Below are 66,906 nucleotides of genomic sequence, written 5' to 3' on the forward strand. Positions count from 1 at the left end.
CTTCGGGATATTAAACTGTGTATTGCGATGCATCGCGCATTGAACTTGGCATGATAATGATATTGGATGGAGGGTGGTTGCCTACGCATCTCTTCAGTATAAGGTCCATGAGAAGAATTACCATGTGCATGATTTGAAGTTAGCAGATATTGTTCACGCGCTCAAGCTTTGGAGGCACTATTTATACGGCATTCCATGCGAGGTCTACACCGACCATCAGAGTCTCCAGCATCTGTTCAAGCAGAAGGACCTTAATTTGAGGTAGCAGAGATAGTAGGAGTTACTGAAAAACTATGATATCACCATATTATATCATCTAGAAAAGGCCAATATAGTGGTCGATGCCTTGAGCAGGAAGGCGAAGAGCATGGGCAATTTGGAATTTTTACAAGCAGTAGAGAGGCTATTATCCATGGATGTTCAGGATTTGGCCAACCAGTTTATGAGGTAGGATGTTTCCGAGCCTAGTAGGGTCCTTGCTTGTGTTGTGGCCCAATCATCTTTATTGGAGCACATCAAGGCTTGCCAGTTTGATGATCATCACTTGTTGTGTTGAAAGTCACGATGCACCGGGGTGAGGCTTCATGGCCGAATTTGTATTCCCAATGTTGATGGTTTGAGAGAGTTGGTCCTTGAGAAGGCTCACAGTTCACGGTATTCCATTTACCCAGGTGTCACGAAGATGTATCGTGACTTGAAGTAGCACTATTGGTGCCAAAATATGAAGAAAGATATTGTTGGTCATATCTCTCAATGTTTGAATTGTCAACAAGTAAAGTATGGACTTAAAAATCGAGTGGGTTGACTCAGAAGTTGGTAATATCAGAATGGAAATGGGAGCGCATCACTATGGACTTTTTGGTAGGCTTATCATGGACCTTGAGGAAGTATAATGTTTATTGGGTTATTGTGGACCGATTGACTAAGTCCACACACTTCATTTCGGTGATGACATCCTATTCTTTAGAGCGGTTGGCTCATATTTATATTTGGGAGATTATCTGCCTGCGCGATATGCCTATTTCTATCATTTCAGATCGGGACATGCAGTTCACTTCATACTTTTGGAGAGCCGTACAACATGAGTTGGGCATGCAGGTCGAGCTGGGTACTGTGTTTCATCCTCAGATGGATGGATAGCCTGATCAGACCATTCAGAGTTTGGAGGATATATTTTGGTCATGCTCTATGGAATTCGGGGGTCAGTGGGACCAGTTTCTACCTCTAGCAGAGTTCACCTAGAACAATAGCTATCAATCGAGCATCCAGATGACGTCGTATGAGGACTTATATGGGAGGCGATGTCGTTCTCCGGTTGGTTGGTTTGAGCCGGTGAGGCTAGATTGTTGGGCACAGATTTGTTCTGTAATGCTTTCAAGAATGTGAAAGTGATGCATGAGCAGCTTCGTACAACTTAGTCCAGGTAAAAGAGTTATGCGGGCCGAAAGATTAGAGATGTGGCTTACATGGAATGTGAGAAGGTTCTTCTCCGAGTGTCGCCTATGAAGGGCGTGATGCAATTTGGGAAGAAGGGCAAGTTGAACCCGAGGTTTATTGGCTCGTTTGAGATCTTGGAGAGAGTTTGGAGGTTACTTATAGGCTTACATTGCCTCCTAGCCTAGTGGGGGTACATCCGGTATTTCACATTTTCATGCTTCAGAAGTACCATGAAGATAGTTCACATGTTTTAGACTTCAGCACGGTGCAGCTTGATGAGAACTTGACCTATGAGGAAGAGCTGTTGACTATTCTAGATCAGCAGGTTCGGAAATTGAGATCTAAAAATATTCCTTCTATGAAAGTGCATTAGAGAGGTCAGTTGATTGAGGAGGCTACTTAGGAGTTCGAGTCCGATATGAGGAGTATATACCTTTTTGCTAGTCTATGTACATTTCTATGTCTGTTCGAGGGCGAACGTTTCTTTTAGAGGTGGAGAATGTAACGACCCGATAGATTATTTTGAGTACTAGCTCACTTTTCAATATTTCGAGACTTCTTATAGCTTGATTTTATGGTTTATAACTTGTGTGCATGGTCTGTATCGAATTTTGGATAATTATATGTAAAACTTTAAAGAAAATGTGATTTTTTACCTTTAAAATGACTAGAGTTGACTACAATAAATGTCTTGGTAAACGACCTCGGATCGGTGTTTTGATGATTCTGGTAGGTTCGTATGATGATTTTGGACTTATACGCATATTTGGTTGAGGTTCTGGTTGACCCGAAGCCATTTCGGCGCATTATGCGAAAAGTTAGAAAAATGAGTTTTGAATTTGAAAATCTTGAGTTTTAACGATCGATTCTTGAATTTTGATGTTATTTTGATTATTTGAGCTACTGAGAGAGCGAGTTTCATGATGTTATTACACTTGTGTGGATGTTCAGATTGGAGCCTGAGGAGCTCGGATGAGTTTCAGATATGTTGCGGATGGATTTGCAATAGTTGAGAGTCTGTTGGTGTGCATTATCTACTGGTCTCGCATTTGCGAGAACCTATTCGCAAATGTGAGCCCGCATTTTCGATGTCAGGCTCGCATTTGCGAAGTGGGATTGGGAGCTAGGATCTCGCTTTTTTGAAGAACCGGTCGCATTTGCGATTAGGAGGGACTTTGCATTTGTGACATAAATGTCGCATTTGCGACACTAGTGGGCTAGGCACAACTTCGCAAATGCAAAGCTTTCACCGCATTTGTGATGGATGGGTACTTCGTAATGCGAAGGTTTTGTCACATTTGCGATAACTGAATGGCTCAGAAGTTGGTCGCTTTTGCGAAAAGTGGTTCGGTTTTGTGGACATCGCAATTTCGAACAAGAGTTCGCAATTGTAAAATCTGCAAATGAATAAAATATGGGAATTTCGGGACTTAGTTCATTTTACACTATTTTTGAACCCTAGACTCCATAGAGATGATTTTTGAGAGCACTTTCTTCCCAAATAAATAGGTTAGTGGTCTTAACTTGTTTTTATTCAATTTCAATTATTCTTTCATGAATTTCACCATCAAATGTAAGAATATAAAAATAGAAATTCGGGATTTTGGGTAGAATTTAAAAATCTTATAAAATTGAGATTTAGACCTTAAATTGGAGTCAGATTTCGAAACAAATAACATATTCGGGCTCGGGAGTAAATAGGTAATCGTGATTTGGTCTAATTTCATACTTTGACCACGTGGGCCCGGGTTGATATTTTATTGACTTTTTCAGTTATGTTAACGTTTGAACTTTTTTCATTCGAGGATAGTTTTTAAAGTTTGTTTTGACTTATTTGAACAATAATTGACTAGATACGGGTGGTTTGGAGGCTTGTTCAAAAGAAAAATCTGTGTTGGGTCATTGATTGTGTTGTAGAAAGAGGTAAGTGTCTTGGTTAAACTTGATTTGAAGGAAATAGGGTATAATCGAGTCTATTTTACTATGTGATCTATGTGTTAGGGGCGGCGCATATGCAAGGTGACAGGTGCATATGCATTGGCCATAGGATAAGCATGCGAGTAGATTTAGCCTTATTCGTGCCATATTATTTGTGTATTATATTTTTCATGCTTTATATAGAATTTATAATTCTTTAATTTCTCATATTCATGTTATTTCCTATGTTGAGATTATTGAAATCGTTGAATTGTTGATTGGTTGTTGGTACTAATTGTTGAAAGATTCTCTTATGACGAGTTGTATTCAAATACCATTGTTGAAGTTGAATTTTCTTCCCACCTTGCTTGGTAATGTGTTGTATGTGAGTTCTTGGTGAGGAAGAGTGAAATGCATGAAGGGTGTTGTCGTGCTTGTGAGGAAGAGTGAATATGCACGAAGGGTATTTTTGTACCTTATTTATATATTGATATTATTGCTTGAGTGAACGTGAGGAAATGCACGAAAGGTGTTTCCATGCTTGTTATTATTTTATAATGTGAGGATGAGAGTAAAAGCACGACGGGTGATGCCGTGTAATTATTTTTACATTATAATGTGAGGATAAGAGTAAAAGCACGAAGGGTGATGTCGTGCAATTCTTTTTACATTATAATGAGCACTAAGGATGATCCCGTGCAATTTTATTGATTTCATTGCCTTTTACTTTGACATTGAAACGTGGACTTGGCTTTGTAGTTTCGTTATTTACTTTTGAAAGAATCTTATTGAGCAACATTTTACTCTATATTATTGTTATATGCCCTTTTATTTGAGTACTTGTTATCGCTTTTACTTGTCATTATTCCGTTGTTATAGTTGATGTTCTATCTGTTATTTCGTTACTTCTTGATATATAACTGCACATGTTTATTGTAGGTATCTTGTTTTAGCCTCGTCATTACCTCGTCGGGGTTAGACTCGACACTTATTGGGTTGGTTATACTCGTACTATACTTTTGCACTTCTTGTCTAGATCTGGATATTCGAGGTAGAGCTGTATTTCGTTCACGTGCCTTGAGTCATTTTCTTACTTTTATTATACTATTTCCATTTATCGTACAGTATTGTATTTCTTTTAGAATAGTGTACGTAGTAAACTCTGAAAGCTCATGTACTTGTGACTCCACATCTTGTGATGATTTGTGTTAGATGTTGATTTTAGACTTATCATGTTTGTCTTAGAATTGCTTTTACGCTATGTTATTATCTTGATGTTAGTCAGTTATTATAATTCTTTCGTATTTTACTGTTGTGTGCTGGCTTGCCAAGCAAGCGGTGTTAGACGTCATCACGACTCCGATTGGTTAGAATTTTGGATCGTGACAACATATCCTTGGTAATGTTGAAAGTATTTTCTGCAAGACTCAAGTTTGTAGAAAGATACTAGAATGGCGTTACATTCTTCCATTAGGTGTAACAATAATTCCATGGAGATGAACCCTTTCTCCCTTTGTTGTGGCATTATTACTGCTTTTAGCTTTGTTGTAGGTATCTGCTCAATTGAAAAACAAAGTGTGCAATGTATGAAGTTTATTGCATTTTAATAAATTATGCAGGAAAACCTTAATTGTCATCTTTCAAAAGGAATTTCTTCTTTCAAAATTCTACTTGAGACATTGAACTGGGAATTTCCATGTGGCACAATTATCATGCTTACATGCATGAGCAGAGACTAAGATAGTATTGCACTAAAAGCTAAGGGTTGGCAGGTATGAAGCTAACAATGATTTTAAGCTCCTTTTGTTGCCTTGATAGTGAAACATGTAAATAATTTTATTTGTCAGGTAAACAAAAGATACTGGTTTCTGCTAGAATTTGAGAACGTTATGTAGCACGAACTTGAAAACTTAAACCCAAGGAGCATCCTTTTGGTAAGCAACATGTGGATTCATATGCATAATGACATGTCTATGATGCTTCCATTTATAAGTGCATCCAAGCTTTTGAACAAATGCTGAAATTCTATATATATAGTAAGTAGTATGCTTGTAAAGGTGCTTAACTGCATGCAACTCACATTTAAATGTTTACTGATGGACCGATTTATTCCCTTTGTCATTGATGAAGGTATCAATTTAATTTGTTCCATATAAGGTTCATATGTATGTGATTTGGTTGATGTTGCCTTTTCCTCTCCTTTCTTTTCATGCTTTTTTGCTTAACAAGTGATTGCAGGAAGGCAGATAAAACAAAATGATGTATTACTATGCAACTATAGTTGTTCAAGTGAAATATGCCTACTGCTTAGTGATTGTATTACTACATATCACATTCACCACATAAAGATAGTCCTGTTGTTGAGCACCTTATTTAGCAGGTTGTGTTAATCCATGGACTTCAACTCAGATGACAGTCATCGTGGAAATGATGAAATTATAGTTAGGGGTACTTTTGCCAACACCCTCCTTCAAAACGAGCTATTAAACGAGGAAGTTTTCCCAAAGACAATTCACATTTCCACTGGAGAAACTGTGTTTGATGCTGCAAAGCCTGCAATGGTACCTCCTCTTCTCCCGGCTTGCTAATTTTGAGATATAGTTTCTGTTCTGCATCTCAAAGTTTAAATCAAAAATAGTAGATGCTTCAAAGTTTAATTTTAATATTTCTTAAATACATGATACTTTCAAGGATATAGTCTGCTGGGCAAGACACTATGATCTAGGCTGAACTCGAGCATGGAAATGGAAGTTCATGATATTTCAGCTGGTGGAGTTTTCAATAATATTTTTCCTAGAAATTTGTTGATTTCTTCCTGTTTCTTTTCTATAGCATTTTATAATGAAAATAACTTTGTAGCAAGGAGTGGAAGTTATAATTGCTAAAAAAGCTTTTGTTTGTTTGCTATTACAATTCATCAAATCAGACTGGAATATTAGTATTCTCTTAGCTTCTCAAATCTGATCTCCATTTGGTACAAGATGTAGTACTTTTTTTCTTATGTAAATGTAGATTAATTTAGCCACAAGGAAACCAAAGCTTGGATTCTTTTCTGCAGTTTTATCATTTTGAATCTCTTTTTTGTTTTTCATTGTCACTCTGGATAACAATTGTCAAAGATAAAGCAATTGGGCTGGTGCATTGCACGAACAGGCCATTGTAGTATACTATAGAATGAAAGTATAAGAAATTAAATAAAAACAATCAAAAGCATGCTCTTTATAAATTTAAGACCATGCAAGATATTAAATTTGAGAAAGATTGGAGGTGATTTAAAGTTTTAACTCCATTGAAATCCATTAAATCTCGCTTCAACTTTAATTTGAAATCCAGATAATCAAAATTGAAATTTGTTTCGAGTGGATATTGTTGAAATAGATTGGGTATATCTCAAGGAGTTTGGATTTTAATTTTGGAATGACTTGTGTTGCACCCCATGTTTTTGTACGTAAGAGTACGTCGTACGACAATTGATGTAAGCTCATAAATGAGATCATTTTTTAAAGTACATAAGGTAAGTTCATCATGTTACCTTGGAGGTTACAAATCTTTTAGATCATGGATAAAAAGTACCAAGAAGGTTGAAAGACTTAGAAGCTAAACAAACTGAAGAAAATAAGTTTCGCCGAAAGTCGACAAGTTGGGAATATTATAACATGTACTCTTGGGATAAGAAAGGGTACTTAATATGATAAGGAGGTTATGTTATGAGTTATTTTAGTCGTATGATAGTTGTGTATTACGTTTTGAAAGTCAAGCGAGTTGTGGAACAAAAGTTGGCAAAGGTCATCACAAGTTACATTCACAAATGTGCTGAAAGTTAGGTCAAATGTAGCAGCGCTTTTCTCCCAATATACTTGGAATTACGGGATGATCCACATATCAAATTGAATATCTACGAGTCTAGTTTCTAATTCATTAAACTGTTTATTGATACGACATCGGAGTAGAGAGATATTTGCAATTTTGAGAGACTGCGCAGACTGCATAGGTGACAAGTAGGTGTGTCACTAAAGCTTTTTGAGCAATACATTTTGTATGTTATATGAGATCTTTTTGGGACATATTATATACCAAATTGAAGGTCGTGGAATTTAGTTTGCAACTCTCTTAACCGTTCATTCATACGACATCCGGATAAAATGATATAAGCATCAGAAGAAGGGCCAATGCTAGGGTGCAAAGCTAGCACCTCTTTGACTTTTAGTAGGGTAATCGTTTCTAATTCGTTTTCTAATAGTTAGAACTCACGGGACGGTGATCGAAAGCCGTGAGTTCGATTTATTTCACTTTTAGTAGACTGTTTTGTAGTCCACTCGTGTTGGCCTATTGTGCTGCTGATTTATGGAGTTTAGAAGGATGAAGGGCGTGGAAAACGCCACATGTGGTAGGGTAGTAGGTTGATCGCTCGTCGTTGCAATTTCAGGCTAATTAATAACTTGTTGATTGGATGTGTTATAGTATATTTGGGGTTTTTGTTGTATTAAAGGTCTTGAATTGTAGTTGGGTTGTTTTTGAGTTGCTGATTATATTATCTTTGTATCTCGCCTATAGTAGGCTTGAGGGAGCATTAAAATCAGGGGAAATGTTTCCTGTTTTATTTTAGAATTTAGTTATCGTTTGAGATACGTGATATACTAGTGCCATCTAAGTTGTACATGTATTTCTTTGTTATAGGGTTGGCGCGCTAGTTGTCATATGCTTATTGTTGAGTTGCACTGACGACTTGAGGTATGTTAAGGCTATCCCTTCTTTCCGTTTTGGCATGATCCATATGCTACAATGAAATGAGCAAGCACGCAACTTTCATAAATGATTCTATTCTTAGAAGTACTAGGGTTGCCAATGTTCTTGATTCCCCATATGTCCTACTATCATATCGTTTGTTCATGGGTCTCATGAAATTTTGAGAGATCTTATTGACTTACTTCATTATGTATTGCATTCATTTATACATGTATATTGACCCATGACCAGATGGTGTTATATACGCGTATAGTATATGTATATGGGGTAGGGGAAAAGGTTACGGCGTTATATATGTACCACCACCTGATCAGCTGGTAAACGTTGATGATTTAGCCCACAGAGGCCGAGATGATATGATGGGATTCCTCAGAGGCTTGATGATGTTATGTACGCATATACCTATGTATGATATGATATTTATACGCATATGCATGACATAATAAATGTTTCATGATTCACAGAGCTATTCAGACTTATAGATTGAGTCCTTTACTCCATGATTCTTTCATGTCTTTTATATACTACTTTTCATGCCTTACATACTTGGTACTTTATTTGTACTGACACCTTTTTTTCTTGGGGACGCTGCATTTTATTCCTGTAGGTCCCGATAGACAGGTTGAGAGTCCTCCTAGTAGGCTATCAGCTCAGCGAAAGGTGTTGGTGCACTCCACTTGCTCCGGAGTTGCCTATTTGGACATGTATCAATTGGTATGGCAGGGGCCTATCCCGACCTTAATGACGTTTATGTACTCTTAGAGTCTTATAGACAAATGTCATGTGTATGGATACTTGTGTGGCCTTGTCAGCCTATGTTTTGAGTGTACAAATGATCATGTCGACCTTATAGGCCCGTATGTCACATGTATAAGTTTCTATATCATGTTGGGTTGTCCTATGTCTAGTATTCCCATATGTTTTATTCTGGTTATCTCATGATGTCCCTTCTGGCCCATTTACCCATGATGGTGTGATAAGAAAGATATGTTATGTTGGTACTCGGTTGAGTAAGGCACCGGGTGCCCGTCGTGGCCTTCCGACTTGGGTCGTGACAGAAGTGGTATCAGAGCAGTTATGTCCTTGGGAGTCTACAAGTCGTGTCTAGTAGAGTCTTGTTTATGGATGTGGTATACCACACTTATAAGTAGGAGGCTACATGGCATTTAGGACTGTTACTTTTTCTTCTTACTCTAGATCGTGGTAGAGCTCAGTTGTAAGAATTCAAACTCCTAAATTCTATTTTATTCGTAATACAACGATACCTCATCCAAAAAGACACTTGGTAAGAGATGGAATGTGGTTGTGGAAGAGTTGAGTCAGCGGAACTCGATTTTGCATCATGCTTATGATGAATAAATGAAACGTCTTCAGTAGATCATGTGTGTACTAATACGTGTAAGCTTCTTGATAAGGAGCCCTAAGGCACGAATATCGATCCACCCATATAGTAAAAAGCAACGAGTGAATCAGAAGGTAGATTCAAGTTTCAACAAGTAAAAGAAGCAAGGTGAAGAAGGGTACGAGGTACCCAGTTAGTGAAGATTATCAGTATTTACAATTCAGGCAGAGAAATATAAGCATTTTGGGTTACTTTCAACAGTAATAGAGATATATACACTTGACAACACCCATATCAGTTGTAACGATCCGACCGGTCATTTTACTTTATAGAACTCCATTCCCCTAAATAAGACTTCTCGCACTTGCTTTAACTGATTTATGACTTGCGAGGATGGTTGGTTCGAGTTTTAGAAGAGTTTGGGTTGAAATCGGAACACTTAGTTCCTTAAGGTTGGCTTGAAAGTCCAAGTGTGACTTTGGTCAATATTTTTAGTAAACGATCTCGAAATCGGGATTTTACTGTTCCAACAAGTTCATATAATAATTTTGAACTTGGGCGTATGTTCGTATTGGATTTTGGGTGACCCAGGAGCGTTTCGGTGCCTAATAGTGAAAGATGGTTCTTGAAGGTTTTTGAAATTCTTTAAATTTTATTTGGAGTAGGTTTTGGTGATATCGAAGTCCAAATGAAATTCCGAGACAGGGAATAGTTTCATAATGTCATTTAAGACTTACACACAAAATTTGGTGTCATTCCGAGTAGTATAAGTATGATTCGACGCGTTCGGAGCGATTTAGAAACTTGAAGTTCAAAGTTTGATTCAATTAGATTTTGGGGTGTGATTCTTGGTTTTGTTGTTGTTTTACACGTTTTGAGAGTTCAAGCAAGTCTGTATTATGTTTATAAACTTGTTGGAGTAGTTGGACGGGGTCTCGAGGGTCTCGGGTGCATTTCAGACCGCCCGGAGTTGAGTTGAAACACACCAGATTTCTGCTTCTGGTTTCCTTCTTCACTAACGCGGTCAGACCCTCGCATTCGCGATGAAGGATTTGGGGTACTATGGGCTGGAGAGCTTTTTCCCTTCGCGTTCACATGCACAGGACCGCGTTCACGGAGGTCAGGGCCCTCTAGCCTTCGCGTTCGCGTGACCTGGCCCGCGTTCGCGTAGAAGAGGCTAAGCTGGGTGGCCGATGTTCGTTCTTCGCATTCGCGAAGAAGCCTTCGTGTTTGCGTAGGGTAGGCCAAGCGAACCTCCGCATTCACGTTGCTCCTGTCGCGTTCGCGATGGGTAAATTTTCCTGGGCCTGGGCCGTATGCCTTCGCGATCGCGAGGCCTCTTCCGCGATCGCGAAGAAGGTAGACCTGGGCAGTGAGTTTAAAATCGTGACTTAGGCATTTTTGGGGTCATTTATTACACTCTTGGGCGATTTGGGAGCTCTTAAGGAAGGGATTTCGACCTAGCTTTATGAGGTAAGTAATTTCTACCTCATGTGAGTTTAATACATAGTTTATGGGTAGATTATGACATGTAAATTAGTAAAAATTATGGGTTTAGAGGAAAACCTAGGTTTTTGATAAAAATGAAGTTTTACCACGAAAATGGTTATGGAACTTAATGAAAATTATATATTTATGTTCCTAAGGTTATGGGTAATAACTCACATGAAAAATGTTCGGAATTCGGGTACGTGGGCCCGAGGGTGAATTTTAGGAATCTTGCATTTGGAGTTAGGAAAATTACTTAAATAGTAGGGATATGTACTTTTAAGCCTATACTGATTAGTTTCTACACTATTTGGATAGTTTTGGATTGTTTGGCACCAAATTGAGGGTTTAAGCATAAGCTTGGACCGGAAAGTAGGCCTTAAAGCGAGGTAAGTCTCTTTTCTAACCTTGTAAGAGAGAAATTTCCCCATAGGTGAACTTAATTAATATATGATTATTTGTGGGGACTACGTACGCATGAAGTGACGAGAGTCCGTACGTAGCTACTATTCTTGTTATGTCCGGGTAGTTCTAGGCTTACACCATGCTTTGTGGGTACTGTTATCTAAACATAATTGTTTATTTGCATTGAATGGAACTAAGTTGAGGATTTCATGATTTCAAAGGTTTCAAGTAAATTAATATTTTGAAAAGAATTGAGAAAAATTACGTTATAATTATATTTAACCGCGTCGCAAGTATATTCCGCGAGTGGGGTGACTATTTCCACTACTCTCATGGGAGCGGGTCGTTCGCCTCGGCAGGTTAACAGATGCATCTATGGTTCGCGTCGTTCGACCCTCGGCAGTGCACATTTTACATTTTCATGTTGGATCGGGCCGAACGTTCTCGATGAAATTTGTGTGTGAAAATAGAAGTGGAAGCCCTTTTTATAATTGGTATAAATTTACTGTTTTAGAGATCATTTGTTTAAAATGAGGGAAGTATTTTGGGTTCTTAGATATGATGGAAGAATTGTACAGTTATTTCTTGTTCTGAGTTTATTGTTAGTTCTATGTATCATGCTTATTTAGAATCACATATTATTATATTGTTGGCCCTAGTGAGTGTCGAAGTCGACCCCTCGTCACTACTTCTTCGAGGTTAGACTAGATACTTACTGGGTACATATTTTTATGTACTCACTCTACACTTTTGTACTTGATTGTACAGAATTTGAGGCAGGTGCATCTGGCCACCAGTCCGGCGCGTAGACTTATTTTCCCAGCTCGAGACTTCCCGGTGAGCTGTCCTTTTGAGCCGTTCTGCAGCAGCTGGAGTCTCTCTTATGTTCTTTTATTTTCTAGCTATTTCCTTTCAGACATTAGGCTAGCATTGTTTTGTTTATTCTACTAGATTGCCTATATACTTGTGACACCAGGTCTTGGCACACACACTAGTAGACTTATGATTTTGGTTTGCTCATATGATTACGATTAGTACTAATTGCTTCCATTTATTTATGTTAAAATTGCAAACTCCTAAATCTTTTTTTTAAATAAGGAAAAAGCTATCATTTACAAATTTATCTAAGCGGGAAATCACTAGTTGATCAGTGTTGGCTTGCCTAACAACGTTGTTGGGCGCCATCACGACCTATAATGGAATTGGGTCGTGATATCAACTATGCCCTATGGTAGCTAACAAATATAGTTTAAGAGAAGGATGGGATATCAGGATCCATCTTGGGTTAGAGTAACCCAAAATTGTGGATGGATTGTTATCATTAGCTCACAAATTTCCGAAGGATATTGCAAACGTGGTAATAGTTCTCCTTGTGAGATACACAGATGGTGCACTCTAGAATAGTACAGTCAGATATGAATACTAGAATATTCAGAAATTTCAGAAGACATGCAGTGAAATCCTAGAAAGGATAAATATTTACCTTAGTATGACTCTCGTCTCGAGTAAAAAAAAAAGGAGAGAGAATGTTAGGCGTCCCGAAGAGCCAGTGCGATGAAGCAAGGGGAGCTAAAAGTAAAAGAATGTTTTGTTGAAGTTTTCAGAATAAAGTGATAGACAGAAATATTTGCTAGAGAATAATAAGAGAGTAAATAAAGTATTATGAGTAAGATGTGATAAATGGGTGATAATGGTAAATCAAAATATGATAGAATGACAGAGTCTATAGTCAAGTGAAGGAAAAGACAAGAGGATACAGGCCTTGATACAATACAAGAGTATAAGCCCTAAAGTCATATCCTTATTTCGAGAAATGAGTTGGTGAGTCCAACGTGATTACCAAAAAGAAAAGTTAGACCCCCGGAGTAATAGAAATCAGTATGGGATAGTGAACAAGATAAACTAAACATGAATTAGGGATTAGAAGATTTGATAATAGTCAGCATTGTGAGAATTTTAGAGATAATGTTCCGGCAATAATAGAATGGTCAACAAAAGAATAACCTTTAAAGTTCATTCAGGAAGACGCTTCCCTAAAGCAAGCACTGTGGGCAGAGTTAAGCTTAAACGACTAAGTGTTCCAGTTACACTAGGTATCACCCTTGTGCATAAGGAATTCAGTTATCCATGGTACATAAGGCTTACCGTAAGGCGAGTAAGGGTCATTGATGATGTAAAAAAGATGCCAAAGATGAAGAGGTAAAATATCTATAGGTAGATCATCGTTGCAATAAATCTTAGTACTCCTCTAAAAGGGGGAAGATGGTGTGATATGGTATTAAGTCGGAGTTATGTGGTTCAGGTAACTATGGAATAGTAAAGGAAAAATATGGTAGAAAGGCGAAAGGAATGAGATTGCATTTATTCAGATCCAACAGATATGATACGACTCCAAAACATTATGCAAGCACGACGCCGAGGAGAGGCAATAAGGTTTCCAACACTAGATGTTATTGACAAATAAGTTCAAATATGCACTTGATACATAAGGATTCAGTGCGAGGGGTAAGTTAAGACAAAGGACATAACCTAAGAGAGATTACGCAGAATATAGATATGGGAATGGACCAACGAGTAGTTAGTAGTTGATTCAGGAAGAGCCTAGTTATGGCTAGACAAGAGGATATAGATAAATTAACAGATCATGCAAGATAAACGTAGTGAAACCCAACGTAGGGCATTCAGTCTCGTAGATATGATGACATCGTGATCCTTGAAAAATATTCAGATATGAGTTGGGGTAGTTAAAGGTACCGTATAAGTGTTACGGGAAAATAAAAAGTGCCACTGGGGAGATAGTCAAAATTCCAGCTTACAATCAACCCTACGAGCATAAGGGCGCGGAGGTAAGTATCTAAGGATAATTATAAGCGAGTAAGAACATCAAAAATATTTCGGCTATACGATGTAATAAGCTCGCAGCTTTACAGGAGTCAAAGGGTCTCCCTTAAGTACTACAATGAAAGACTAGTTGAGGAAAAAAAGAAGAAGGTTTCAACTTAGGCATAGTGACATAAAGAAGAAATGATCTTGTAACAACAATCTCACTACAATATTGTATACACTCCATAAGAAAGTGGAACCTATCATGGCTAATGAACGGGAAGAAAAATATCAAAAGGGATATTTAAGATCATATGCGTTACAGAAAATTTCAGTATTCGCGAGCACTAAGATAAGCCAAGCATTCATGCAGCAAGTGGCAGAACGACCAGGAAAAGTAAATGCTTATGTTTAAAGGCAACTGAGAAGGCACGAAAGGAAATCTATGGTGCTAGCAAGTTAAATTAAAGTTGCGAGTAGTATGAATAGATATATGTAGGTCACAAGCTAAAGTATGGTAGAGCGACATGGTTTTAGGTAGATAGGAGTAAGGAAAGAAAAGGTGAATGAGAAGGTGAAGAGAATAGGTAAGGCCTGGGGATTAAGCCCAACAAGATATTTGATAGTTTTCGTAAGTTATAGAAAGCTCAGTATAGCCTGAATGAACTCAGATGAGTCTAAGACTAGGAGAAATTAGAATAGATGAAATGCTGCCCTGGTAGTAGAATAAGGGTGTAATAGAGATACATAAGAGGATGACGTTTCGGCCTTTGATTGAGTAATGATTTTGAGAAAAGGGATTTCAAGAATTGCACGGGATTAGAATACCCCCATAAGATGAATCACGATGGGATGCTATAAAATATGGTTATTGAAGTATAGTATCGTCCCTGGGTGGATCAGTAAAATCACTTCAAATGTTCCCCGATGCAACGTGAGCCCTAATGACAATGTATTATGTAAGAGGTTTCAAGTTATCAATGGTAGATTATGGATCAACATTAAGGTGAATCAATAATGAATGGATAAAAGTTACAAAGTATGAGATAAGATTAGACCGTCATTATTAAGATGAACAGTAATGAGGAAGCATTAAAGGACTTATATTTATACATATAGGATAAGCAGCGAGAGAGTAACCTAGAGTTGGGTAGCAGACCTTAGTAATAATAAACTGAAGTAAGAGTTATGGTATAGTATGACCTACCTAGCTGTAGTAATGCCATAAGCATAGATAACCGAGGCTATGAAACATGATATATCAATAGTCGTAAGTTCTACAAAGAACCGAGCGAAGAACTTCAATACACATATAGATTCCAGAGGGATAACTTGTCATAGTACTACATATATTCACAAAGTGAGGCCTAGAGATTGGCTAAAAATTGGAGGAAAAAAGGAGATAAGATAGCATAGGCGCAGATACAAGGACAAATTCGTACATGCAGCATGACAGAAGGGAGCAACGGTTATGAGATTGGAAGAATTCCGACCACATGTCGTGTGTGAGAAAGAGGCATAAATGGGGGAATGCCCTGACCTTTGAATTTATTCACAGAACAATTGCCTAGATGGAAAGGACACTATTAAATTATTCTCAAGATCTATAGGTTATGAGACTGATAAGAACATCAGTCAACATTCGAGGACGAACATTCCAAAGGGGGAAATGATATAACACCCCATGTTTTTGTACGTAAGAGTACGTCGTAAGACAATTGATGTAAGCTTAGAAATGCGATTATTTTTTAAAGTACATAAGGTAAGTTAATCATGTTACCTTGTAGGTTATAAATCATTAAGATCATGGATAACAAGTACCAAGAGCATTGAAAGACTTAGAAGCTAAACAAACTGAAGAAAATAAGTTTCTCCGAAAGTTGACAAGATGGGAATATTATAACATGTACTCTTGGGATAAGAATAGGGTGCTTAACATGATAAGGCAGTTATGTTATGAGTTATTTTAGTCGTATAATATTCGTGTATTACGTTTTGAAGTCAAGCGAGTTTTGAAACAAAAGTTGGCAAAGGTCATCCATCACAAATTACATTCATAAATATGCTGCAAATTAGGTCAAATGTAGCGGAGCGTTTCTCCCAATATACTTGGAATAAAGGGATTATTAATATATCAAATTGAATATCTACGAGTCTAGTTTATAACACATTAAGCCATTTGTCGATACGACATCAGAGTTGAGGGATATTTGCAGTTTCGCGAGATTGCGCAGACTGCATAGGTGACAAGTAGGTGTGTCACTAAAGCTTTTTGAGCAATACATTTCGTATGCTATATGAGGTCTTTTTTGGACATATTATATACCAAATTGAAGTTCATTGAATATAGTTTCCAACACTCTTAACCGTTCATTCATACGACATACGGATAAAACTATATAAGCATGGGAAGAAGAGCTAATGCTAGGGTGAAAAGCTAGGATCTCTTTGACTTTTCAAAAGCTGATATATATATATATATATATATATATATATATATATATATATATATATATATATATATATAGGTCTTAGGTCGTCTTTATCTTCATTTTTCCATAGAACACGAACAGAGAACACCCATAAACACATCCTTAAGCTTTCTTCTAGGGTTTCAAATAAGATTAACATCCCGAGTACGAAATCAAGAAGCGATAACATTAGAACGATCCCTACGACGTAAGTATCGCTATATCGCCTCTCTTTTTCTTTGTAGTTTGAGTTTTGGAAGGTACTTCATAGTTAAAAAAAATGTATAATTTCTGTATTTAGGCTTTTAAATATCAAGGAAGGTTGATAAATTCATTTCCTAATAGTTAGAACTCACGGGACGGTGATCGAAAGCCGTGAGTTTGATTTATTTCACTTTTAGTAGATTATTTTATAGTCCACTCGTGTTGGCCTATTGTGCTGCTGATTTATGGAGTTTGGATGATGAAGGGCATGGATAAACACCTCATGTGGTATGGTAGTAGGTTGGTCGCTCGTCGTTGCAACTCCAGACTGATTGATAACTTGTTGATTAGGTGTGTTATGGTATATTTGGGGTTTTTGTTGTATTGAAGGTCCCGAATTATAGTTGGCTTGTTTTTGAGATGCTGATTGTATTATATTTGTATCTCGCCTATAGTAGGCTTGATGGAGCAATAAAATCAGGGGAAATACTCCCCATTTTATTTTAGAATCGAGTTATCGTTTAAGATACGTAATATACTAGCGCCATCTAAGTTGTACATGTATTTCTTTGTTATAGGGTTGGCGAGCTAGTTTTCATAAGCTTGTTGTTGAGTTGCATTGATGACTTGAGGTATGTTAAGGCTACCTCTTCTTTATTTTTTCACATGGTCCATTTAATAAAACGAAATGAGCAAGCACGCAACTTTCATAAATGATTCTATTCTTAGAAGTACTAGGGTTGCCTATGTTCTTGATTCCCCATATGTCCTACTATCATATCGTCTATTCATGGGTCTCATGACATTCTGAGAGATCTTATTGACTTACTTCATTATACATTGCATTCATTTATACGTGTATATTGACCCATAACCAGATGGTGTTATATACGCGTATAGTATATGTATATGGGGTATGGGGAAAGGTTATGGCATTATATACGAACCACCACCTGATCAGCTGGTATACGTTGATGATTTAGCCCACAGAGGCCGAGATGATATGATGGGATGCCCTCAGAGGCTTGATGATGTTATGTACGCATATACCTATGCATGGTATGAAATTTATACGCATATGCATGACATTATAAATGTTTCATGATTCAAAGAGCTATTCAGACTTACAGGTTGAGTCCTTTACTCCATGATTCTTTTATGTCTTTTATATACTGCTTTTCATGCCTTACATACTCGGTACTTTATTTATATTGATGTCCATTTTGCCCGGGGATGCTGCATTTATGCCTGCAGGTCCCGATAGACAGGTTGAGAGTTCTCCTAGTAGGCTATCAGCTCAACAGAAGGTGTTGGTGCACTCCACTTGCTCCAGAGTTGCTTATTTGGTTAGTATGATTTGGACATGTATTGATTAGTATGGCGGGACCTTGTTTTGACCTTTATGATGTCTATGTACTCTTAGAGGCTTGTAGACAAATATTATATATATAGATACTTGTGTGGTCTTGTTGGCCTATATTTTGAGTGTACAAATAATCATGTCGGCCTTATAGGCCCGTATGTCACATGTATAAGTTTCTATATCATGTTAGGTTATCCAATGTCTAGTATTCCCTTATGTTTTATTTTGGTTATCTCGTGATGGCCCTTCTTGCCCATTTACCCATGATGGTGTGATAAGAAAGATATGTTATGTTGGTACTCGGTTAAGTAAGGCACAGGGTGACCGTCGTGGCCCTCCGATTTAACCTTTAAATAAAAAATTCAGAAAAAATACTTATTTTTTAACCTTTCCTAGTACAAAATACAAAAAAACTCAGGAAGGATTCATGATATTTGAATTCACATTATATTTCAGTAATTTTTAATCTTTAAATACAAATTTCGGGAAAAATTACTAATTTTTGAACCTTTACTAGTGCAAAATCCTAAAATTTTGTCACGACCTAAAATTACACTGATTTGTAATGTCACATATCCCAACCCGCTAGGTAAACCAAATAGTATAAGTCACTATTATAATGAGAAATCATCAATATTATTAATAAATCTGTGAAAGAGTTCAATACAACTATCCCGAGGACTGGTAGTATAAGTCATGAGCCACTACAATTTAGATTTACGAAGTTGGTGAAATAAATAAATACAACATATGTTTGAAGGTTACTTAACCAGAAATGAGATCATAATCTACCATGGGAAGATGGTAGCTTGAATCTGGGATGCAATTATAACTTCAATGCCTGCTTTCGTCATCTACAACAGCTCAGCTCCAAGAATCTGCACGCAGGGGCAGAAGTGTAGTATGAGTACAACTGACCTCATGCACTCAGTAAGTATCTTGACTGACCTCACAGAAGTAGTGACGAGATTTTTAAGTCAAAAAATGCTCACTTTACAGAACCTGTGCAGCTCAGTAACATGTATAATATATAGAAATATATTCCAGAAAGACAGTTACGGAATAAAGAATATCAACAGTAAAGGTGCACAACTGGAATAGGGTGATAAATAACTCTACCAATTAGACATGTTCCACAAATACAACATGCACCAATCCCGCTCCCAAAGAGGTATGAACCATGTAATATGTGTGCTCAATACTCACACATGACTGTAAACTTATGCCCAACATGATTCGATTCTGTATCAATTACCAAATAACACATTCAAGAGAACTTTTCAAGAATCAAATATATCAATACATTATGACAACTTCCGTATCACATCAATCTGATATGCTACCAACAACTCAACAAAAAAAATATGAGATACCAACTCAATGTAGAGAAACTCATATTTGTCAAAATATCATCAAGTAGAAGTGCGAGCATGTGATAGCATGTCAAATTCAACTAACAACTCATTAAAAATACAAGACAGAGTTTTAAGAAAACATGCATATGATCAGAATATCAAACTCGTTGCAACACATAAACAACATCAAGAAAGACTCCCCCAAATCATCACATAACATCATCAACAATGTCACCCTTATTTCGCTGCATTTGCACATAAGAATAAAATTCTTTTATTATTTCGCTACATGCGCATATCACCACCCTTATTTCGTCACATAGGTAACTCAAGAAAACAACACTCTTATTTCACCCCACGCATACAATAATAGACACAATCGTACAACAAAGACCTCATGATGACACCCCTAATCAATTCGCTCAACATGTCCACATGTGCCACAATATCATCGCAATCGCACGGCAAAGACCTCGTGCCACAATCACAACAATGTAAAACAATAAATTTTTATAGAGAAGCATATCATTATAACTTATTAATAAAGTGCACAAGGACATGATAACAACAAAATTGCGGATTGGGTTCAACATATAAAATATGACTACGGCTAAATCAATTATAATAATCAAGTTCAAGTAGTCATACAAAGGATCACATATGTGTCACAGAGTACACACGCCCAATCAAGACACAACACAAGAACATATACGGATGTGTGATCATAACATACGTGTATCTACCTCCAAGGCTAGTGTAGCATAAATCTCAAGATTAGTTCATCATGTTCAAACTAAGGCACCAACAGTCGTAACATTAGCACTAGCATGGTTTATTACGCTCACGTAGTCAATAAATTGAATAATACATAGAATCTAGTAGAACACACAACCAAACAAGGCATAAAGTAATCTAAAATCTATCTCGGGCATGGATATCCATGGCACATGTATATACGCTCATCACCTCATATATACATCATCTCTGCATATAGAAAATAATACCAATTCTTAGAAAAAAATCTCTCAACCAAAGCTAGGCAAGACGCTTACCTCAAACAAGTCAACTCAATACTCTAATAATGCCTTCCCGTACAAATAAACATCCAAACGGCTCGAATCTTGCCAAAAACAACTCAATAACATCAAATAATGCCATAGAAATCAAACCCAAAAGATAAAGGTCGAATCCTTAATCAAATACTCAAAGTCAATCAAAAGGTCAGCCCGAGCCCGCTTCCCGGAACTCGATTAAAGTTACAAATCCCGATCATCCATTCGAATACGAGTCCAAATATACAAGTTTCATCCAAACCTGGATCCAAATCGGAGTTCAAATCTCTATTTTTCACTTTAGAAAGGTTTTCCCAAAACCCTCAAAATGCACTTTCTTATCTTTTAAGCCAAAACCCTCTTTTCTTCTTTAAGATTCCTTGATTTAGAGCCAACATCAAAGATAGATTTATATTATAATCATAAATTCAATTATGTTTACTTACCCCAATGAAGTAGATGAAATTCTACAAAAAATTGCTTCTTCCCGAACTCCAAAACCTTGTGAGAAAAAGTAACTAAATATTGAAACAAGTAAAAAACAATACAGCAGATGTCCCAGCCCGAATTAGATCCTAGTTGATCCTGAAACTCACATTTGATAAGCTCAATATACTCCTTGTGAGATTACACTCAAGATAGCCTTTTTAATTACCCAATTTTACCTTAAAATGAGGGAGATATGACGTTTTGAAATTTTCAAGGACGTTTGAAAATTTCAGGGGTATAATTGTTATTTTTGGAATTGTTGCACTAGAAAATTAGCAATTATAAAATCTTTGTTTTAGCACCCAAAACTCATTCGGAACCTCCCCGACACAAATTATATATGCATTTCAATCATAAAATACGCTACGAAACTGCTCGTGAACACCGAAAAGAGGTCGTTTTGACTTGATATTGACTGTGGCCAAACTCCAAATCCTTAACTTAACTAGTCTCTCAACATATGATCCAAAACACACTCGAGTCCCTCGGAACCCCATCCAACAAGTACAAATACATTATCCAAACGCTCAAAAAAGCCACGAGAACATCATAACACAGAATCGAGGCTCACACCGAATAGAATTTCTCTTACGTTGTTAAATCTCCATTCCTTCAAAAGAGTGTCCGAATCAAACTTACACCCTTCGGATTACTTGCAGACTTTGCACACAAGTTCAACTCAACTATATAAACCTATCCAAAGTCTCATATCACAAAGTCAACTCTTGGTCAAAATTATTAACTTTTAAGTTTTTCAAATTGCCAATTTTTGATAAATAGTGTCGAATCAACCTAGGAACCTTCAAATCCAAATCCGAACATGAACCAAAGTCAAAAATCACCATACGAACCCATCGGAACCATCAAAATATGAATCCGAGACCGTTTACCCAAAAGTCAAACCTTGGTCATATCATCCAACTTAAAGCTTCCAAATCGAGATTCATTCTTCCAAATCAATCTCCAACTACTCGAAAACTAAAACCGACTATACACGCAACTCATAATACATCATTTGAAGCTACTCAAAGTCTCAAACTACCGAATGAAATACTAAAGCTCAAAGCAACCGACGAGTCGTTACAAAATCGAGGAACGATTCATGATTTTTGAATTCACATTATACTTCAGCAATTTCTAACCTTTAAACACAAAATCCAGAAAAATTGCTTATTTTTTAAACTTTACTAGTGCAAATGATTCATGATTTTTGAATTCACATTACACTTCAATAATTTTTAACCTTTAAATACAAAATTTAGAAACTATTACTGATTTTGAAATTTTAATAGTGCAAAATTCAGAAACAAATCCAAGAATGATTCATGTTTTTTGAATTTATTATACGTCAACAATTGAGAGCTACTGCTTCAGGTCATTCAAACTCCAGGAACAATTTCTGATTTTGAACTTGTAAGTATTCAAAGTGCAGTAGTCGTTCCTGAAGTTGTTCCGTGTTTTAGATAGGGGTATTTTTGTCCAGACTTGTATTTCTACATTAATAAGTGGCTACTTACCAAGACAATTTAAAATATGACTAAACTCAAATAGCTGACCTAAAAAGTCGCTATTTACCAAGATTATCCTAACTTGCGCAGTACTCTCTTCAGCCCAACTCATTCTGGAAAGTAAGATGATCATAGGGAAATTTTCATAGTTACTTAAGGATTTGTAAAATATTCCATAATATACAACTTGGTTTTGAATTACAAATTGTACAACACATATGTTATAAATATACTCTAAACATATGGTAATTATCCCTATTTAAGGGGAATGTCATCAAATCCTTTAAGTAACGTATGAAATTTTTCCAGGGGTATAGCAATCTGAAACGTATATTTAGGCCCTAAATATTCTCTAATTTGTTAATTATTAATTATCAATATAAACATATTAGGTTACCACTACAACACTACCTCTTAACAAACGCTCCATATTCCCTAAAAATAGGTAATAGCCGTAGTTGGTATGGAAATTATCGATTCTTGCATCGTCTCTCCCTGAATCTCCATCTTTGTATACTTAAGGTAGGATATTGTACTCTAACAAACAATGGTGAATGTATCAATTCTGATTCAATACAATGGAGTTTGGCAAGACAATCGCAGATATGTTAAATTTGATGCTGAAGGGATTTTGATCAATTCGAGCTGCAATTTTGAAGGGTTGATCATGACAATATCGAAGCAGATCAAAGGTGAGACTTGTACAAAGTTGATTGAAATTAAGTACATTGTTCGGGAAGGGTATCCACCAATTTCCATATCAAACGATATGAATTTATAATTGAATATAGATTTAAAGATGAAAAAGACAGAGATCACTTCGTATCCGCTATGCATAACATTCAAGGACAATGTAGTCGACAGAGAATATGTGAAAGCAAACAGTTCTGCGACATCATCACATCGCGTAAATGATTTAAATATACCAGATTTGCTGGAAAATGGAGCAATAAGGGTGATATGTAATGGGAAAGACTTCGACGGCATAGATGAAGCTCAACATAATATAATTTGAGACCCATCAAATCAAAACATCGAAGAAGGTCAGTTGTACCAAGACAAAGAAACCCTTATAAGTGTTATGAAACACTGCGCAATCCGTGAGAATTTTCAGTTCAGAGTTCCTGTACAAAAAGGTATATTTAGTATTGTTATATAAATTTGTTCATTGCAATACTGAAATGTTAAAACATATATATACTATATTGAAAATATGTATGCGTGTATTATTTAGATAGAATTAGTATAAAAGTATTACATGTTAAGTTGTTGTATATATTATATTTCTTATAGGTATAAAATATAATGTTTTCATATTCAATATATCATATTTTTCTTTGAACAGGTATTGTCTCGTATGTGTAGACGACATGTGTAATTGGAATTTTGTATCTTCCAGACTGAACAAAACTAAGATATTCAAAGTGAGGAAGTTCAATAATATTCACAATTGTAGGGTCGAAGAACGAATGTATACTCAACGTGACGCTACATCAGATTTCATAGGATATCTTATACAAGATAAGTATGTTGATCCGAAGACTGTGTATACTCCAGCATATGTAAGGCGTGACATGAAAAAAATTCATGGTTTCGACGTGAATTATATGAAAGCTTGGAGATCGAAGGAAAAGGTGCTTGAAATGGTGCGAGGGAACTCAAGCAAATCATATGGAGAGCTTCCTAACTACCTTTATATGTTGATGCATACAAATCTCGGGTCTGTATATAGATTAGAGAAAACTGATGATGGATCATTCTTGTATTTATTTGTAGCTATTTATGTATCGATCAAAGGGTGGGAGTATTGCAAACCAATCGTCGTTGTTGATGGAAGCTTTCTAAAATCTACATATAGAGGAACAATAATCACCGCTTCAACACAATATGCTGCATGTAATTTTAAAATATTGATGAGTTTAAATTATCTGCTCCTTCTAAGCTTTGTGTTTACTTGTAAGAGAATGAATAGAAATGAGACTATCTTAGTTCTGAATAAATATGTACTTCACTTATAAATTAATACAACACCATACATACAATATACTTATTGGTAATAATATAGCATATATAATATTTCGCATAATTGATGTCTGCTTATAGAGCACATGTATGGACGCAGGTAAAATTTTCCCGCTTGCATACTCTATTGATGATCCAGAGAACGATGCATCTTGAGAATGGTTTCTTCGAAAGATTCAGAGAGACATACGGTGTAAGAGAAGGAATATGCATAGTATCTAACAGACATGAAAGCATAGAAAAGGCAACTTCAACAGTGGATCCAACTGTGCCTCACTGTGTATGCATTTTCCACTTGTGGAACAACATAAAAGTGAATTCAAGAAGAATCAACTGCTTATGAAGGATCTATTTTTTGCAGCTACGAATGCATTGACGATTGAAGAGTTTGAGCATCATATGAGTGAAATTGATGACCTTGACAAGAGGGTTAGACCATATTTACTAAAAATCGGATATGATAGATGGTCAATAGCGCATTCAACAGTCAATAGAACAACAACTATGACTTCTAACATTGCAGAATCGATAAATGCAGCAAATAAAAGTGCAAGAGACTTACCAATACGTCCTTTGGTGGAATACATGGCGAACTTGATTCGTGATTGGAATTATGTAAACAATAAAACTGTCATGTATACCTTCACAAAGCTGAGTGAGAAATATGAAGATATTCTGCAAAAAAACATGATCAAATCTCATAGGATGACGGTAATATGCGTCTCTTGTATACTTGTAGAAGGTTATATATATATATATATATATATATATATATTCCTACTTATTAGAAGAGGGAACTCACGCACCTCTCCGGCAACCTGTACGCACCTCTCCGGCAACCTGTGTGTTCCCTGGAATATTTTACTTTGTCTAGGGTATGTTTGTAATTTCATTAATTTACAGTACTTGATGACTCTTTCTGCCATTAGCCAATGCGTGGACTCCCAATTCTTCAAACCTAAAACCTCCATTCAACACAACTTACTCCACATCTGTTTGCAATAACAAAAAATTACCGAAGGAAGGAAAGAGGACATCATCAATTGCCCCAAAATTTAGCCGACTTCACCTAATAATTCAACGAAATTAGAGCACTTGGCCTTTTCCGATTCTCATATACCACAAAGAGCAGGTTTATTCCAATTAGTCCAGTATTTCATTTTATTTATGCTTTCTGTTCTACTTTTTCTTCTTCTGCAAAAATATCAGATCTTTGGGGTTTTGGCTTGATTAGCAATATTTTCTTCATTTTAGTCTTAAGATTCGTTTCAGAAAAGTGAAAACATAGTGAGGTTGGTTTCTGATTTGTTGTCTGTTTTTATTAATTTATTTATTTTGGATTTCTTCTGTGAATTCTAAGTCCTCTTCATTTTTTCCCCCTGTTATTCTACTTTCTTTAAAGGATTTCTCTTTAAAAGACTGAACCCCAATGGGTTATTACATTTCTATTATTTAGCAGTAGAATGAACAATAAAATGTGTTACTTAGGGTCTACTGACGCATTTTTTGGTTTGATTGTTATAAATGCAGTTATCTTGCGTTAATAAGCTTGTGAAAAAATGTATTCCGGCCAAAGAAACAAACGGCCATATGCAGAACATACAAACTATGACAAGAATGTAAGAAGACGTAATATTTATGGACAAATATTGCCTACTAAAAAAGAGGCAATGTTACTACAACGCCGCACCAAAGAACTTGAACGGCAAAAATGGAATAGTTCCATAAAATCGGCAGTTGATCCAGATGAAAAAGTAATGTATCAATGTCACCCTATGATTCGGAAACATACTGCTCTTATCATAAGAGAGCCTTCTTCTGCCGACGTCCAAGGTTAGACTGAATTATTGCTTTTTATTTATGTTATGTTAGTGTAGCAGCAGACAGATAAATATTCATATTTTACTAAGTAATTATTTTATAAGCAGAGCAGGCTATACCATGTTGCTTGAATATATTAAATGTAAAATGTGTTTCATATTTGTTGCAGTTGGCAGCAACCATGATGTTAATACTTTCTCAAGTTCTTTTGATAAGGGAAACAATGTCGCTCATCCGTTTTCTGTTTTTGAAAGAGGTAAACCTAGAACGTCTATGAACATGTTTCTTAGAACATCACGGCTTAGGTGTACATCTAAATTGTGAGAAGTTGTGCCCCAGGATCAACATCGCGTGCATCTAAGGGACAACAAAATTTCTTCCCCGCTGCCACAGGCAAAGGTTAGTATTTCTTTGACGCTAGAGTAACACTATTCATTAGTAGAATATTTTCCATGTCTTTATTTTTAACAATACTTACAACATACAGGTCATACCTTCAGCAAATTAATCCATAAGAAAAATAATGACAAACATGTGGATTATGCACGATTAAAAGATGTTCCAAACTGTAAATTTTACAATGCAAAAAGGTTTCAATATGAACCCCCTGGATTTTGCTATGGCAGCGGGTCAGTTAAGTTAGTTTCATATGACCTACCTAATGAATTATCAGACTTGTACACAGGTAACACTAAAGAAGCTAAGCACTTTCGAACCTACATTAGAACATACAACAATATGTTTGCCTTTACGTCGCTTGGTGTAACCAATGATAAAGATTTAGCGAGGAGATATCATGGTATATATATGTTTCGAGTTCAGGGACAAATGTATCATTTTATACCTGATTTACTTCCTTTCGATAAAAAAGGAAAGAATATGCAATTATACTTTTATGATAACGAAAATGAACTGGCTAACAGAATGGCTTGTTCAAGAAATATTAATGAATCAATTGTAAAAAGGCTTATGCATGTGCTCTCAATTAATCCATATTCCATTTTCTTAAAATCCTTGACAAACGTTCCGAAACTATCTGATTGCTATATCGCGCTTAAATGTGAACCAAAGTCAGATCAACATGTATATAATCTACCAACTACAACAGAGGTAGCTGAAATATGGGTACATGATAATGCTGCCAATATTGTTTCTACGCCTCATATTCGTATTTACACACATAGTGACAAGACTCAATCAGTAAACTATTATTATGGATGTTATGATGCATTACAATATCCGTTATTATTTCCATACGGTCAAAACGGGTGGCATTGTGGTATAAAAAAAATTGTATGAACAGATCAACGTTATTGTAAAAATGAAAAATTACCGAGTGTAAAGAACATGTGTTCCATTGATAGATTTCTTGATATGGAAGCTCAAACTATGGAAAAAGGAAAACGAAAAAGAGAGACAGTTTCTTATCGTGAGTATTATTGTTACAAATTTCAGATGAAAAAAATGAGGTCCTACATTGTGGAAGATTATTTCAACAATTCATAGTAGATATGTTCATAAAGCTAGAAACACAAAGATTAGATTTTTATTTTTTTAATCAAGATTTGTTTCGAATGGATGTGCTAGTGCTACAAGGACTTATTGATTTTTTAAAACTTGGTGAAACAGAAGCTTCCAAGATTGGCAAGAAAACATTCCTCCCTGTTACTTTCATAGGAGGGCCAAGGGATATGCATCGACGGTATATGGATGATATTGCATTAGTGCAACGATTTGGAAAACCTGATATTTTTTTAACTATGACATGTAATCCATCTTGGTCAGAAATAAAACAACACTTGTTATCAACGGATGAAACTCAAAATAGACCTGATTTAATATCACGAGTATTCAGAGCAAAAGTAAAAGAATTAAAAGCAGATATCTTGAAAAACAAATCTTTGGAAAAGTTGCTACTTTTATGTATACTATAGAATTTCAAAAACTTGATCTTCCACATGCTCATTTTATTATCATACTTACTGGTGAATACAAATTATTAGCACCTGAATCTTATGATAAGTTTGTTTGTGCGGAGTTGCCTGATTGTAATACTGAAGAGCACCTTTATTCACGTGTGCTTCAGCATATGATGCACGGACCGTGTAGTGATTTAAATCCTACAAATTCATGTATGGGAAAAAGAGGGCTTTGTAAATTTAATTATCCAAAAGATTTTGCTGAGCAAACATCAAAAGGAAAGAATTTGTATCCAATTTATAGAAGACGAAGCACAGGTAAACTTGTACATATAAGGGAATAATATTTGGACAATTCATGGGTTGTCCCATACAATCCTTACTTACTTTGTAAGTTTGATTGTCATATGAATATTGAAGTTTGTTCTGATATTAAAGTTGTAAAATATATTTACCAATACATTTGCAAGGGACATGATAAAATTGCTTTCTGTATACATAACAATAAAGAAATAGATGAAATAAAAGAATATCGATCTGCTAGATAGGTAACACCCCCAGAAGCGGCATGGCGTTTATTTGGTTTTCCTATTAGTGAAATGACTCTGACTGTTTATCATCTTCAATTACATTTAGAAGGGCAACAATTTGTTTCTTTTAAAAGTAGTGAAACTGTGAATCGAATTTTAAATAATCCGATGATTAGAAAAATAATGTTGACTGAATTGTTTGCTATGAATAGAAGTAATGAACATGCTATAGCTATGCAATTATTGTATAAGGAATTTCCAGAACATTTTGTATGGTCTCCGGCATATAGAACGTGGACACGTCGGCAAAAACGTAACGTAATTGGACGTGTTGTAACATGTCATCCAATAGAAGAAGAGAGGTATTATCTCAGGTTATTATTGATGAACGTGAGAGGACCTAAATCATATGAAGATCTTCGCACTGTTAGCGAGGTACCCTGTAGTACATTTAGAGAATCAGCATAAAAAAGAGGATTATTATACTGTAGCAATAGTCTAATTGAATGTATGTTAGAGGCTGTAAGCTATCAAATGCCATATAGTTTGAGACGTTTAGTTGCCACACTGTTAGTATATTGCAATCCTGCTGATCCAAAAAAATTATGGGAAATGTTTGAAGATTCAATGTCCGAAGACTTTAAACATTTCTCTGATTTTGAAGAAAAAGGTGTTCGACATAAGGTTTTAAGCCATATCAATGATATCTTGCACTCTATGGGATACGACATAAATGAGTATAAGCTTATTCCAAAGAATATTAGAGCTTCCGAAACTGCAAAGGATGTAAAGGATATTCATTTTGAAAGAAATATAATTGTTAGTGAACAAGACTTACTTTTACCGAAGAGATAGAATGTTCAAAAATTACGCTCATATAATACAATAATTGATAGAGTATTTTCTGAAAAACAAGGAACATTCTTCGTCGATGGTCCTGGAGGAACAGGTAAAACTTTTTTATACCGTGCATTATTAGCAACAATCCGGTCTCAAGGATTTATAGCTTTAGCAACTGCAACTTCTGGTGTGGCAGCTTCTATCCTTCCAGGAGGATGGACTGCTCACTCACGGTTCAAAATGTCTATTGATATAGATGATAATTTTCGTTGCAACATTAGTAAACAGATTTCGCTGGCATGTCTAATTAGAGATGCGAAATTAATTGTATGGGATGAGGCATCAATGGCAAAAAAGAATATGATTGAAGCTCTTGATGCACTTCTAAGAGATATTATGGATGTCGATACAATGTTTGGTGGTAAAGTTGTCGTATTTGGAGGTGACTTTAGACAAACTCTACCAGTTGTTCGAAATGAAAAAAGAAAAGATTTTATTTATGAAAGCTTATTGTATTCTGAAATTTGGAATAAGCTTGAGAAATTATGCCTATCTGAAAATATGCGCGCAAGAACAGATCCTTCTTTTTGTGAATATTTACTCTGAATTGGAAATGGAACAGAAAGAACTAACTGTGAAGACAAAATAGAGATTCCTGATTCTTTTGTTATTCCTTTTACGACTGAAGAAGAATTCTTAGATGCATTGTTTAGTGTAACGTATCCTGATTTGCATGCATTTTCTCCTGATTCATCTATGATAACCTCTCGTGCTATTTTAACAATGAAGAATGACTTTGTAAACGAAATAAATAATATGTTGATCACTAAATTCCAACAAAGGTCTAAAATATTTGTTGCAGTAGATGAAACTATTGACCCGAACGATCAAAGCCAGTTTAAAGATTTTCTACATAGTTTAGAACCTCCTGGTTTACCGCCTTATAAGTTAACTTTAAAGAAAAATTGTCCTGTTATATTATTACGAAATCTAAATCCTTGCGAAGGTTTATGCACCGGTACACGGTTAACATGCTGTGACTTTAGAACACATGTCATAAGTGCTAAAATTGAAAGTGGTGATTTCAAAAATACACATTTATTTATTCTGAGAATACCATTGTTAACATCACAAGATGAAAAAATACCTATTCAATTTAAGAGAACACAATTTCCCCTACGGTTGTGCTTTGCTATGACCATAAACAAAGCTCAAGGTCAAATATTAGATTTTGTTGGAATTTACTTACGTGAACCTATTTTCTCTCATGGTCAGCTTTATGTTGCTTTATCAAGAGCGAAAAGTTCAAACTGTGTTAAAATACTGATTCGACCATCTACAACGGATAGTACTGATGATCATTCAACATATAATGTGATTTATGACGAAATTATTCAGAAAGCTTTCTCATATGAGACCTAATGATCTTTAGGTCAACAATGAAAAAACCAAGTTTTTAACTCCGCCTGTGTTTCGGTTACACTACTGCACCACAGCCGGTCCCAAGCCCGGAAAAAGGAGGAGGGTTTACTGTCTATCTATGCTTTACAATTCTAGAATGAAGGATGATTAGTAAAGCAGCATATATTGGATCTTCCAAAATCATTAAGGTATATCTGTTTTATGGTTCTTCCGAGTTACTTTATTACAAAAAACATTTCCCATTGTATGCGCCTTTACTCGAACTTATTTCTTTTTACGATTCTTTATTTACAGAACAAAAATATTGAGGTGGACAATATAGTGCGCACGTGAGGCATTGTCTCAGTAGCAAAAGTTTGTATTGCAGTATGTTTTCTTCCGTCAATCAATGGTATTTTATGGTGAGTATCCCTTCTACCATCTCTTGATTTATCTGTATTTGTCTTGAGGACTCTCAAGTTTGTACTGCAATGTGTTTTATTCCGTCAATCGTATTTTCTGTTGGGTATCCCTTCTACCATCTCTTGATTTATTCCGTCAATCGTATTTTCTGTTGGGTATCCCTTCTACCATCTCTTGATTCATCTTTATCTGTATTTGTCTTGAGGAATATTTGAGACAATTCTTGAACAAATACCATTTCTATTAAAGTTCTCTAGGTGTTTGAGAAAATTCTTCAATGAATTACCATATTTGTTAAATTTCTTATGCATATTTCTATCTTCTCTATTGTTTTGAAAAAATACTTGAACGATCAAACTTATTAGTTGACTTAGCAAGGACGAGGAGACCGCTTCACTTGAATTACTAACTGTTTGCTATATTTTTCTTCTCGCTTCTACTATATTTTCTGCTGATCGTATATATCATCAAATACCTCTGTTTCTTTATTCGATCTCTGACCTCTTCATCTTAGGTGAATGTTGAATTTGTTATCTTTGTTCTCTGTCAATTAATTTTTCAATTATTAGCTTATGTGCTTCTCGTTTTCTCACTTGTGCGTTGAGGTTGTTTCAATTATTTTCTGTCAGTTTATTTGGCGATAATTAGGGTATTTGGGGCTTTAACATATTTCTCAAAGGCTGATGGCCTGTGTGTATTTGAGATGGATTCTTTTGCTATTTCCATAATGCATAGATTGTTTTTGCATACATTTTTATAAGTAAATTTTGCCTGTATAAACTATCATATTGGTGGTTAAATAAAACCAGCTTTCCAATTTATTGACACTAAAAAATCAACTTAAGAAGACGTTAGCGATGCACTATGCTGGGAATTGTCTGCAGTACAATCGGTAGGATGTTAACCTAGAAGCATGTTAAAAAATTGCATTTTCTTTGCGCTTGCGATAGTTAGATTCAAATAGCTATTTATATGAATTCACTATTAGAATGAAATAATTACTAATCCAATCAGTTCGGAATTGAGTAGTTGATTGCTTGATTAGTATACAAGAAAGCAAAAATAAACTCTGCCATACAAAAAGAGGGAGAAAATGTAATCGAATCAGTGTGTGTTCCTTTTTAATTCCTGTCATACAAGCAATTGCTTAGTGACTCGCTCGCCCTTTACTGCTATATCTTCTTATGTATCCTTTTGAACACCAAAAGAGCAATGAGCAGTTGAGTTTTAGAAAAGATAAAATAAAGGAAACACAAGAAAAATAACGATTTCCTTGTGTTTGTTTGTTTGAATACAAAAGAAAAGTTCAAACGGAAGAAAAATAGTTATATTATAACTTCAATATCTTGTGTCTCACTCTTTTTTTGGAGCCCGGTCTGAGTTTATATCTCAGTCACAAATATTGGGGCACTTGTTCTCATCCTACAGAATAACAGGAGGCTTCCAGTATGTGGTTTCTCTTTACTTACTAGGTGTTCTTTAGAGTAGTGTAGTAGCCATGTTAGCAAGATCTTGATTTTTCTTTGAGTAGTTTATTTCTCAATCTTAAAGGATGGAATATTGTTTATGATAAATGGATTAGGTGCTTTGAAATGTGAAGTTTTCTACAGTAGGTATAGTACTATAGTTATTTGCGTCGAGCAATTTAGCAACTTTAGGAGAAGACTACAACTAGACTGCCCACAATAATAAATATTTCGACCAAAGGTAGAGGTAGAACCGGGTGAAGAATTATGGCTATTAAGGTCCTCGCCCTCTTAGGCACATGGTTCTATCATGAAATGTTGCACGAGAGAATACCTTTATTGAACTGAAGTTTATTGGATGAGATAACTACAAATAACCATGAATCAAATGCATCGACAACATGCTGCAAAGATCACAAACATACAAAATAAATGAAGGAACAACTAGAAACCATGAAATGTGGAAGTTTTATTCAGATTTAAACATAAGAATATCTAGGAAACAATATGGACTAATACTTCTATCTATATAATCTTTACATATATATGTATAAAAAAAATATGGGCGAACTTGCAAAATATCATATATTGTTGGCCGGTCATTTATGTAATTCTTTGGATTATAGGGTGTATATGTATATTAACCCAAATAAATTCTTTAGATTATTGGTTGTGTGACTGCGTCAATACCTTCATTCACATTTAACTGATGCTACTCTGTTTGGTGTATAAGCATGGTAGAATTTAGTAGTGTCTTCTGCAAAAGTTTGTTACTTTTGATAATGTGATTTATACAGGAATACGAATAGCATCTTCAACAAACCATTGAGGCTTAAAAATTGATACAACTTAATCTTCTGAATGGATACTCAATAACTTATCCACGTGATGAGAAGAACATTCTCGTTACATTGCACTCACGATGTAATTCAAAATGGATCTATAAATATTAAAATATGGACGCACACTCACGATTGCATAGATCATGCACGTTGATGATTTTTCTAGGAACATTCATGCCATTGATGTATTCCTCCTATTCAATTGGTGTTAGGAGCTTCATTCCTTCATGTTTTGGCAGACCGTTGATGATTGGGAGCTTCTTCCCTTACTCATTTGGAGTATACATTCCAGTGGCACATTGAAACACAATTTTGCATGCTGAAATTTTATCACTGGTTATATGTATTTGTTTAAGTGTATATGTGGATAGTTCAGTGTGCTATCATTAATTTGTTCACTTTCTTTTCTGATTTAGTTTGCACTCATTGAGTTTTATCTTCCCCTTTAGATCCAATTTCTTTTCTCTTTTTTTTTTGTTGTTCCACAGTCCTTTCATTGTTATTGATTATTTGTACATACTTGATTTTACACCTTCTTCATCACTTTTCAAATAGATATGATGAAAATTATTACTCCATCTCATGTGGTGATTACCTTCTGCGAAATAATTCCCCTGTTTTCTAACCGAACACATGTAATTCTTTTGACAACTGGAAAATCTTCCTGTTAATAAAGTTGTATCATCCTTAAGGTTCTTCTCCTTCTTCTTCTTCTTCTTCCTTTTCTTTCCACTTTGCACTTTACACTTAGGTGGATTATTCTGGCAAGTTCACGTAAGCTTCTACCTAGGAAATAATGACACCAAGGAAAACTGCATTTTTCATTAACAAAAAGATTTGGCACAAATATTATTTCTTTTAAACGTTGTTTCTTACTATATATGAAAAACTTTTTTTTGATGAAGACTACATATGAAGAACTTTAAGAAACAATCAATCGTCCTACTAACCATAGAGTTTTCAATTTTACACACCAGCTGGTATCAAGATGTGTCTGCTACTATACATATGCTACTGACTGTGAATGACATCTGCTGGACATGTTATTTTGCTAAAAGTATTTGGAGGTATTATAGTAGCCCTGCAGAACTCTTTTATATAACCTTTTGTCAATATGATTATTTTAGTGTTCAGCTACGTCTATAATGCAAAATACTGTTGAGCTAATTGTGACACTTGCAGGTAGTGTGCTTCATGATCTACAGATGTTTTCATCACAAACTGATTCCTAAAGTTATGTCAATGGCTAATTTATTTCACTGTTATTATAGTTTATTTTATTGCTTACTATATTCTTCTTGTTATATGGTTTCCGCATATTATGACATCTTGATCATTAACAACCTTTCCTATGTGTTGGATTCACTTTCACTTAATGGTAAGTGAATGTGTTCTACACTGCAAAACAATTGTCTCTGATTTTTACATCAGATAGCCATATTTTCTTCTGTTCTTATCATTCTATAGTTGGAACAATACAAGTTACTTGACTAATCCTTATTTTCCTAAATTCTGGTAATAACTGTTGGGTTCATTTACGCACAGTAGACAGCCGGACTGCCTAATGTCAGCGAAGCCCAGGAAGATCAACAAACCATTCTGATCTTCATGCTAACATAAAAGAACAAATAATAGTTCAGTCCTTTTCACAAGGAGATATCTCTATCTACCTTTTTCAGTTTTGCCCGATGGCATTACCAGAAAATTATATGCGAGCAATTTCACTTGATATGCATATTCCTTGGTATAAATTATGTTTATGTAAGATGGTATTTTTTACTTTTGAGTAGAGACAAAAAAAACAGTAATTCTCTTTTCGGTTAAGTAAAATCTGAAGTTATGTTCGATGTGCCTTTTTTTTTTAAACTTCTCATCATGTAAATATAGTTATTATAGGTGGTTTTGGAGGAGCACGTGCTGATAATTCTGCTTCTGGGTAAACAGTGAGCTGTGACATATTTTAAAGTTCTTTCCCATGGTATTCAATTCAGCTCGCTTTCTCTTCTATATCTTTCTTTGATTTGCTCTACTTCTTCGACTTTCTTGCTGCCATGATTTGCTTTAATAACTTTTGGACTGACTTTTGTTCATACTATATCGATTTCATATTTGCCTTTTTGGTTTTCTAATGTGTTTCATTTTTGTTATTACGAATTGACTTTTACAGTTTCGGTGATTAACTGTTTGTTCCTGAAAGAAGCTGCAGTAGTTAATAGATTTTTCTCTCATAATCTTAATGTTTCGAACTTTACAAGAGGTTATATATCATCATACATATGAAAACAGAACGAAGTTCATAGATACTCAAAAGATAGATATAGTAATGAAATTCTACAGCTTAAATTCTCAGGCCATACTGCGAATTCTGCTTTTGAAAAGATTACTGTGTTAAAAATTCTCAGCCCTCAATCTACATTGACTTTGCTTGCCATTTGGCATTTGAAGATGTTTCATTGTAAGGTACTCCGGACCTTAAGTTTATTTCTATTATCTACATAAATGAATGACTAACCATTTATGTAGTACAAATGTGACAACCCTTCGGCCTATTCATGGAAGTACATATATAGATCTTATACCCAAATCAACTCTTGAATATTTGGGACCTTCATGTACCATACAAGTTGTCTAGCTCTGTTTCTGCTGTTCTAAAAGGATAATGTGTTTTATTTTTTACCCTTAGGTTTTCCTTGGTAGCCTTCATTTCTGTAAGATGAATATTTATATTATTAGTTCTTCGTACAACAGAGTTGAGCGATTTAATTTTGATTAAAAATATTGTCCAGCTTGCATGACCTTCCAATGAGAATCCTTCAACTGTTGAACATGACTAAGGACTGTGCATTATAAAAATATTGCTCAAAAAGCCTGATATGCATATATGATTATGCAGAAATTTCTATATATTTGAGTTGCTTCTCCGTGGGCCTCAAAATGTACGTCCACCACATAAATTAACATTTGAAAAACTACAATAGGATAATAGTATGCTAAAATTTGTGTCTACAGAACTCCAAAGTTAGGATGCTGCATAGACCATACAGTTTTTATATTACTTCTTTCTGGTTTTATCATAACCAACTAACTGGTAGCACCAAACCTTCATGTCCATCGCTTGAAATCTCTATGAAGCATCATGATTGACTTGACTTCGTATGCATTGCTGATATTTAGCTTCTTATCTAAGAATATATATTATATAAATGTCGATCTTTAATATTGAAGCAAGGACATGATTATTAAACCAGATTAAAATGAGAATGGGACATTATTAGATAGTTACTGTCTCTTTTTCTCTCCAAACATGCTTCCATTATGCGACATTATTTGATAGCTACTGTATGCTTTTCTCTATAAACTTGTTGTCATTCTCATATATTTCTTCTCCTCTAGGTACAAAGTTGTTTTTCAATGTTTCGTCTAGCCAGGCTTCTTTCTGGGTTACTTGATGGAGAAATTTATCAACTAAGCTACCTAGAAAAAAAATTATCTTTGTTTTGCTCTTTTTTTGACTGTTGCTTTACCCTTTGTTTGACGTGGATTTTTTATAGTCGTGTGACTTCTTTTTCAGTATCATAGGTTTCCCGTTTGTAAGGATTGAATGTATTCTTGCTCTCTTCATGATGCAGGAAGCCCCTCTGAAAAGCTTATGATGTAACCTTCAAGGACAGTCTGACGGTAGATATACTTTAAAGGTAACACATTTTTTGAATCGTCAAACTTGCAACCATAGATTGGATGAAGACCCCAACTTGTACGCAGAAAATTGATGAACACCACAAAGTCTTATATTAGATTGAGGTAACAAATATCACATAAATTTGAATGTGTCTACATATATCATTTTGTGAGACATCTTTGTGAATGTAACCTGAATAAGGGAAAATTGTCGCTGCTCGAATTTCCGATGCTGAAAATATTTGTTACTCCAGTTCTTTCTTTTGTTCAGTCAGAGAAATTATGTCAAATAAGTTTAGATCCCAAGTAACTTATTGTTGTTTAAGGGGTTCAATGTGTTTTTCGTGTAAACAAATCATAACTCCAATTGTCGGTACAATAGGATTTTCTGTGAAAAAATGATTTACATTATCTCTGATGTCTAGATATGTTAGTTGGTTGTGTCTTGCTGTTATTTCCTTTTTCGCTACTGCTACCACAGTTTTCTCATTTATATTCTTCTGATGTATTTCAGTTGATTCAGGATTATCTTCGTGGTTTATTATTAAGCTACATTACACGGACAAACCATGTGAAAAGCAATTGTTCACTTCTTTACCCGAGGAAATAGTTGTCATGGAAGTCCTATATATTTTTAGAGTCATTCAATGTCTTTTCTTACTATTGTTGCAAATTCATCTTTGCTGCAGTTGACCCAGAACCTGTGAAGGTTTGGCTAGCGAATGAACTAGCTCTTCCAGCATCGAGTGTTGCTAACCGTGGAATCAACCTCCATCAACAAATAAAAGCTCCCACTGAAGGGAAAATATCGACTTTGTACGTTTCAGATTATCTTCGATTCATTATGTTTGTTTTCCTTTATCGGAAAAATCATGAAATATTAGTTTATTACCTAAAATATTCATCTAGCTCAACATCCTTGCTTGCTTTCACAAGGTTATCGTTGTCCTTTCTGTTATTTCAAGCCGCATTTTGTACTAAACATGGGGACCACAATTAGTGAACTCCATATTACGCTACTCTATAAAACTAAATAGGAAACTTTAATAAAATAAAATTATTATAACTTATTTTAACTGGATTATATGGATACACTATTATATCTATTGTCTTCGTTAAAAGTAGGTTAACTTGTTATTAACTTTACTCAAAAATATTTAGTTGAGAACCCGTCAAAAGTAAATTAAATTTGCTAACGTTTAAACAATTTAACTTATAAAAGTACCATTGATCTACTATTCTGACGGGAAAAAATTCAAACATGTCAAAATTTAAGAAGAAAAAACCTGTCAAACTGTTTCATTTTAAGAATCTAAAGAAAACTTTCTAATTTTCGGCAGCGCTTTCATAGTAAAAACACAAAAAAATTGGAAAACGTTACAAAATTATATTTGTACCCTTAGAAAGGTCATGAAAAAAAAACTCTATACTTTTTTGTGAATGACTTCTTCCCAAATGTAATAAAAATACATTCGGGGTGAAGAATAAATAAAATCAAGTACCAATTATTGTAGTTGATTTAATTGAATTGTAGTTGAAAACATGTAATTCAAATAGCGAAAAAAATTAATCATCATTACGCGCTCTCTGTTAGTTCGTTTACATATCCATTTATAAAATATCAATAAATAAATTTGGTTTACATGTTCAAACCATCATATTTACTGCTCATATTTATTTTTGTTGTGATATTGAAAAAAATAACTATTTTTATATTGACTGCAAAATAAAATGCAAGTAGTAAAATCAAGGGGTTGAATTGATATAAATATTTAAAAAGAAAACATATTATCTACCTCGAGATTTGAAAAATTATTTCATGTTGTGCTTATTAATTAATATCTACTGATATATAATTTTATTTGAAAAATATATATTTTTGAGTTGTTTCTACATAATTCAAATAACCCAAATCACAACTTGAAAAATAATATGCAACTCAATGCTTGGACCCAGGCGCAATAAAAGGAAACAATTTGACTAGCCAAAAGAAAATCTTTCAGTAGTTCCTTCATAAATATTTTACTGCCTTCACTGTACCGTTCTGTTTTCACTGCGTTATGTAACCAGCTTTTGATTTGCATCAACAGTTACCTATCTATATTATAATATAATGTAAAGCCACCATCAGATGATCTAATTGTTCACTATGGTTTCTTAATGCACTAACTACGGTGACACCTCAGTCATTTGAAGCTAAATTTTAGCTTACACATACAAATCAAGACCAACACCTGTAAATTTTGTTGACACTTATGCACGGCGTGGCATTATTTTGTTTAACAGTGACAGCACATAGTTGGGCTCTCTAAATAATCTTCTGCTTCTCTTCTTCCTTCGCTGTATTTCACTTTTCATCTACACTGTAATTATTCATGTGTTTTTCTTCTACAAGGTTGAACTTTATTTCACCGCTCGATTTTACCACTTGAAATTAGAGGACAAAATCAAGAACAAGCGGGAATCACGATTACCATCAGGGTATATGCGGGCAGTAACATAGAAAAGGAGGAACTAACTTCTTTTCAGGTTGCCAGAAGGTTATGCTACTACTGTTTTCAGGTATTGTATTTCATAATTATCTTGCAATTTTCTATAATTCGTTTGGATTTTTCATTTTGATCATAGTTTTCTGCCGGGTTTCCTTGTTTTCATCTTATGTTTTTCTATTTCATTTATCTACTGTTCTCTGATGGGTTTCCTTGTTCTCATCTTGTGTTTTTCTGTTTCATTTGGCTCTGTAAGTGTTTGAGAAAATTCTTCAACGAATCAGGACTTTGATTAGACTTTCATTATTATGTTTTGGTTAATTTGTTACTTCCCATAGGAAGGAAGGGCTGGTAATTTGAGTCTAGGTACATCATAGCCGGTGACGATTCGATATTCCGCCAATTGATTTTCATACGTGTTGGATTTTTGCTATTAATAATTCATTTTCATGGTTCTTCCTGAACTCTTACGCCCAGAAAGAATATGGAGTGGTTTAAGTTTTTTCGGGTCTTCTGAGTTTTTTCCAAAATAAAAATGTGTAAACAATTCAAATTAAAAAGGAGCTTCACTCTATTCGACAAAGTAATTTTGTAAAACCTTTCAAAATATAGATGTATCCAAAATAATTATACCTAATAATTATCATTAGGACAAGAATATCACGGGACATATAGCGGGATTAGTGACTACATGTCCAATCGAATTAACTCAACTATTATCTGATAATATTTTGATCTTTATACTTAATTAGGTGTATTTGGTATGACCAAAATCATTTTTATTGAGAAGACTCGCGGGAAATATCATAATTGACTAAAATTTATTCTCAACTAAATAATATCACCTATATGGATTTTTTTACACCAAAGCACCCTACTTTTTACATTTATGTTCACACATGAGATTACCCAATATAACTTTCCGACAGAATAAACCATCCAAACTAAATCGACAAGCTATGAGCTCAACGGAGCACATAATTACCCCTACCATCATGTCTAACATTGAGTTGTTTCAATTGTTTTCTTCATATAATTCCTCAGGGTCAATTACTTTGTCCTACATTTTCATTCTTCACAGGTTGCAAGATACTCAAAAGATGGAGCATCGATATACCATCCATGAAATCACGCCATTTACTAGAGATTGGACTTGTAAAATACAAGTTGTTGACAAAATCCGCCCAAAAATTAGCAGAGATCACCGGGTGAACTTTCAAACAACCATCGTCCAGGACGAAAACGTAAGTTCACAAACATCTCAAGTACATAGTAAAGCTTCTACCATATCTGTAAACACTTTCCCCATCTTAGATGTTAACAAATTGCAGGAAGACCAAATCTGCATCATAACATATGGTCCTGAAGTCGCACATTATGACAACCTTTTCAAACATTTCCACACATACCTCATCCCGGCAGTTAAAGTTAGGGAACCGTCACGTTTTGCAATACCCATGCACAACTTCGAATGGGTCCTCGATACCTTCAGTATTGTCGAAGAAGTTATGGAGAACAATGAAGAAGAATCAATGTTACCGTTGGCTTCAAGATTAAACATGGTGTCCTTTGCCGATATCGAGAAACAGATTCCAGGAGATGAATTCGGTAAAAAAATACGACTTTATACTATTTTATTTTCCGTTGTAAAAATATTTGTGCTTCTTCATTATCAAATTTAAATAACTGCATCCTACTTTTATACACGCATGCTTTTCTAAAGCAGACCTGGTGGCAGTTGTGACAAATTGCGGTACCATGAAATATCAAGGCAGCGAAAACAGAAGATTTCAAGAGGCTATTCTTATAGACGACAAGTAATACACACTTTAACTACCTCTAACAGCAAAATATGTATTTAACACAGCATCCTTAATTTCATAGGAAAAATCCTTTTCTGTTTACTATATGGGGAGAATTGGCTGAAATCCTTTTCTGTTTACTATATGGGGAGAATTAGCTGACAAAGATGGAACTGAACTACTGCAGCAGCTACATAGATACCATGTCATTGTTGCAAAATGAATAGCTATTTCTAACTTTAAACAAGGTATTCACAACTTACTTTACATCACACATGTACATTAATGTTTACCTTTATTCATTAACAAGTATATGACATGTAGACGTCCGACTAACAACAAGGTTCAACTCCTTAATCTTAATCGATCCTTTATACCTGCAGGCAGCAAAGTTAATGAATTGGTATGAAACAGGTTTTATTTGCACACGAATATGTTCCATTGTTTCATACCATATTACATCAAAACAAAATCACAATATCTACTATTACATCGCGGGGCAAAGGACAACAAGCAGATGCTAATTGAATACACTCTCAAAAGTACATCAGCATCGCCTTCGACACTAAATGTTGCACCTTTTGAAGATCAAATACTTTCTATTTCAAGCATTCCTTCACAGTCCACTGTGAGTATATTAAAACATATCAGTCGGACTTGGCATTGATTGTTCTTTTCCTTTTATATCGTATTAAAAATACCTTATAGCGAGTTATTCTACGTTGTAATTACTAAGTAGTATCTTTTTATTATTTTCTAAACAGGCGCAAAGTTTTTATGTTGAAGGAGAAATATCATTACCAAGTGAATTCCAGTTTTTTTTTCGTACTTCTATGCTCTTAATGCCAACATCTAACACGAATCAAACACAAAAAGAAAGTTCTCTGTATCAACTGCAAGCTAGAGAGAATGTTGATTCCAAGGTAATAGCAACTCTTACTATTGACATACTATGACAAACGACATCTAACGACTAAAACTTTATGATTACACAAACACAACAATGTAGATGTGAATTTGAAGTTGATGTCACAGACGGGAGCGAAACAATAACAGTAGTAGTGTCGGACAAACTAGCTGAAACAATGCTTTCACTGACAGCAGACCAAATATATGAAACTACCATTGTCCAGGTGCATATACTGACAACTCTAGAATCATTTTGCGTCACTTCAAATTAATTTAAAGTCTTCACTTTACTCATTTTGTGGTAAAAGTTTCCCCAAAGAAACAATTGTTACCCGTTGAGCATATCAGAGAGCACCTGCTAGACAAGCTATTCAAAATTTATTTACAAAAATCACTACTCAGAATACCAGATAGGCCACCTGGTACCTTTGTCATTTTATTTTACACTCAGAAACAGACTGTCTTCGACCTGGCACAATCTTTAACATCAACTACTATTGGCAAGGGAAGTAAAAGGAAGGTACAATCCATCACTTCTGAAGAAGCAGATCGCAGTCCATCGACAGAAGATGAAAACCCAAGAAAGAAACCTAACGTACAATGACCAAGTCCTCTGCAAAAATACTCAAGGTTAGAAATTAATACTTGATAGACTATACTTTTTTTAAGAGCTTTTAACTAAGTTACTTTGTATGTAAGAACAAAATCAAAGAAAATACAGCTAATAAACAACCGCAAACACAAACAATAAGTTCATATATAATAAAAGTTTTGTCAGGTAGAAAGTGAACAACATTGTTTGTCCATCCAAGCATGCATTCTAACTCTTTGTTAAATGATTTAGCAAGATGACATTTCCAAATCCCAAAAGAATTTCTGTTGTCTGCTTGTACGCTACTTAATGAACAATTACATTTACTGCTCCCAATTTTCGTCCGTTAAACTGCTTATTTTATCCCTATTTTGTGTGAATAACTACGCAGATTTTCATGAACTGTTTATTGTTACCTACGCAAACTAACTCTTTAAATAATCTTGTAAACCCGAGTAGCTCCCACTATATACACATTTATGTTTTCGTCATACCTCCAAAACTTCAAAGCGTTTCATCAGAACTCTAATCCAAAAGTGAAAAAGGCAAATCTCAAAAGTTTTTTTGTTGTATGCTTTAGCCTACTTAATGAACAATTACATTTATTGCTCTCAATTTCTGTCCATTAAAAAACTTATTTAATGTCAAAATAGACTTATGGATTTTGCTCATACGGTAAAGCCTATGTTGCCATGCTAAACAAAATCTGTGTCCAATGTCTTCACAACTCTTTGTCCAAATTACATATTCTCAACTACTCTTTTACACTTAACTCCCAATTTGTTTTTCGTACAGGTGCCTCGTCAGATTTGAAGTGCAACAAAGGTCGCCTCAATGTTATTTGATAGGCTATAGCAGTTGTAATACTTGCATTCAAGGAAGATTTTCGTTGTGTTGTCTACTGCTGTACAATATTTCACATTTTCTATAAATAGCTATGCAAACTAACTCTTACCAATACAAATTTTGCTGGTGTTGTTTACTGCAGTTCAATGTTCCACATTTTGTGTTTGAATTATCTGGCAAATCCAAGCAGCCCCCACTATATATGAATTTATGTTTTCAACAGTTTACTGTTAGCTACGCAAACTAACTCTTTGAATTATCTGGTAAATCCAGGCAGCTCCCATTATATATACATTTATGTTTTCAGTCATACCTCCAAAACTTCAAAGTGTTTCATCGTAACTCTAATCCAACAGTGAAACCATAGCCGCATACCTATACAAAATAATATGCAACCTTAGCTTAGTACTAACAAATTTACTCGGAAAAAGAAAAAATTACTACCAACACCTAAAACGAAAACCCATCCGCTCAATGTTACCCGTATTCCCTTACGTTGACAAAGTAGCATAATATATAACAAAAAGCACAGCATTGTTCATGTTGGGCCCGGGCAAAGCCCGGGCTAACCCTACTAGTATATATATAAAGTATACAGAGCATTATATATTATATAGCCTACGTATATTATGATTTTTATATATATATATATATATATATATATATATATATATATATATATATATTTTGTACAACCATAATTTTAACTTATTACAGGTGAAGCCGTCAAGCTATTCATTATATACAGTATTGGAAGATGGTATGCGATATGTGGTGAATATGAACGAAAGAACATGCACATGCCGTAGATTTCAGAAGGATGAAATGCCGTGCCCACATGCGTTGGCGGTTGTGACAAAGGAAGGAATGAGTGCGTACGAGTATTGCTCAGTATTCTTTAGTATTGATTACATGTTAAAAACCTATGAACAAGGGGTATTTCCTATACCCAACGAGAGCAATTGGCACATTCCTAGAGAAATATTAGAAGAAGTCGTGCTACCACCAGTTGGTCAAGTTCAGCCAGGAAGGCCAAAAAAGTGTCGATGGCAGACAGCTGCGGAAATACAATCCAAGAAATCCAAAGTTTCTTGCGGTATATGTGGACAGTATGGCCATAACAGGAAAACATGCAGAAATCTTCCAAAAAGAGATTGAGGCTTTTGATTGTCTGTGAAGAAATTGAGGCTTCTAAAAAGAAATTGTATATTCTAGTAATATTTCTGTATTTGGTTTTTCTCCGTGGTTTGACAATTCAGGGTAAGCTAAGTTGTTATCAAGTTTTTAATCTTATTATCTAAACAAGACAATAATGACAAAAATCAACTTTAATCTTGATAATTAGCTTGTTGGGTCGACAACAATCTAGGAGAGAGAGATTATCAGTTTTTTGCTTCTTTCTGTTCATCCTTATATTATTTGTCCCTTACTGAAACTTAAAAAATATGAAATGAAGTAGATACAAGTAACAATTGAACTGTATATATCTAAGATGTCATACTCACTCCTATAGGATATCGCAAACAAGCACTGTGGAACTCATGTAGGGGATGATCCTCGTAGTACAAAAAATGATCTAATATTGTACGGTCAAAGCTCTCTATAACAAGCTCGTTTTTTTCAGATAATTTTGGATGTTATAGCGAATTGCTGTTAAAGAGAACATATATTATAACAAAATACGACATTTGGTTCCGAATGAACTTGACTTTTATGTTGAAGTGTTGTTACATAAGGATATTGTCATAAAGAGGTCTGACCGTAGTAGATAAAATACTAGTGTTGTAAAAAACTCCCAAATAGCATATACGCATACGGGGAAAGAAAGTTCTAGCAGCAGTTGTCGCGAATATAATTTGTCACACATACTAATGTACTTTAAGTTGTTAAGAAAAATGAACAATTAAAGTGCAACTGAATGTAAACAATATTGCCAAAAAAATATTGTTACTGCTTTTCACATACGAAGGCATTAATATCCTAAATTGTCACCAATGTCATATCTAAGATACTTCTTATTTTAACATCAAAAGCAATGGACTTTTAGACCAAATACTACTTCTGTCTTTTTGCAAGACCTTTACGCTCATTTCTTTTCGTCACCTCCGAATCCGAGACGTAGTTTTGTGTCTGTTTCATTCTTCCATAGTTCCATAACAAAACACCAAGCCGGTTACGAAGTTGTATAGCATTCAATAAAATACTCTGCAAATGATACCATATAGACCCCACAGTCACTGCAAAAACAAATATAAAGTATCACTGATATAATATATAAAAATTATACAATATCAATGTCATAATATGTGTAACGTACGTGTCTTGTTGCGATGGCAGATCATCAACCAATATCACTTCGAAAGGATCCAACTTATTCTTCCCGTGGTATGGACCACCATCCAAATTAATATCACTTCTTTTGTTGTAAAAATCAACAACATGCATGAAATATGGGAGCACAGTAGCATATGTCTCAACCTCCTTATACACAATAGCATCATGTAATGCACCTCTCATGGGATCATACACATAAATGAACCTCTCAATGGAATGATAATATCCCCAAGACCCTGTCACGACGAGATACAATATTGAACTGACATACCGTATTAGAAAGGGCTTCACCACTATATTCTAGTGCAAAAAACCATGACTTTTCCTTGATTTGTGAGACTCCAAAATCAAATATCGGGACTAACTTGTTGAACTTCTTCGAATATGGCGTTCCCCTTACAAAAAAAAAAAAAAACAAATTATATAAAAACCAATTTCTCTAGTAGATTATACATTTAATGTATAAAACAAAATAACTTAATTTATACTAGTATCTTACCTTTTTCCCTTCAGACCAATATCAACCCATTTGGCAAACTCGTGAAGCATTTCAAAACTAACTTCTTCTGTAATACATGCTTCAAAAGGAAGCTTTACATTTGCAGCAAAACTGTTCTGCTTATCTTCAACTGTGTTGCCACCTGAACTAAAATCATTCACATATGGGGACTTAAACACAGCTGCCAGACGTCTCTTTCTTAGCACATTTACAGGTGTGATATTATCTGGCACATAAATGGCTTAATAATCTGAGATTTTGTTACTCCCACCATCTGAGTCTCCATTATTTCACCCCCACTGTCCGTACAATACCATTTCTCCAGCTGCCACACCATAGTAAAACCAATCAAATCAATAATATGTTCAGGAAAATATTCAATAAATTCATCTGAGCAAATCCATAACTAGTTGTATATCATATGAATATTCAATATAAAAAATTATTATACAAATATAATATTAATATATATCTAATATTTATAAAAATACCAGAAACCATATCCATATTGTTGTGTTGTATATTTTCATCAGCATCATTGACGTTACGATATTCTTGTTTGTCATCGTCCACATTATTATCATGATCATGAACATCGATTTTGTCTTGTTGATTGTCCTGGAGATGCTTTTCACAGGTTGAATTGGTATCACCATCCTTACTCACTTGTCCAATCTCCTCACCATAATTGTTGGTCTCTTTTTCTTGGTTCTTGTTTTTAATTTCAAGAGCTTTAAAAAGCTCGACAAATTTGTCCTGTATTAACCCTTTGATCTAATAGAATATAAAACCCTGATGATTGGTCTAATGAAATATATTAATGTAATGAAATTAAAAAGTGACAATTTGTAACATGCATCGTACCGTTCCAATTTCTTTATTCAGAATAGCTTGACCATCAAAAAGCTTTTTAAAATTCGCATCAATTAATTGAGGATCGCCACTGTTTCTGATCTGTTTGTCAAATATATGACGCGGAGGAGAGAAAAAATCAACATAAGTGTTGAATCTTTTAATATAAGTTTCATCAAATACCTCCCTTTCCTTCAGCAACTCTTTCTCCTTCACATTCTGCTTCCCCCTCCAATTCGTCTGCTCGTTCATATTTTCTTTCTTATTACATTTTTCTTTCACATTCTCATTCCCTGTTGCATCTTCATCCACATTCTCATTCCGCATCACCTTATCAGTTGTATTCTCCTTCTCCGGCCCATTCGCGAGAAAGAACACATCCTTTATCATATTTTCCTTCTCCAATTCAGTAGGAGAAATATTCTTCAAGTACAACTAAAAAAAAAAAAAGATAACAAGATTTATATCATAAATAATATACAGCAATTAATCAAAAATTAATTCTAAAAAAGCTACGTGAACTAAGACGCATCATACTCACTCAGATATGTAGTATTGTATAGTTATATACCATACTGTAATATAAGTATATGTTATATAATATATTGTATACAATATTTATTAATAGTATACATCAGATACATATTAATAATAACAATGGGAAAATATACCTTATCAGTTTTCATCTTCGTAATGTGCTTTGAAACTAGGCTATACCTTGGTTTGGATTCAGCCTTCCATCCAAGAATACGAGGTATTCTTTCTTCCAATCGATGAGCAATTTGTGGTTTAACCCGTTGGCAACATTCATAAAACCAAAATTGGAACGCCAAAGGGAAACCACCAATCCTGTACATTTTTGGATTACCTCTCAACCTGTCCTTCATAGATTCCAGGGTGGCTCTGAAAACATCTTTGCCCCAAGGGTAATAGTTACATTGACCCTTCTCCACAATGTCTTAAGTAAGCCTTTTCAATAATCTTACTTTTTACATTTGAAAACAGAAATGTATGTAAAAAGAAGAGAATTGAAATCTTTAAGGCATCTTCGTCAGTACTCCATCTTCGTTGTTTGAAGCATTCATCAATGCACACCTTATCTATCTTATCAGAACCATCAAAACATCTCACAACCAAGTCATTGTCCAAATCAAGATCAGGACAATTCGCAACATCACTACTACAATTTAAACCAGTCATCAATGCAAACTCCTTCAGCCCAAAACGCAGCCTGACGCCATTCAATTCAACCCACAACTCATCATCATTCTCCTGATATACCTCCCTCAACAATAAGTAATGAATTAGTTGGTTTTGTATGCTAATCTTCTTTAGTTCAAGAAAATGTCCAAAACATGAGTTCCTAAACAAATCCAATTGTTTAGATGATAGATATTCCTTCAAATCTTCTATAATGTCAAGATTTACGTGAACACTAGGCTTTGATGTAATATCTCCAGGCTTCTTCACGTATAGATCCCAACGCTGCAGACAAACAGAATTATACTCGTAATATAATAAAACAATTCTACATAAGTAAAAAATCCTAACAATCTATATTATAATCATGTATGTGACGGAAAATAATATATGAAATGTTAATAATAATCTATGAAACGATAACAATATCACGCAATAATATCAAGTATATTGAAGGTAAACCATATACACCATATACTAAATAAGTACCTTTAACTTTTCGTAATTTGAATGTTTTTTCCGGCAATGAACATCATTTTTTCTTCCTTTCTGAACATTCTCCACATGAAAATCATCCTCGACTTCGTCTTCTATAATTTTTCCTTCGACTTCAGCCTTCACATATAGAAAAAGCAATGTAGTTTACTAAAATGAAAAATATGAACAATTAAGATTCAACATCTAAATTGATAATATACCATATATATTGAACCATATTTGATATAATATTCAATTCAATATGATAGTTAATGCCTCTGAACGTTTAGCATGTATATGCTGGGAGTATACTATATATTGTAGGCATTACTACGAAATACCTTTGAGGAGGCCTTTGGAAGCATCTACTCCGCTATTAACAACTACAACTTGACTCCTTTTCTGTATCGAATCCAAACAGAAATCATCATCATCGTCAAACACTAAAGATTTACTATTGCAAATCTTCTTCATAGATTCATCTCTGCCGTGCTTTTTTCCAGAAATCCTTTTATCTTCCTTTTTTCCAGATGCAACTTGTTGATAACTAGAATGAGGGTGATGGCGGGTTGAGAACAACTTGGTTCTTTCAAAAGATGATTCTGAAATTTCTTCAATACAAACAATGTCTCTACTACCACCGTCCATGATTTTTGAGCAATATCTTTTCTATGAAAATCGCCCCTATACACAGATATATTATAGACGCAGAAAGGGGATATACGGTTATGAAATCATGGAGTATCTTTTACTTGAAAAATTGGGGGGAAATTGATAGTGATAGATACGTGAGAATCAGAAAAAGATATTTTTAAGTGAGATAGAATATCAAGAGAGATTTTAGGAATTAAAAAGTTGTATATAATTTAATTAAAAAGGTATGATTTTAAAATAAGTTGTACTAAAAGTATAGAAAATATAAATAAGTATTTAAAGAGTTGTATTCTAATAAATTCCTCATGATTATTTAGGCTTGATAGCCCAAAGACGTAAAGGCCCAGTACTATTTGATGGAGCAACGAAAAGTAATCAAAATGAAGAACTAACCTAGCAACCTACTCAATTAACATATTCTTTTGATTGAGAGAGAGAAATTCTTACTTAAGGACAAAAAGTTACATTGTACAAGAAAGATTATCTATTTATAAGATCCTAGTATTTCAAGGATTTTATCACAGTTTTCTACTTTGGCAAAAGTTTATTGACAAACTAATTTGGATAAAAAATTGACACCATAGTCCAGAAAAAGTTGCACCAGATTTTCCTACTTTGCCCCTCTTAACACAAAGAGGATTAAAAAAATTAGATTGCTTTAAAGTTGAACGTTATGTTTAATATCAAAGACAAACTTGATAAAATGAAACCAAAACTGTAGCTTATATTTATAGTTTGCAAGCTACATCTTGTGAAGCTTTTTGCGTGTGGTGCTCTTTTTTAGCCCGCTAAGAATGGAAAGGAGTCAAGTTAACTTGTAGTCTGTTTGGCCAAGCTTGTAAAATCAGTTTATTTTGAGAAGAATTTTTTTTTCAAAAATATTTTTCTCAAAAGTACTTCTAGTGAAAAATAATTTATGTTTGCCAAACTTTTAAAAAGCGCTTCTAATAGCTTGTTTGGCCAAGCTTCTAAAATCAACTTATTTTGAAAAGTGATTTTGCTTATACTCAAAAGCGCTTTTTTTTTTCTTCTAAAAGCTTGGCCAAACATTTCAACTTTGAAAAATGAAGTATTTTTATTTTTGGCCTTGGAGAAGCTTGGCCAAACACACTATAAATATATTTTTATCAAAAGTGCTGCTTTTGGAGAGAAGCTATTTTTTCTACTTCTACTCAAAAGCACTTTTTTCTAGCGTTTGGACATAGATTTGATTGAAACTTGAAAAAAAATAATTTGAAGTTGTGTTTGGACATGCATTTTGTTTGAAGAAAAGTTGAAGTTTTGTGAGTGGAAAAATAAAATTCACCCAAAAACTGCCCCTAAATAAGTTTTTGGAAACTTGAAATTTTCTTGAAATTTTTTTCCCGAAAACATGATCATATTTCATAAACAAACAATGTTTTCAAAAATAAATTGAAAAAATGAAGCCAAAATCTATGCAAAATGGAATTGACTTTAACTTTTTAAAAAAATAGTACTTTTGGTGTTGGAAACTTGGCCAAACAGGCTATTAGTCAACCATGATAACTAATTTAATATTAAGGAAGCCATTTTCATATCGAAAATGATATTGTTTCTCTATTGCTTCATTTTTACTGTTCTTGAGCCGAGGGTATTTTCATATCCAAAATCTTTCATTTTCACAATGTTCACTGATAGTGATCGTAATGAAACAAATTTAAATGATAAAACAGTTGATTTTTTTTTGTTGGTTAGATATAGGTATGGATTTTCAAATTATTTAGATTAAACTTAATCATAAACCAAGGATATGATGAACATTATAGTGTGTGACAAGCTCGTTGTGTCCACAACTACAAAAAAGGCCAAGAATTCTAATCTCAATCAGAAGACGCTACCGCCTGATCCAAATACCAAGACACAATCGTGCACAAGCTATGGCAAATCCTCCATCTCCCCCTCCTTAATGCATAACCAACCCATGATCCTTGTCCAACCACCATTACCAAAAAATCACCAACCACTGTCGTGGATAGAGCTAGGTCTGATGGGCTATGCCATCTCATTCAACATTATGTTGGAGGGCAGGGAAACAGTGATAGTGCTACAGAACACACACTACCTAGCCCAACTGATTTCGGAAGGAGTTCGTCTAGAAATGAACAACTATATGAATCATGTCTGGGTGAACAATGTTCTACAACCAATTGCTCAAAACATGACGACCAACCTTACCCAAGGTATGAGGGGGGAATGGAACCTACCACATCCAGAATTTCAATCCAATGATGGAACTTCCCTTCTGCACCCCAGAAATAGTGACAAGCATCAACCCTATTTTCACGCCTTGGGATGCACATGCAAACCAGGCATAGAACCACTATATTTACAACATACCACACATGCACAACTAGGGGCCACCACAACCACCATCACACCAAATTTCAGTACAAATAGAATATGATGGAGGAAACGGTGGATCCAGTCAGCTTACTACTAGAAAATCTAGTCGAAGATTTAAACCTCGACGAAGTAAAAGTCTTTCTCTTCACGGAGCTGCAAGAACATAGGCAAATTTTCTATTGTCCGATGGCACTCTACAAGTGCACAATAGACATAAGGCCTCCGGTAGACCCAACAGTTGGCCATCATGCAATGATACTTGTACTATTTCAGAGAGGAACCTATTGTGTACAACGAGGATGAGGGAGAATGGGGACCTACACAATCCAAACGTTAACATGAATAGAGCCACGACATTCATTATCTGGAACATCCATGGAGAAAACAACGATGAGTTTAGATTAAACTTTAGGGATATGGTAGAAACTCACCGTCCTACCATGGTCACCCTTCTTGAGACTAAGATGGATAATCACCTACCTTTGCTAAATCCTTTTGGATTTTCTGACATGATTGAAATACACATTGAAGGTCAAGCATGTGGGATGTTGATCCTGTGGGATCACACGGTGGTCAATATTCACAGCTTTGTTCGTAGGAGTCAAGAAATCAGTGCCACAATCGAGGTAATCTCGACTCATAAATCTTGGCTATTTACCTCCATCTATGCTAGTACTGATAAAAACCTTAGAAATAAAATGTGGAGCAACCTAATAGACATGCACATAGTTCATAAAGGGCCCTGGCTTGTGGGAGGCAATTTTAATGATATCTTAGGTGTTAATGAAAAAATATGTGGCAATTGTATCAATAGTAATCGTGCTAAGCTCCTTTGGGACTGTATTAACAGTTGCAATCTCATAGACATAGGCTTCAAGGGTTGTAAGTTCACCTGGTATAACCATAGAAGGAAAAATAATGGTCTTATTATGGAAAGACTAGATAAAGTCTTTGCTAATGAGGAATGGATAAGTCTATTTCCAAACGCCATTGTTACACACCTCCCAAAAACTCACTCTGATCATAACCCTATTCTGATTGAAATTATCCCTAAGAAAAACTCATCCCTACAAAAGCCTTTTAGATTAGAAACCTTCTGGTGTAGACACCTAGACTTCATTAATCTAGTTAAAGACAGTTGGAAGGACTCCAACTACATCCAGGGTTCAAAAAGTTCCTTAGTAATGTCAAAAGCTGGAAAAATAATTATTCGGGGATATATTTAGAAAAAAGAATCTAATCCTGGCTAGACTTAAGGGAATTCAGGAATCGTTCAACTACCCTAAGAGTACATTCCTACAACAATTAGAGAAAAACGTACAAATCGATTATAACAACATCCTTAGAATGGAAGATGATTATTGGAAACTCAGAGCCAAGATATCATGGATTCAGGAAGGAGATACGAACACCAAATTTTTTCACATTAAGGCCTCTAATAAGCATCATAGAAATAAAATCACTCAATTCAAAAATAATGCTGGTCATTGGATTAATGACCCAGTGGCAATCCTCCACCACACCTCCCACTATTTTCAAAACATGTTCACCACTAACCATATTACAACTGAATGGGCTAGCATTAAGCAAGACCCAGCAAGTTTTAGTGAGATGGATATCCCAACCCTTGATAAACAATTATTACCATCAGAAGTAGTCAATGCCATCTTCTCTTTTAAACTGTTTAAGGCACCTGGTCCCGATGATATTCATCCATTTTTTTTACCAAATATTTTGGGATGTGGTGGGCCCCTCCATTATTAACGTTTGCCTCCAAGTGATCCACACCCAAACTTTACCTCAAGATACTAACAACACTTACATTTTCCTAATTCCTAAAGTGCCTAATGTAAACAACTTAAAAAATTTCCGCCCAATAGGTCTTTGTAATACAATCTACAAACTAATCACTAAATTTATCGCAAATAGATTACAACCTTTCCTTAAGGAAATTGTTAGCCCCTTTCAAGCAAGCTTTATCAAAGGAAGACGCGCTTGTGATAATGCTATCATCATTCAGATTTTTTCTCAATTCAAGAAAATGAAAGGCACTAAGGCCAACATGATCTTGAAACTAGACCTAGAAAACGCCTTCGACAGACTAGAATGGTCTTTCATCTATCGAATCCTCACTTTTTCTAAATTCCATCTAAACATTAAATGTCTCATTATGAATTGTATCTGTACTAGGAAAATAGCAATCTTGGTTAATGGTGCAACCACAAAATTCAACAGTCCCAGTAGAGGCATTAGACAAGGATGTCATCTTTCACCTTATATCTTCATCCTTTGCATGGAGATGCTCTCCCGTTTAATCCTCTACCAAGTTGACACTTGTCTTTGGGATCCCATCCATCTGAATAATCGGGATATAGGTATCTCTCATTTATTCTTCGTCGACAACCTCACTCTCATGGTTTCACGACACAAAATCCAAACCGTCGTGATAGCACCTAATCCCAGCCGCTAGGTAAGCCAACTAACAATAAAATACAATATAATAATACGGATGTGAGTCAAAAATGAGATAACTAAATTTTATACAACTCCACAAGGACTGGTAGTACAAATCACGAGCATCTAAGATTAAGATTTTTACAAGACTAAAGTGAAATAATCATAACATCTGCTCGAAATGTAAATGAACATAATTCAAATCTAATGCTACCAAGGACAAGTGATAGCAATAACTGGAACGCAGGAACATCTTCCGATGTAGCTCCTGCCATAGTAGCAACATCAGCATCCAACATCTGCACGCAAGGTGGAGAAGTGTAGTATGAGTACAACTGACCCCATGTACTCAATAAGTAACAAGCCTAACCTTAGGTTGAAAGTAGTGACGAGCTGGGACAAGGGTCAGAGTCCAACTCCAATAACTAGCAATAACTCATAACAATATAATAAAGATGGTACAAGAAATAACTCGGCTCGTTCACAATTACAAAAAATAGGCATGCTTTTCAAGTATAATAGTAAATCCCAAATCTTTCACCGAAAAACCTAAAAATATAATAAGTTTTAAAACTGTGATTTTTTCAAAAAACTATCGACAATAAATAAGATGTTTCATTTTCAGAGAACATGAGGAAAATACATCTCTATGTCTACATGTCAATATACAGGTGAAATCATGAATGTCACCAAAAATCGGATAAAAGAAGGAAATGCATCTCTATGCATGTATCTCAGGTACGCATGTCAAATGCAAAGCATCTCAGTGATGAACCCAGGTACTCATACTCTGAGAGTACTCAATAACTCACTACTGTACAAGGTAGGTCCATCCCAGGGAAGATCCATCCCTCATTATAAATAATGACTAACAGTCAGTCACTCAGTACTGTATAGGGCCATTCCAGTCCAGGAACTCCATCCCAAATATAAAAGTATAGGGCAACTCCATGCCTAGGGAACTCCATCCCAAATGTGAATATATAGGGCAACTCCATGTCTACGGAACTCCATCCCAAATATAATATCAACTGCGCTCACTGTGGGGGTACAGACTCCGGAGGGGCTCCTTCAGCCCAAGCGCTATAATATTCTAGATTCAGGCATAAATAAATAAAAACATGTTGCGGCATGCAGCCCGATGCCTTAATTATCACTCACAATCAGGCCCTCGGCCTCACTCAATCATTAATCTCTCCAGTCTCCCAGGATCAGAATGCTCATGCTAAGCAGCCCTAATAAATGATATGAGATGTGACAATATACAATAACAAAGACTGAGATATGATATGTAATGATGAATGCGACTGAGTACATAAATGCAATTAAGCCAATAACTCAATAGCAAAGAACAACCACTATGGGTCCCAATAATACTAGCATATAGCCTAAACATGATTTCTAGCATCAATTATAGCTCAGGTGCTCTAACACATAGAGTACAGTAAAAATGATCAAATAAGATAGCTACACAGTTCCATGGAATCGAATAAATCACAATTCACACGATGCACGCCCACACGCCCGTCACCTATCATGCGCGTCACCTCAACATCCATCACATAACACGTAATTCAGAGTTTCATACCCTCAACACCAAGTTTTAAAGTGTTACTTATCTCGAACAAGCCAAATCCAATACCAAGCAAGCCAAACGATGCTCCAAAAATGCCATATCGCGCGTACCGACTCCGAACGGCTCGAAACTAGCCACAAGCAACTCAAATACATCAAATAAAGCCCAAGGAAACAATTCCAAATGATAAAGGTCGAATCTTTAATCAAAAGCCCAAAGTCAACCAAAAAGTCAAACCCGGGCTTGCATTTCGGAACCCAATGAAACTCACAAAATCCGGCAACCCATTAATCACGAGTCCAACCATACTAGTTTCACTCAAATCCGACTCCTAATCGACGTTCAAAACTCAAAACTTTATTCTATAAAATTTTAGGTAAAACCCCCCAATTTTTCTTTAAAATTCACAATCCAATTACCAAAAATGAAGATAGATTCACGAAATATAACCAAAACTGAATAGACAACACTTATCCCAATCCATATGGTGAAAATCGCCTAAACAATTGCCCAAATACGACCTCCCCAACTCAAAATATGACCAAATGAACAAACACTCGATATTAAATATTTTTGCCCAGCTATTCTGCCTCATTTCATATGCCAAACGATTCCGAAACTCGCTTTTGTGCCTCCAATGGATTCCTTGTTAAATTCCAGTCAAGTTAGGCTTTTGAATCACTACATTTGACCTTATAATTAAGGAGATATGTTGGTTTCAATATTTGGAAATAGTGCAAATTTTAAATACAAATTCAATGACAATTTCGTAAATACTCTGAAATAATCTAGCAACCCAATTCTTAGTAACATGACCATAAATTCCTCATACGATGTCGAAACTTGATGATTTCAGTTGCTATGGTTCCACAATTACGATACGGATCTAATGCTTCAATCCAAATAGAAATTGGATCTCATTTGCTTAATGTGGTACCATTTACACTTGAAGAAACGACGTCGAAACATCAAAAACGAGTGCAACACAACCCAAATCTATCTGAAACTCACCCGAGCCCCTCGGGACCCCGTCCGAACATACCAACAAGTCCCGTAATATAACATGGACTTACTCGAGGCCTCAAATCACGCATAACAATATCGAAACGACGAATCGCACCTCAAATCAAACTTAATGAACTTTTGAACTTTCAACTTCCAAAACTCGCACTGAAATATATCAAATCAACTCAGAATGAACTCAAATTTTGTACACAAGTCCCAAATGACATAACGAAACTATTCCAATCCCCGAAACCACAATTCAAACCCGATATCCTCAAAGTTAGCTCTCGGTCAAACTTATGAACTTTCCAAACCTTCAAATTTTCAACTTTCGCCAATTAGCACCGAAACCTTTTTGAAATATCCAAATGCAAATCCAAGCATACTCCCGAGTCCAAAAGCATCATCCCAACGTAACAGAACCATCAAAACTCCAATTTGAGGTCAAATACTAAAAATTCAAACTTGGTCAACTCTTCCAACTCTAAAGCTTCAATCATGAAATTCATTCTTCCAAATCAATTCCGAATAACCTGAAAACCAAAACCGACGAATCATTCAAGTCATAAAACATCATACGATGCTTCTCAAGACTTTACATAGCTGAACGGAATGTATATGCTCAAAACGACTGATCGGGTCGTTACATCTTCCCCCGCTTAAACATATATTCGTCCTCGAACATGCCAAGAGTTGTTCTTAAGCCGTCAAATCACCATGTAACCTTAACATGCACATACCCAGGGGTGATCCCACGTCACACTATTCCATATAGGCCCGACAACACAACATACTAAAGATCATTACTCCAACCTTAGCCCGATAACCACAAAATCCAACTTCCAAAATCCGAAATTTCCTACAAGACCTGAACCTCGCATCTACACACTGTATAAGTATGAACAAGTTGTATCAATCCATAACCATAACCCAAGATATACTCACATGACATACCACACGATTCATATACTAGTCGCAAAAGTTTCGATCACAGTAGCTGCTCAAAGCAACCCAATACGGGTAATAACCTTATATCAAACAAAACCTCATTCTAAAACCTTCGTACACTACCGATGACGAACGAAACACGCAGAACTCATAACCATTCATCAGATCAACAAGTCATGGAGCTCTCTCTCGCCCGACAGGAACCAAAGCCAAGTCCTAAGCCAACTTCCGATATTATTCTTCCAAACATACCATAATCAAATCTGATAGTATCCATCCTAGGTCCAATGACCTTACCTCATCAAGAACAACTATTCCATCGACATTCCACACCAATACTACTTAGAATCACAACCTGTGCAATCCGTGCACCAATAAGCGATAATTCAAATGTACCCAAATATGGAAAATGACTCAAATGAGAGAACTGTCCCGCAATCTCAACAAGTACCACCACAACGCAATGATAAGTATCCATCACACACAGTAGAACCAAAACACATGAGTCTAACACAAAGGATCATGTCCTATCATAGCCCAGCTGCATTACGTGACCCCATCCAAACACAGGTCCATAGGAAATACCTCAAGCCACCATGCTCAAAATCAACAATCGCGCGCAAATTCGACATCAAGTACCCATGGTGCATGACTATATCCACGGAGAAGCAAATAACACAATACCACAGTCCGTAAAGAACATAACCAATGCGCAATAAATCATTCAACACCCTAATACCCATCTCGCTCAAATTTCGCTATAAGGCCCAAATAGAACCACACCATGTGTGCATATAACCAGTGAATCATAACCCCTAGTAGCATATAAGAGTAACTTATAGAACGTATTAGAACACGAATAAGCTCAACCCTAAACAAATGGCACATCCCTCAACAACAGCAGTACGGAGTCAACCAATCCGACCCGGTGTAGAATACACATCCTCATTAGGCCTAACAATGGACCCCAAATCAACTCTGATAGCCCACAAATAGATAAATAACCCTCATAAAGTCCACAATGACTGAACCATAACACATACTATAATTTGGCTAGCTTTGGCCATATCTTCATAGTCCACAACCACGAAACAATATGTTTCTGAGAACTCCCAGTCTCCAAATCCATAGAACACACGCATCACCATATCTGATCCCAAATCCACCACTCGAATGACTAACACATCTCTCATACATAATCATTCCCACGAGAAGTACTTCTATAATTCGTCTGTGCCAAATAGCAAAATCTGAACATCAGCAGTCGATCAACCATGCGAGTACCGCAATACCAATGAAGCATTTGTAAGTCAAAACAATGTGCGTCTTCTGAAATACGCACCCTTCTCAGGTAATACCAAGTAGTAATAGCATTCATCTAGTCATCTGAAATCATCCATGTTATCTAAGAATTCGTGACCTCACCTTCAAAATTGAATTGTGACCTTGCACATGCAAATCTCAATCCCACATAACACACCGCATCTATCATGCCATCATATAAAATGTATGAGAACCTCATAATCAACTCTGAATCACAAGCAGAATACATACCCGGTCAGTCGGAAACCCTCCATTTGATCTCATCCAGGAAAAATCCCAATACACAACATGTTCCTCACGCCAGTAGGAAATATCCACCTCGAACCGTGATATAAATCATCAAGAACTCTTTGGAATCCATTTGCACATAACCAAGCTATTATAACCGAATCCCTCTAACTCAACCAAGCCACGCAGGTCGCTAAAACCCAAGCGCATTACCACGAAACACCTGTAAAGACTCACCACATCATAAGTACTTAAAAAATCGATCATACCTATTACCGTATTGATCCAACCTACTATTAAAATGTCTTATTTATCTGAGTTCCTTACGAATTACCCTCAAGGTGACACTTCTCCTTGCTAGAACACCACGATCTTTAACCAAAACTTACCCCACGAGATCCTAGAATAAAATCACACTGCCCTAAGGCCCATAAGCCGTGGTATTCCCCTTTAAGCACCCCAAAAGTACCACAACCGAGACACCCACTCTAAAGAGACCTTCTGTGAGTCTAAAGTCATTTCATTCACCTTCCTGATACTAAAATGCAGAAGCCATAATGATATAGAAATATCGTGAATCCCGACACCATCCAACGTAAATCTCAGTTTCTAGCCATATACTAATCCGCAAAATTCTCAATTGCTACATATAAATCTTGAATCCCTTAGAACCTTTTCAAGAGTCATCCACTTCGCTCAAATCTCAATTGCACCTATCAAACGGGTTGAATGACATGTGCCTCATTAGCATGACAACACCCAAAGAAGTAACCCCGCCTTAACGCGACCGAGCAAAGTCCTACTCCATGCGCACTACATATTCCACAATATTAACTCAATCATTCCATGATTTCCATATACCCATAAAGTGTAACATAACCCGTATCCAGAAATTCCTTTACTCGATTCACCCTCGATCTTAATCTCTGCAAGTCATATCCGATTCACAAGTATGCCTCAAACCGAAACCAGTACAACACATAACCACGCAATTAAATCGTCGATAGCAGACTCCCCCACTTGGATCAAAGCCATAGAACAAAACACTCAATAACTTATAATACCCATACTCTATTACTGCCATAATCCAGTACCAAAGTTCAACTCAATCTTTCATAAGCTCATGTAACACAAACCATCTAATACCTCAAATCATTTGCAAATCTCACATTCATCCTCGTGACGGTCAGATCAACTATCACCACCGATCCAAACTCAGATCACAAAAATATAACCCACTGGTAGAAAAGGAAGCCTCCACATAACATCATAAGGATCACACATCCGTAGATTACCTCGCAGGTTATAACCCGTCTGCTTAGCCTCAGACTGACATCTTTTTATACCCTTTCGCAGCCACAACTACTACACTATCACTTAATCTTCCTGAGTCTGAACTCACCAACAAGGCATGAGAACCTAGTTCGTTCCATAGTTAAACAAAATGCAAGATCCTCCAATACACTCATAACTCGAGACTATATGTCGCATCAAGATAGAAATCAAGCACCCAATAGTCTTTTTTTACATCTCAAGCAAACTCCTCTCGCCACATTCAATCTATCTGAACTCATCCCACAGTCACATCATACTCATCATATAGCCATCCAACCACTCATCGAGCTACAAATTCCACTAATAGGGACACTACCAGACTTATAAGTCCAAAGCACGTGCTCACACAACCGAAATCCCCGTGCTCAAGCTACAGATAAAACCCGGCCTCAAGTCCTCCAGACTGGCCCATCATTAGCACACAGAAATCTCATCTCGCACCTCATCCATGGAATCACAAGTCGTCGATGTACAACTGATACTGAGTACTCACATGTGTATACGAATGCATGGAAGGAATTCAAAGATTTATGCTTCAAGCTAAATCAATGTCGCACGATAAGGAAAGAAAGATAGGAAAGTTATCCTAAATGCCATGTATCCTCTCGAAGATAGGTATGGACGTCATTATACCGATCTGCAAGACTCTACTAGACACTTGCCTATGACTCATAAAACCTATGAACCTAGAGCTCTGATATCAACTTGTCACGACCCAAAATCCAAACCATCGTGATGGCATCTAACCCCACCCGCTAGGTAAGCCAACCAACAATAAAACACAATATAATAATACTGATGTGAGTCAAAAATGAGATAACTAAATTTTATACAACTCCCCAAGGACTGGTAGTACAAATCATGAGCGTCTAAGATTTAGATTTTTATAAGACTGAAGTGAAATAATTACAACATCTATTCAAAATATAAATGAACATATTTCGAATCTAATGTTTCCAAGGACAAGTGATAGCCATAACTGGAAAACATGTACATCTTCCGATCCAGCTCCCACCGTATGCAGTAACATCATCTTCCAACATTTGCACGCAAGGTGCAGAAGTGTAGTATGAGTACAACCGACCTCATGTACTCAATAAGTAATAAACCTAACCTTAGGTTGAAAGTAGTGGCGAGCTGGGACAAGGGTCAGAGTCCAACTCCAATAACCAGCAACAACTCATAACATTATAATAAAGATGGTACAAGAAATAACTCGGCGCGTTCATAGTTACGAAAAATAGGCATGCTTTTCAAGTATAACAGTAGATCCCAAATCTTTTACCGAAAACCCCCAAAACATATATGAGTAAATTTGAAAACTGTGATTTTCCCAAAAACCTTTCAACAATAAATAAGATGTTTTATTTTCAGATAGCATGAGGAAAATACATCTCTATGCCTACATGTCAATATACAGGTGAAATCATGAATGTCACCAAAAACCTGATAGAAGAAGGAAATGCATCTCTATCAATGTATCTCAGGTACGCATGTCAAATGCAATGCATCTCAGTGATGAACTCATGTACTCACATCCTCAGAGTACTCAATCACTCAGTACTGTAAGGGGAAGGTTCAGCCCAGGGAAGATCCATCCCTCGATATAAATAGCGACTGACAGTGAGTCACTCAGTACTGTATAGGGCCAATCCAGCCTAGGGAACTCCATCCCAAATATAAAAGTATAGGGCAACTCCATGCCTAGGGAACTTCATCCCAAATATGAATATATAGGGCAACTCCATGTCTACGGAACTCCATCCCAAATATAATATCCACTGTGCTCACTGTGGGGGTACAGACTCCGGAGGGGCTCCTTCAGCCCAAGCACTATAATAAGCCAGATCCAGGCATAAATAAATAAAAATATATTGTGGCGTGCAACCTGATCCCTTAATTATCACTCACAATCAGGCCCTCGTTCTCACTCAATCATTAATCTCTCCAATCTCTCGGGCTCACAATGCTCATGCTAAGCAGCCTTAATAAATGATACGAGATGTGACAAAATACGATAACAGAGACTGAGATAAGATATGTAATGTTGAATGTGACTGAGTACATAACCGCAATTAAGCCAATAACTCAATAGCAATGAACGACCACTATGGGTCCCAATAATACGAGCATATAGCCTAAACATGATTTCTAACATCAATTACAGCTCAGGTGCTCTAACACATATAGTACAGTAAAAATGTTCAGATAAGATAGCTACACAGTTCCATGCAATCGATTAAATCACAATTCAAAAGGTGCACGCCCACACGCCCGTCACCTAGCATGCGCGTCACCTCAACATCCATCACAAAACACGTAATTCAGGGTTTCATACCCTCATCATCAAGTTTAGAAGTGTTACTTACCTCGAACAAGCCAAATCCAATACCGAGCAAGCCAAACGATGCTCCAAAAATGTCATCTCACGCATACCAACCTCCGAACGGCTTGAAACTAGCCAAAAGCAACTCAAATACATCAAATAAAGCCCAAAGAAACTATTCCAAATGATAAAGGTCGAATATTTAATCAAAAGCCCAAAGTCAACCAAAAGGTCAAACCCTGGCCCGCACCTCGGAACCTGATGAAACTTACAAAATCCAACAACCCATTAATTCACGAGTCCAACCATACTAGTTTCACTCAAATACGACTCCGAATCGACGTTCAAAACTCAAAAATTCACTCTATGAAATTTAAGGTAAACCCCCCCAATTTCTCTTTAAAATTCACAATCCAATTACTAAAAATGAAGATAGATTCACAAAATACAACCAAAACCGAGTAGAGAACACTTACCCAAATCCATATGGTGAAAATCACCTCAAACATTGCCCAAATCCGAGCTCCTCAACTCAAAATATGACCAAATGAACAAACACTCGATATTAAATATTTTTGCCCAGTTTTTCTACCTCGTTTCATGTGCCAAATAATCTCGAAACTCACTTTTGATGCCTCCAAGAGATTCCTTGTAAAATACCAGTCAAGTTAGGCTTTTGAATCACTCCATTTGACCTTATAACGAATGAGATATATTGGTTTCAATATTTGGAAATAGTACAGACTTTAAATACGAATATAGTGGCAATTTCATAATTACTTTGAAAACAATCTCGCAACCCAATTCTTAGTAAAATGACCACAAATTCCTCGCACGATGTCAAAACCTGATGATTCCAGTTGTTATGGTTCCAAAATTATGATACATGTCTAATGCTTCAATCAAAATAAAAATTGGAGCTCATTTGCTTAATGTGTTACCATTTATGCTTGAAGAAACGACGTTGAAATATCAAAAACGAGTGCAACACAACCCAAACCTATCCGAAACTCACCCGAGCCCCTCGGGACCCCGTTCGAATATACCAACAAGTCCCATAACATAACATGGACTTACTCGAGGATCAAATCACACATAACAATTTCGAAATAACGAATCAAACCTCAAATCAAACTTAATGAACTTTTGAACTTTCAACTTCCAAAACTCGCGCCGAAATATATCAAATCAACTCGGAATGAACTCAAATTTTGCACACAAGTCCCAAATGACATAACGAAGCTATTCCAACCCTCGAAACCACAATTCGAACCAGATATCCTCAAAGTCAACTCGCGGTCAAACTTATGAACTTTCCAAACCTTCAACTTTTCAACTTTCGCCAATTAGCGCTGAAACCCTTTTAAAAGGGCATACGCTAGAGTTCAAAATCACCATCCAGACCCAACGGAAACATCAAAATTTCAATCCGAGGTCAAATACTAAAAAGTCAAACTTGGTCAACTCTTCCAACTTTAAAGCTTCAATCATGAAATTCATTCTTCCAAATCAATTCCGAATAACCTGAAAATAAAAACGACGATTCACACAAGTCATAATACATCATACGATGTTGCTCAAGACTTCAAATAGCCGAACAAAATACATATGCTCAAAACGATCGGTCGAGTCGTTACACATGGCTAGGGCTAATAACAAGAGTTAAAAATAATCGATAAATGCTTAGACTTGTTTTGCAATCTATCAGGACAAAGCATCAACATTCACAAATCAAATATTCTTTTCTCCAAAAATTGTCCTCTTAACACTGCTAAAGAAATAGCCAACTGCTTCAACATCAAAATTAGTCAATTCTTTGGAAAATATCTTGGTTTTCCAATAGTGAAAAAGAACCCCAAAGCAGCGGATTACCAATTCATAATTGCTCAAATGCGTGGGAGACTTTCCTCATGAAAAATAAAATTTCTTAATATAGCCAGCAGGACAACCTTAGCCCTATCAACCCTAAATTCTATTTCGAATCATGCAATGAAATATACTATCCTCTCAGCTAGGATCCAAAAATAGATTGATCGCATTCAAAAAAACTTTATTTGGGGATCCACAAACGAGGTTAAAATATTGCATTTAATCAACTGGAAAACCATCACTAATCCAAAAGAAGTTAGAGGTCTTAGCTTAAAAACGACCAGCTCTAAGAATACGACCCTTCTTAGCAGTCTTATATGGAGTATTCTGACAAACCCCATAGCTCCCTGGGCAAATCTTCTCATTACTAAATATGGTCATAAAAGAACAACTCACTCTTCTTTCATTTGGAAAAGCATTCCCAAAGGCTGGACTACCTGCTCTAAAGGCATCCTATGGCAACCAAGCCGTAATTCTAATCTAAACATCTGGTGCTCACGTTGGATTCCAGATCTTCATCCCTTAAGAAATTGCATGGAAGGAAGGTCCTCTTCAAAATAAAGAGGAAAAGCTCAAACTAAAGGACATCATTGTTAATGGTAAATGGAATTTATCCAAAATTTCTTTTGATCTCCCAATATCCATAGTTAAGAATCTTGAAACTATCCCTCAACCGCTTAAACATGGCAACATAGGCACTCCTACTTGGAGCCCTAACAACAATGAGTGTTTTAGCACAAAATCGTGCTATAAAATTATTAATGGCACACACACATCTAAATACGATTTTAAGTGGATATGGAAATTGCACTGCCCTAATAAAATATCTCATTTGGTAATGCCTCAACAATAGGCTCCCTTGTCATCATTACCTTAACCATATAGGCATCAACATTGATTCTTACGGTACTATGTGCCACTAAGAGGAAGAAACCATCATTCACATCTTCCTTTAATGCACTATGGTTTGTCCACTATGGAGGAAATTAGACATTAAAACCCAAAATATCCATGCTACAAATCATTGGCTACTCAATATAAGGGACCTGTATCTTAATCTAAAATCGCCAAAAAAAGAGTGGCCTCATCTTTTCCCTTTCCTGATTTGGGATATTTGGATTAATAGAAACAAAAATAATTCCAATAATCCTAACTACCCCCCTTTGTTTAACACCATCTCTAGTCATGCTTTGGAATTTCTTTTTCTTAGTACTGAAGGTGCACCATTACAAACCAAAATGTTACTTCATTTTCGGTGGCATGCACCTCAAAGAAATTGGTT

General features: G+C 35.6%; 3 protein-coding genes and 1 long non-coding RNA gene across 12 annotated transcripts; 3 read left to right on the forward strand and 1 right to left on the reverse strand.

Annotated features, from left to right (window-relative positions):
- Positions 1-23,013: 23,013 nt before the first annotated feature.
- LOC117277391 (uncharacterized) lies at positions 23,014-24,600 on the forward strand. The gene is made up of 2 exons (XR_004507677.2): positions 23,014-23,736; positions 23,946-24,600. It is a non-coding gene; the product is annotated as an uncharacterized lncRNA (long non-coding RNA).
- Positions 24,601-25,455: 855 nt separating this feature from the next.
- LOC138891354 (uncharacterized) lies at positions 25,456-31,342 on the forward strand. 6 transcript variants are annotated; one of them, XM_070187362.1, is made up of 5 exons: positions 25,456-25,914; positions 26,153-26,241; positions 26,613-26,699; positions 26,783-26,842; positions 31,008-31,158. In XM_070187362.1, exons 2-5 carry the CDS (start codon positions 26,182-26,184, stop codon positions 31,152-31,154), a joined length of 354 nt encoding a protein of 117 aa, XP_070043463.1. In that variant the 5' UTR covers positions 25,456-25,914; positions 26,153-26,181; the 3' UTR covers positions 31,155-31,158. The 6 variants fall into 6 exon arrangements, with proteins under 6 accessions (XP_070043463.1, XP_033512701.1, XP_033512699.1 ...); XM_033656810.2 differs by lacking the exon at positions 31,008-31,158 and adding an exon at positions 26,931-28,055 and having other exon boundaries at positions 25,520-25,914; positions 26,153-26,455; XM_033656808.2 differs by lacking the exon at positions 31,008-31,158 and adding an exon at positions 26,931-28,054 and having other exon boundaries at positions 25,521-25,754; positions 26,153-26,455.
- A 219-nt stretch (positions 31,343-31,561) lies between these two features.
- LOC104098914 (uncharacterized) lies at positions 31,562-44,486 on the forward strand. 2 transcript variants are annotated; one of them, XM_070187363.1, is made up of 13 exons: positions 31,562-35,842; positions 37,494-37,559; positions 38,232-38,358; positions 39,938-40,104; positions 41,113-41,275; positions 41,363-41,639; positions 41,758-41,848; positions 41,916-42,081; positions 42,217-42,461; positions 42,598-42,756; positions 42,843-42,966; positions 43,062-43,372; positions 44,130-44,486. In XM_070187363.1, the coding sequence occupies exons 5-8, from the start codon at positions 41,132-41,134 to the stop codon at positions 41,989-41,991; spliced, it is 588 nt and encodes a 195-aa protein (XP_070043464.1). In that variant the 5' UTR covers positions 31,562-35,842; positions 37,494-37,559; positions 38,232-38,358; positions 39,938-40,104; positions 41,113-41,131; the 3' UTR covers positions 41,992-42,081; positions 42,217-42,461; positions 42,598-42,756; positions 42,843-42,966; positions 43,062-43,372; positions 44,130-44,486. The 2 variants fall into 2 exon arrangements, with proteins under 2 accessions (XP_070043464.1, XP_070043465.1); XM_070187364.1 differs by lacking the exons at positions 31,562-35,842; positions 37,494-37,559; positions 38,232-38,358 and adding an exon at positions 39,689-39,840.
- Positions 44,487-47,155: 2,669 nt separating this feature from the next.
- LOC104098913 (uncharacterized) lies at positions 47,156-49,386 on the reverse strand. 3 transcript variants are annotated; one of them, XM_070187735.1, is made up of 4 exons: positions 48,537-49,386; positions 47,878-48,300; positions 47,505-47,769; positions 47,156-47,338 (listed from the first exon to the last, which is right to left on the reverse strand). In XM_070187735.1, the coding sequence occupies exons 1-4, from the start codon at positions 48,750-48,752 to the stop codon at positions 47,304-47,306; spliced, it is 939 nt and encodes a 312-aa protein (XP_070043836.1). In that variant the 5' UTR covers positions 48,753-49,386; the 3' UTR covers positions 47,156-47,303. The 3 variants fall into 3 exon arrangements, with proteins under 3 accessions (XP_070043836.1, XP_070043835.1, XP_070043837.1); XM_070187734.1 differs by having other exon boundaries at positions 47,156-47,769; XM_070187736.1 differs by lacking the exon at positions 47,505-47,769 and having other exon boundaries at positions 48,537-49,384.
- Positions 49,387-66,906: the final 17,520 nt, after the last annotated feature.

The sequence above is a fragment of the Nicotiana tomentosiformis genome, chromosome 10 (genome assembly GCF_000390325.3).
Source record: "Nicotiana tomentosiformis chromosome 10, ASM39032v3, whole genome shotgun sequence".
Taxonomy (NCBI): domain Eukaryota; kingdom Viridiplantae; phylum Streptophyta; class Magnoliopsida; order Solanales; family Solanaceae; genus Nicotiana; species Nicotiana tomentosiformis.

Coding starts and splice junctions, on each gene's coding strand:
- LOC138891354 (XM_033656810.2), top strand. CDS start 26,182: ATGTATTCCGGCCAAAGAAACAAACGGCCATATGCAGAACATACAAAC. Junction 26,456..26,612: donor TTCTTCTGCCGACGTCCAAG/GTTAGACTGAAT, acceptor TATTTGTTGCAG/TTGGCAGCAACCATGATGTT. Junction 26,843..26,930: donor CCCCGCTGCCACAGGCAAAG/GTTAGTATTTCT, acceptor TACAACATACAG/GTCATACCTTCAGCAAATTA.
- LOC104098914 (XM_070187363.1), top strand. CDS start 41,132: ATGGAGCATCGATATACCATCCATGAAATCACGCCATTTACTAGAGAT. Junction 41,640..41,757: donor GATTCCAGGAGATGAATTCG/GTAAAAAAATAC, acceptor TTTCTAAAGCAG/ACCTGGTGGCAGTTGTGACA. Junction 41,849..41,915: donor GCTATTCTTATAGACGACAA/GTAATACACACT, acceptor TTAATTTCATAG/GAAAAATCCTTTTCTGTTTA.
- LOC104098913 (XM_070187734.1), bottom strand. CDS start 48,752: ATGAAGGACAGGTTGAGAGGTAATCCAAAAATGTACAGGATTGGTGGT. Junction 48,301..48,536: donor CGAAGATGAAAACTGATAAG/GTATATTTTCCC, acceptor TTTTTTTTTTAG/TTGTACTTGAAGAATATTTC. Junction 47,770..47,877: donor TGAATAAAGAAATTGGAACG/GTACGATGCATG, acceptor GGGTTAATACAG/GACAAATTTGTCGAGCTTTT.